This window comes from Parambassis ranga, chromosome 4, assembly GCF_900634625.1.
Source record: "Parambassis ranga chromosome 4, fParRan2.1, whole genome shotgun sequence".
Classification (NCBI taxonomy): domain Eukaryota; kingdom Metazoa; phylum Chordata; class Actinopteri; family Ambassidae; genus Parambassis; species Parambassis ranga.
The window spans coordinates 23,486,230-23,556,842 of record NC_041025.1 but is presented as its reverse complement, the minus strand read 5'-3'; the positions used below and the strand labels follow the sequence as shown (position 1 = coordinate 23,556,842).

The 70,613-nt window shown below is 47.3% G+C and overlaps 4 protein-coding genes across 6 annotated transcripts in view; 2 read left to right on the top strand and 2 right to left on the bottom strand.

Moving 5' to 3' along the window:
- Positions 1-12,310: 12,310 nt before the first annotated feature.
- Positions 12,311-15,024, bottom strand: gpx7 (glutathione peroxidase 7). The gene is made up of 4 exons (XM_028403474.1): positions 14,936-15,024; positions 14,115-14,342; positions 12,704-12,965; positions 12,311-12,622 (listed from the first exon to the last, which is right to left on the bottom strand). The coding sequence occupies exons 2-4, from the start codon at positions 14,244-14,246 to the stop codon at positions 12,459-12,461; spliced, it is 558 nt and encodes a 185-aa protein (XP_028259275.1). The 5' UTR covers positions 14,247-14,342; positions 14,936-15,024; the 3' UTR covers positions 12,311-12,458.
- Positions 15,025-15,267: 243 nt separating this feature from the next.
- On the top strand, positions 15,268-26,096 carry tut4 (terminal uridylyl transferase 4). 3 transcript variants are annotated; one of them, XM_028403472.1, is made up of 30 exons: positions 15,268-15,406; positions 16,282-16,798; positions 16,879-17,030; positions 17,302-17,418; positions 17,495-17,672; positions 17,759-17,847; positions 17,967-18,018; positions 18,150-18,219; positions 18,329-18,455; positions 18,544-18,663; positions 20,561-20,755; positions 20,834-21,008; positions 21,091-21,581; positions 21,668-21,818; positions 21,948-22,034; positions 22,539-22,642; positions 22,735-22,792; positions 22,876-22,979; positions 23,067-23,156; positions 23,325-23,438; positions 23,524-23,601; positions 23,696-23,873; positions 23,948-23,995; positions 24,106-24,188; positions 24,300-24,415; positions 24,532-24,686; positions 24,770-24,864; positions 24,939-25,497; positions 25,638-25,808; positions 25,898-26,096. In XM_028403472.1, exons 2-30 carry the CDS (start codon positions 16,354-16,356, stop codon positions 25,984-25,986), a joined length of 4,491 nt encoding a protein of 1,496 aa, XP_028259273.1. In that variant the 5' UTR covers positions 15,268-15,406; positions 16,282-16,353; the 3' UTR covers positions 25,987-26,096. The 3 variants fall into 3 exon arrangements, with proteins under 3 accessions (XP_028259273.1, XP_028259272.1, XP_028259274.1); XM_028403471.1 differs by lacking the exon at positions 15,268-15,406 and adding an exon at positions 15,483-15,713; XM_028403473.1 differs by lacking the exon at positions 15,268-15,406 and adding an exon at positions 16,169-16,186.
- A 31,114-nt stretch (positions 26,097-57,210) lies between these two features.
- rhpn1 (rhophilin, Rho GTPase binding protein 1) lies at positions 57,211-69,162 on the top strand. The gene is made up of 16 exons (XM_028404271.1): positions 57,211-57,383; positions 57,497-57,590; positions 59,145-59,260; positions 62,672-62,800; positions 63,353-63,428; positions 63,649-63,726; positions 63,880-64,004; positions 64,141-64,307; positions 64,544-64,731; positions 64,818-64,974; positions 65,392-65,514; positions 65,582-65,776; positions 65,863-65,939; positions 66,024-66,170; positions 66,237-66,389; positions 66,458-69,162. The coding sequence occupies exons 1-16, from the start codon at positions 57,364-57,366 to the stop codon at positions 66,665-66,667; spliced, it is 2,055 nt and encodes a 684-aa protein (XP_028260072.1). The 5' UTR covers positions 57,211-57,363; the 3' UTR covers positions 66,668-69,162.
- An 88-nt stretch (positions 69,163-69,250) lies between these two features.
- The window catches only part of atpaf1 (ATP synthase mitochondrial F1 complex assembly factor 1), a 2,722-nt gene continuing 1,359 nt past the window's right edge, over positions 69,251-70,613 (bottom strand). Inside the window, exons 6-9 of the mRNA XM_028404272.1 lie at positions 70,224-70,271; positions 69,968-70,063; positions 69,763-69,870; positions 69,251-69,685 (exon numbers count right to left, since the gene is read on the bottom strand). Of these exons, the coding sequence (XP_028260073.1) occupies positions 69,491-69,685; positions 69,763-69,870; positions 69,968-70,063; positions 70,224-70,271 (447 nt within the window). The 3' untranslated portion in view covers positions 69,251-69,490. The remainder of the gene's footprint in view (positions 69,686-69,762; positions 69,871-69,967; positions 70,064-70,223; positions 70,272-70,613) is intronic.

Below are 70,613 nucleotides of genomic sequence, written 5' to 3'. Positions count from 1 at the left end.
GGGTTCACACACAGCATCAGACGTAAGCTGCTTCATCACCTTCACTATATAAAGTGCAGCTGAGGAGGTGTAGCATCATCCTCCATCCAGATCCAGATCCAGATCCAGGAGAACTAACCTGCAGCACTGAAGCGACTGAACGCCATGAAGCTGATCCTGTCTCTGACTCTCATCTGGGCTCTGGCCCACAGCAAAGGTAACTCCGCGTTTATGACATTTTCTGCACTAAAATGAGAATTGAAAAAACATTTTTTTATTTGATTAACTAATTTCAGATTGTTAAAACACTTGAAAGTACCAGAAATTAATTTCTGTTGACTCGTGTGTTGTTCATGTCGTTGACTGTTTCTGTGTCACAGCCGGAGCCCTTCAGTGTCAGACCTGCACAGATCCAGAGTGTTCAACAACAACTCTGCAGACATGTCCCTCAGAGACTTTCTGTATAACAGCAACCATTCTAGGTAATCTACTACGTTTCCTTGAAAAGCCTTTACTGCCACATTTTAAGCGCCTTCCATCGACATGAACAAACTGCACTTTGACTCCGCAGCCACTTCACCTGGAGGTACAGCACAGCGAACCTACAAGGCCTGTGCATCGTCCTCTCTGTGCCCAGCTGCAGTCACTCAGACATTCTCTACAAATCTGGGTGCTCTGGGAGCAGTTTCATCTGCAAAGTGCTGCAACTCAGACAACTGCAACACAGAAACTCTGCTCGGTACGAACACATGGATGAGCGTCCTAATCAGGATGATATGAATGAAAAATGTGACATGACATAGTAAATTGTTGTTGTGTTGTGTTACAGCCCCTCCTGCTCAGACAGATAACAGCCTCCAGTGTTACACCTGTGACCCCTCCACCTCTCAGTGCTCCATCCCTCTGCGGTGTAAGGGAGTGGAGGACCGCTGCTTTCAAGCAACACGTGAGTTTTTCTTTTTAAATTTTTTTGGTTTTAAGATTTAAAGTAAATCCGTTGAGGAAGGAAATTTGCAAAAGTGACATCAATATTCTGAAAAGCTCTTTTATTTACCCTTGACATATTTATCTGTTTCACTGCTGATCACACCCAAACCTTCTGTTGTGTATTGGCAGTTGTCATAAATGTGTTGCTGCATGTGTAACCACACCCTGTTGTGATGCTTACCTGCGTGACACTGTGGCAGGGAGAGGTTTCAGGTCATAAAATGTCAGAATAAAGGTTCAAAATGTGTCATATTAACATCTCAATGATTGTGACTCACAGTGACGAGCACGAACGGCCCAATCCTGGCTTTTGGCTGCGCATCTGAAAACCTGTGCACAGCTGCAACGGCCCAGAACACTCTGCCTTTACTGGACAACTTTGGCACCATCAGCAGAGGACCGACCTGCTGTACAAGCAGTTTATGTAATGCTGTGACGACCACTGCTGCTCCATCAACCACAACCATTGCTACTCCATCAACCACTGCTGCCCCATCAACCACTGCTGCTCCATCAACCACTGCTGCTCCATCAACCACAACCATTGCTACTCCATCAACCACTGCTGCCCCATCAACCACTGCTGCTCCATCAACCACAACCACTGCTGCTCCATCAACCACATCCACTGCTGCCCCATCAACCACAACCACTGCTACCCCATCAACCACTGCTGCTCCATCAACCACAACCACTGCTGCTCCATCAACCACAACCACTGCTGCTCCATCAACCACAACCACTGCTGCCCCATCAACCACTGCTGCCCCATCAACCACATCCACTGCTGCTCCATCAACCACTGCTGCTCCATCAACCACTGCTGCTCCATCAACCACAACCACTGCTGCTCCGTCAACCACTGCTGCTCCATCAACCACAACCACTGCTGCTCCGTCAACCACTGCTGCCCCATCAACCACTGCTGCCCCATCAACCACATCCACTGCTGCTCCATCAACCACTGCTGCTCCATCAACCACTGCTGCTCCATCAACCACAACCACTGCTGCTCCGTCAACCACTGCTGCCCAATCAACCACAACCACTGCTGCCCCATCAACCACTGCTGCTCCATCAACCACAACCACTGCTGCTCCGTCAACCACTGCTGCCCCATCAACCACAACCACTGCTGCTCCATCAACCACAACCACTGCTGCTCCATCAACCACATCCACTGCTGCCCCATCAACCACTGCTGCTCCATCAACCACAACCACTGCTGCCCCATCAACCACATCCACTGCTGCCCCATCAACCACAACCACTGCTGCCCCATCAACCACTGCTGCTCCATCAACCACAACCACTGCTGCTCCATCAACCACTGCTGCCTCATCAACCACATCCACTGCTGCCCCATCAACCACAACCACTGCTGCCCCATCAACCACTGCTGCCCCATCAACCACTGCTGCTCCATCAACCACTGCTGCTCCATCAACCACAACCACTGCTGGCCCATCAACCACAACCACTGCTGCCCCATCAACCACTGCTGCCCCATCAACCACATCCACTGCTGCCCAATCAACCACAACCACTGCTGCCCCATCAACCACTGCTGCTCCATCAACCACATCCACTGCTGCCCCATCAACCACAACCACTGCTGCCCCATCAACCACTGCTGCCCCATCAACCACAACCACTGCTGCTCCATCAACCACTGCTGCCACATCAACCACATCCACTGCTGCCCCATCAACCACAACCACTGCTGCCCCATCAACCACTGCTGCTCCATCAACCACAACCGCTGCTGCCCCATCAACCACAACCACTGCTGCCCCATCAACCACAGCTGCTCCATCAACCACAACCACTGCTGCTCCATCAACCACATCCACTGCTGCCCCATCAACCACATCCACTGCTGCCCCATCAACCACAACCACTGCTGCCCCATCAACCACTGCTGCTCTATCAACCACAACCACTGCTGCTCCATCAACCACTGCTGCCCCATCAACCACATCCACTGCTGCCCCATCAACCACAACCACTGCTGCCCCATCAACCACATCCACTGCTGCCCCATCAACCACTGCTGCTCCATCAACCACAACCACTGCTGCCCCATCAACCACAACCACTGCTGCCCCATCAACCACTGCTGCTCCATCAACCACAACCACTGCTGCCACATCAACCACTGCTGCCCCATCAACCACATCCACTGCTGCTCCATCAACCACAACCACTGCTGCCCCATCAACCACAACCACTGCTGCTCCATCAACCACATCCACTGCTGCCCCATCAACCACAACCACTGCTGCTCCATCAACCACATCCACTGCTGCCCCATCAACCACAACCACTGCTGCCCCATCAACCACAACCACTACCACTGCTGCTCCATCAACCACAACCACTGCTGCCCCATCAACCACACCCACTGCTGCCCCATCAACCACAACCACTGCTGCACCATCAACCACAACCACTGCTGCCCCATCAACCACTGCTGCTCCATCAACCACAACCACTGCTGCTCCATCATCCACTGCTGCTCCATCAACCACAACCACTGCTGCCCCATCAACCACTGTTGCTCCATCAACCACAACCACTGCTGCTCCATCAACCACTGCTGCTCCATCAACCACAACCCCTGCTGCTCCATCAACCACATCCACTGCTGCCCCATCAACCACTGCTGCCCCATCAACCACTGCTGCTCCATCAACTACTGCTGCCCCATCAACCACTGCTGCCCCATCAACCACTGCTGCTCCATCAACTACTGCTGCTTCAGCATCCACTGCTGCTTCAGCATCCACTGCTGCCCCATCAACCACTGCTGCTTCAGCATCCACTGCTGCTCCATCAACCACTGCTTCACCAGCATCCACTGCTGCCCCATCAACCACTGCTGCCCCATCAACCACTGCTGCTTCATCAACAACTGCTGCCCCATCAACTACTGTTGCACCAGCATCCACTGCTGCCCCATCAACCACTGCTGCTTCATCAACAACTGCTGCCCCATCAACTACTGTTGCACCAGCATCCACTGCTGCCCCATCAACCACTGCTGCCCCATCAACTACTGCTGCACAATCAACCACTGCTGCTCCATCAACCACTGCTGCTTCAGCATCCACTGCTGCTCCATCAACCACTGCTTCACCAGCATCCACTGCTGTCCCATCAACCACTGCTGCCCCATCAACTACTGCTGCACCATCAACTACTGCTGCACCATCAACCACTGCTGCTTCAGCATCCACTGCTGCTCCATCAACCACTGCTTCACCAGCATCCACTGCTGCCCCATCAACCACTGCTGCTTCAGCATCCACTGCTGCTCCATCAACCACTGCTGCACTAGCATCCACTGTTGCCCCATCAACCACTGCTGCTTCAGCATCCACTGCTGCACCATCAACCACTGCTGCACTAGCATCCACTGCTGCCCCATCAACCACTGCTGCACCATCAACCACTGCTGCACTAGCATCCACTGCTGCCCCATCAACTACTGCTGCACCAGCATCCACTGCTGCCCCATCAACCACTGCTGCACCATCAACCACTGTTTCACCAGCATCCACTGCTGCCCCATCAACCACTGCTGCCCCATCAACTACTGCTGCACCATCAACCACTGCTGCCCCATCAACCACTGCTGCTCCATCATCCACTGCTGCCCCATCAACCACTGCTGCACCATCAACTACTGCTGCACCATCAACCACTGCTGCCCCATCAACTTCTGCTGCACCATCAACCACTGTTGCCCCATCAACCACTACTGCTTCAGCATCCACTGCTGCTCCATCAACCACTGCTTCACCAGCATCCACTGCTGCCCCATCAACCACTGCTGCTTCAGCATCCACTGCTGCCCCATCAACCACTGCTGCACCAGCATCCACTGCTGCACCAGCATCCACTGCTGCCCCATCAACCACTGCTGCACCAGCATCCACTGCTGCCCCATCAACTACTGCTACACCAGCATCCACTGCTGCCCCATCAACCACTGCTGCCCCATCAACCACTGCTGCACCAGCATCCACTGCTGCCCCATCAACCACTGCTGCACCAGCATCCACTGCTGCCCCATCAACTACTGCTACACCAGCATCCACTGCTGCACCAGCATCCACTGCTGCCCCATCAACTAGTGTTGCACCAGCATCCACTGCTGCCCCATCAACTACTGCTGCACCATCAACCACTGCTGCTCCATCAACCACTGCTGCTTCAGCATCCACTGCTGCTTCAGCATCCACTGCTGCTCCATCAACCACTGCTTCACCAGCATCCACTGCTGTCCCATCAACCACTGCTGCCCCATCAACTACTGCTGCACCATCAACTACTGCTGCACCATCAACCACTGCTGCTTCAGCATCCACTGCTGCTCCATCAACCACTGCTTCACCAGCATCCACTGCTGCCCCATCAACCACTGCTGCTTCAGCATCCACTGCTGCTCCATCAACCACTGCTGCACTAGCATCCACTGTTGCCCCATCAACCACTGCTGCTTCAGCATCCACTGCTGCACCATCAACCACTGCTGCACTAGCATCCACTTCTGCCCCATCAACCACTGCTGCACTAGCATCCACTGCTGCCCCATCAACTACTGCTGCACCAGCATCCACTGCTGCCCCATCAACCACTGCTGCACCAGCATCCACTGCTGCCCCATCAACCACTGCTGCACCATCAACCACTGTTTCACCAGCATCCACTGCTGCCCCATCAACCACTGCTGCCCCATCAACTACTGCTGCACCATCAACCACTGCTGCCCCATCAACTACTGCTGCACCATCAACCACTGCTGCCCCATCAACCACTGCTGCTCCATCATCCACTGCTGACCCATCAACCTCTGCTGCACCATCAACCACTGTTGCCCCATCAACCACTGCTGCTTCAGCATCCACTGCTGCTCCATCAACCACTGCTGCTTCAGCATCCACTGCTGCTCCATCAACCACTGCTTCACCAGCATCCACTTCTGCCCCATCAACCACTGCTGCTTCAGCATCCACTGCTGCCCCATCAACCACTGCTGCACCAGCATCCACTGCTGCTCCATCAACCACTGCTGCACCAGCATCCACTGCTGCCCCATCAACTACTGCTACACCAGCATCCACTGCTGCCCCATCAACCACTGCTGCACCATCAACCACTGCCACCCCATCAACTAGTGCTGCACCACCAACCACTGCTGCACCAGCACCCACTGCTACCCCATCAACTACTGCTGCACCATCAACCACTGCTGCACCATCAACCTCTGCTGCACCAGCATCCACTGCTGCCCCATCAACCACTGCTGCCCCATCAACCACTGCTGCACCATCAACCACTGCTGCTTCAGCATCCACTGCTGCTCCATCAACCACTGCTGCACCATCAACCACTGCTGCTTCAGCATCCACTGCTGCCCCATCAACTATTGCTGCACCATCAACCACTGCTGCTTCAGCACCCACTGCTGCACCATCAACCACTGCTGCTTCAGCATCCACTGCTGCTCCATCAACCACTGCTTCACCAGCATCCACTGCTGCCCCATCAACTACTGCTGCACCATCAACCACTGCTGCACCATCAACCACTGCTGCCCCATCAACCACTGCTGCTTCAGCATCCACTGCTGCTCCATCAACCACTGCTGCACCATCAACTACTGCTTCACCAGCATCCACTGCTGCCACATCAACCACATCCACTGCTGCCCCATCAACCACAACCACTGCTGCCCCATCAACCACTGCTGCTCCACCAACCACAACCACTGCTGCTCCATCAACCACAACCACTGCTGCCCCATCAACCACTGCTGCTCCATCAACCACAACCGCTGCTGCCCCATCAACCACAACCACTGCTGCCCCATCAACCACTGCTGCTCCATCAACCACAGCTGCTCCATCAACCACAACCACTGCTGCTCCATCAACCACAACCATTGCTGCTCCATCAACCACATCCACTGCTGCCCCATCAACCACATCCACTGCTGCCCCATCAACCACAACCACTGCTGCACCATCAACCACTGCTGCTTCAGCATCCACTGCTGCTCCATCAACCACTGCTTCACCAGCATCCACTGCTGTCCCATCAACCACTGCTGCCCCATCAACTACTGCTGCACCATCAACTACTGCTGCACCATCAACCACTGCTGCTTCAGCATCCACTGCTGCTCCATCAACCACTGCTTCACCAGCATCCACTGCTGCCCCATCAACCACTGCTGCTTCAGCATCCACTGCTGCTCCATCAACCACTGCTGCACTAGCATCCACTGTTGCCCCATCAACCACTGCTGCTTCAGCATCCACTGCTGCACCATCAACCACTGCTGCACTAGCATCCACTGCTGCCCCATCAACCACTGCTGCACCATCAACCACTGCTGCACCAGCATCCACTGCTGCCCCATCAACCACTGCTGCACCATCAACCACTGTATCACCAGCATCCACTGCTGCCCCATCAACCACTGCTGCCCCATCAACTACTGCTGCACCATCAACCACTGCTGCCCCATCAACCACTGCTGCTCCATCATCCACTGCTGCACCATCAACCACTGCTGCCCCATCAACCTCTGCTGCACCATCAACCACTGTTGCCCCATCAACCACTGCTGCTTCAGCATCCACTGCTGCTCCATCAACCACTGCTGCTTCAGCATCCACTGCTGCTCCATCAACCACTGCTTCACCAGCATCCACTTCTGCCCCATCAACCACTGCTGCTTCAGCATCCACTGCTGCCCCATCAACCACTGCTGCACCAGCATCCACTGCTGCCCCATCAACTACTGCTACACCAGCATCCACTGCTGCCCCATCAACCACTGCTGCACCATCAACCACTGCCACCCCATCAACTAGTGCTGCACCACCAACCACTGCTGCACCAGCATCCACTGCTACCCCATCAACTACTGCTGCACCATCAACCACTGCTGCACCATTAACCTCTGCTGCACCAGCATCCACTGCTACCCCATCAACCACTGCTGCCCCATCAACCACTGCTGCACCATCAACCACTGCTGCTTCAGCATCCACTGCTGCTCCATCAACCACTGCTGCACCATCAACCACTGCTGCTCCATCAACCACTGCTGCTTCAGCATCCACTGCTGCCCCATCAACTACTGCTGCACCATCAACCACTGCTGCACCATCAACTACTGCTGCACCATCAACCACTGCTGCTTCAGCAACCACTGCTGCCCCATCAACTACTGCTGCACCATCAACCACTGCTTCCCCATCAACCACTGCTGCCCCATCAACCACTGCTGCCCCATCAACCACTGCTGCACCAGCATCTACTGCTGCTCCATCAACCACTGCTGCCCCATCAACCACTGCTGCTCCATCAACCACTGCTGCTTCAGCATCCACTGCTGCCCCATCAACTACTGCTGCACCATCAACCACTGCTGCTTCAGCACCCACTGCTGCTCCATCAACCACTGCTTCACCAGCATCCACTGCTGCCCCATCAACCACTGCTGCTCCATCAACCACTGCTGCTTCAGCATCCACTGCTGCTCCATCAACCACTGCTGCACCATCAACTACTGCTTCACCAGCATCCACTGCTGCCACATCAACTACTGCTGCTTCAGCATCCACTGCTGCTCCATCAACCTCTGCTGCACCAGCATCCACTGTTGCCCCATCAACCACTGCTGCCCCATCAACCACTGCTGCTTCAGCATCCACTGCTGCACCATCAACCACTGCTGCACCATCAACCACTGCTGCACTAGCATCCACTGCTTCACCAGCATCCACTGCTGCACCATCAACCACTGCTGCCCCATCAACCACTGCTGCACTAACATCCACTGCTGCAACAACATCCACTGCTGCACCAACAACCACTACTGCACCATCAACCACTGCTGCACCATCAACCACTGCTGCCCCATCAACCACTGCTGCACCAACATCCACTGCTGCACCAACATCCCCTACTGCCCCATCAACCACTGCTGCGTCAGCATCCACTACTGCCCCATCAACCACTGCTGCGTCAGCATCCACTACTGCCCCATCAACCACTGCTGCAGTAACATCCACTGCTGCTTCAGCATCCACTGCTGCAACAACATCCACTACTGCTCCATCAACCACTACTGCACCAACATCCACTACTGCCAAATCAACCACTGCTGCCCCATCAACCACAAGTTCTACTACAACTAAAACCACTACAAGTGGTGCCACCTCTGTCAGGATGAGTGTGCTGCTTCTGTCCCTTGGACTTGTGTTTGTCTTCCATTAAACTCATACACCTGTGCGTGTTCAGCAAGTATTTGGACATACATTCACACAGTTCCTTATCTATTCATATTTATGCAAACCTTAAACTTCTAATTCCTATCTTGTTGTTTCATATTAGTCATAAGTTATATAATTTATTGAATGAATGCACATGTGTAATATTTAGTCAGGTCTAATCAACATCCACTGTTCACTGTTTATTTATGTTATGCGATGTTGTATATAATCATATGTTTATGTTCTCTCTGTATGCATAAAATCTACCCAACCAGGGTCAATAAATTCTGCAGATAAAACCAGAAATGTCTCCTTGTTAAAATAAAATACTGGAATAGTATCAGAGAAAGTTTCTCTATAATTCAGAAGCAAAGTTTTCTTCACTTGTAGCACACTAACGTTGTATAAGATCAGGAACTATACTTTGAATTATCTCCATATGTAGAGTAGGAGGCTGAGCCTTTAGCTATCAGACATCTTCTAATGTGGAAATGTTGGCCTACAGTATCGTACACCATGTATCATATCAGGTGGAATAGAAGTAAATCCATCACTTCAGCTTGCCCTAATACAACCATAACCTGCCATGGTTCTCTTCTGTAATGTATGCTGCATGTTTGTTCCTCTCTGTCTCTCTTTCATCCTCTCCTACCTCCTTTTCTCTCTTGCTCTGGGGTCAGGCTCTGGGTCTCTGTAAAACACCTAGAGATCATTATGATTGTAAAAGACACCATATGAATAAAATGTGTTCATCTGTAAAGTGAAAACTCTTCACACATCCACGTAAAATACAGTAAAATAGATTTTACGAAGGAGCAAATTTATTGAGGTGGAGTACAACGCACACCTAATTACAGGGTGTAATTTCTGCATGAAAAAATGTCAGTTTCATTGTCAATGACTAATTACTGAGGTAAAAATAGGCTGTGGTGGAGCATCCGTTCAATAACAGCGGGTGTGGTGCTGTTTGCCTCATAATGACACCTGGTCTGTCATGAGGTGAAGCTGCAGGTGACGAACAACCAGACAAAAGGCAGCGTCCTCCATGCAGAGTGTCAGAGAGCACACTGGGCCGAGGTTTGGTCCTGACGATCTGAGCTGCTGGTTTTACATGTTCACAGTCTGCTACAAAAGCTATAATAAGGATCTATAATTAAAACATGAAGGATGAAGCCTCTTGTGACAAAAAATGAAGGAATATATATGACTGAACTGCTGTAGTGGTAAGGTGGAGTTCATATATTGGTTTCCAGTTTGACAACATTCCATATAGAAGGAGAAGGAAGACGTACCGGTTCAGCCAGCTGTGGGATTATAATTCAGGAATGAGTTTGCAGGCGGAGTCCTTCCTGTTTGAATGAAGAGCGTGCGTCAGACAATAATTGTGTTTTGGTGAACAGACACTCACAAAATACAGAGTTAAGTAAGAGGTTCCACTTCCACTGTATTCTCATTTCAGATTTAAACAAATCGACATGAAGCAGTGTCTATAGTGGTGTTTCTTAGAGGAACACCTTAAAGTCTGACGTTTTTCTGGATGTTTTTAGGTCTACAACTTCAACTTTCAACCTTTTTTGAGGAATTTTCTACCAAATGTCATCCTTTGATCACACAGAGAATAAATCCAGCAACTTCAAACCACTTTATTCTAAGAAAAAACAAAAAACATTCAAAATCTGAACCCACAGAAAACATCAGACACTCTGATGACTATGGATAAAACCCAAAAAGCAACTTGGAAATCTGATCATCAATAAACAATAATCATGATCATCAAGCTCTTCAGAAACCACATAAAGACGAGGACAATTATTAAACCTGCAGATCAATATCAACACAGAGAGCAGTCTTTAAATACACAAACATGGACAGAAGTATGTGGACAGCCAGGAGGACCTTCAACAACCACTGCACCCTGGTCCACTTTGAACCTCTGACTCCACGGAGAAAGAACCTGGTCCACCCTGAGGACAAAACTCACAAAGTAACGTATGCAGATCAGTGCAGCGAGGAACCTAACAACCGCTGAGGAATGGCACAGCACGAGCCAGCTCCACAGGACAAGACCATCTACACCTCAAAGACAAGGGGACATGTTAGAGGACAAGGACAGAGAGGACAGGTGGTCTGAAAGAGGAGTCAAGGAAGCGTCTGTAGCATCAGAGAAAGCTTCCTTAACAGAGGTGGTGGACTATAGTGGTGCAGCACTAACATCCATCCCCAGGATGTTTCACACCGAGTCTCACTTGTCCAGTGAGGACGGTGTTAACCAGTTTAACCAGCACAGCTTCCAGCAGTCTTTAGACAGACCTGAACTTCAACAGTCAGAACAACCGCACAGGTAAGTGTGGAGACATTTACACACACAGATCCACCCACTGAGGTCCTCCACCACATATAAACCTGTTTCCCCACCAGAACACATAGAACTGATGAAGCTGCTCAGAGGAGCCGAGAGACATCTTCAAGAAAAGTCCAGCTTTAACATTGTGAATCATTTCTTTGAACCTTTTTGTGCAGACAGACACACAACGTCATGTAAATCCTCCTCATCTGCTCTGACGCTGCAACAATGATCAACGAATGGAAGTTTGAACTGTCTGGAAACAAGAACATTGTCAGGGCATTTTCAGTGGTTTGTCCTTCAAATGTCAGAGTACACTTTTAATTATGGACAATCAATAATGCAAACAGTCATCAGCTGCAGATCTAGTAGACTGCAACTGATTTCCGCTGGAGCTGTACATGGAACATTCAGACCCTGCAATACCTCTGACCTCCTCCAGGGCTCCACAGACTGTTTAATGTAGTGTTGTCTGTCAGTCAGGTGTCAGCTGAGCTGCTGGAGGAGGTGAGGTTAGCTCTTTAAATCAGCTATCAGCACATTTTTAATATAGACTTGTGGCCAAAACAAAGGCGCCTGAGCTCACCCAGAACTCTCTTTGTTCTGAAAATATAAAACAGTGCATCATCATGTGGTCGTCACAGTCAGCTTTTATTCCACAAATCAAGGTTTCTTTAAAAAAAAACAGACACACAATCCACCTAACTGACACATGTGGGAACAGGACCTGCAGCTGCAGACGTCGTCCAGGCTGAAATCATCCGGGGCTTCATCAGTGCTTCCATCACCTGAACTGGACACATGTTAAAGTTTATTTTGGTTCAGGCATCCTCCGGTCTCACAACAAAGCCGGTTTAGAGCTCATCTTTCTTCTTTAGGATGATCTGGCGAATCATTTCGGCTATTTTGGGACGGATCTCTTTGACGGACACTCTGGGTGCCCATGCGTTCACCACTTTGCCGTTCACATCAATGAGATACTTCCAGAAATTCCAATCCGGCTCCTTTCCAGACGTCTCTGCAGAGGACAGGAGACAAAAGGGACGTGAATGCCTTTCTCTGACTGAGCCCTAAGATTTTCTTTCTTAAAGTGACTCACCGACGAGGTACTTGTAGACGTTGTTGGCTCCTGTTCCAATGACAGCGATCTTGCTGAACAGAGGGAAGGAGACCCCGTAAACTCTGCGCACGAAGCTGTCGATCTCCTTGTCGCTGCCGGGCTCCTGCTGGCCGAACTGGTTGCAGGGGAAGGCCAGCACGTTGAAGTGATAGGGACCAAAGTCCCGCTGGAGCTGCTGCAGGTCTTTGTAGTGTTCCTCGGTGAAGCCACACTCGCTGGCCACGTTCACCACCAGGGACACCTGCAGGCACAGCGTCAGGGTCAGCTTCAATCACTGTATTGATAGTTGTGTTTTATCAAAGGGTCTGAATATTTCTGGCTTCAATTAATAACGATTTTGTTCTATAAAACATGTAAAAGAAATTAAAATCTTTTGTCCAGACATGTATTATTTTTTTAGACAATCTTCAGTTGTGTTAACGATCAGTTCCCTCAGAGCTCCACGGGCCAGAACAGAAACAGCAAAGTATGTTAGTGCAGGTTTAAACATGCTGCATGCTTCACCACAGCTGCTACAGTAAGCACGTGTGTAGACATCACACGCCATCATCTGCTGACCTCTAGTGTCAGGATGAAGAAGCTGCACCGTGGTGTGTATGAATGGACACAACAGCAGCTTGTGTTTTCTAAGTCACTGCGATGAGAACTTTTCTCCACAAACATGCGACGTTTGAAGTTTAGAAGCATCATTTAGAGCTCTAATTAATTTTTAAATTCTTTTGAGACAGCTGGATAAATTCTGCAGATGTGTCTGGTGACCAAACTCTGCTCCTCTGCTTGAAGTTGTTCTCTCATGTACATTCTGGGGTTTGTGGTGCTGGAATAAGACGTTTGGAAGGTTGGTGTGATACCATCAGTCTGATGATGTCACTGACCCCCCCCCCCTCCCCCCCTTTAGTGAGATGTTCCATCATGTGTGTTTTATTTAGAATTATTGAACTTTTGTTTCTATGTTTGTCACAAACTACAAATGTTCTAACACAAATGTTTTAATAACTTTTAATGTTTTAATAACTTTTAATAACTTTCTTTTTGGACTTTTAGTGACGTTGGCATGCAGACATCTTTGTGCCGTGCAGAGTAGAGCCTGCAGAGCCTCCAGGTTGTGAGCTGCTGGATCCGTACCTTGTTTGAATGAGGGGCTCTGCAGGCCTGTTGCCACGTAGGCCAGCGGGGCTACATGACGCCACATCCCGGGCAGCTACAGACAGACTGACCCTCAGCAGCAGGAGCAGAAGGAGGAGGAGGAGGAGGCTGTGGTGTTAGTTACATCTACAAACAGAATGTTAGGAGGTGCAAAAAAAGGAAACTTTCCCCGTGCAACATCCATCCATCCATCCGTGCAGCCGGCGACGTGCAGACAAAACTTCCATCAGCTGTTCAGACTCACCGAGCCCCGGTACTTCTCCAGAGACACCAGCTTCCCTCTGCTGTTCACCACCTTGAAGGTGTAGAAGTCTTTCTGTTTGCTCTCGGACACGCTGAATAAAGCCAGCAGCACGGTGAGGGCCGCGGGCAGCATCTTCACACTCAGACTGCCAACACAGCAGCGGACTGCTCCAGACTCCTGCGGTCAGGTTACAGACAGGAGGACGCCGCTTCCTGCGCAGACAGGCACCTACAAAATAAAAGCTGGAAAAAGTTCACAATCCACCAATCATCTGAAAACACATTTACAGAAGAAAAAGCTTCTTAAGTAAAGTAAACATGTCCTAAGTTACATTATTTTAGTTTCTACAGGCAAAAATAAGACCGAAATTAAGGGTAATTTTAAGGGTTATTTTGTTAGTATATATAATGGATCTGTCGTTTATTTTTTACTTTTGATCATTTTTATATTTTAACGTATATATATCAGTATAAAGGGGCATCTTTGAGGACATCTGAGGGTAGGTGCTGTCGGTGATGCTTTTACTTTGAAGGCGCGTTGATTTAAAACCAAAACAAAACAAAGAAAGTGTGAGCCAGTAAACGCCTCAGCTCGTTGGGCAAATGAAGGCACCGTGGCCTACTTTATACAAAGGAACCAGACACACACACACACAACAACCGAACTAAGCGGATAAACTTGGAAAGTGGGTCAGAGCCCGCAACACAGCCAGTCTGTGAAAGGAGGTTCGATGTCTGAACAAGGAAAATTATGATTTAAATAAATTACATCCTCGAAGAAAGAAAGAAATAAGAAAGAAAGAAAGAATCTACTGTATTTACAGTAGCGCTTTGCCGAGCTGCACTTGAATGCACCACGTGACACGCCCCTCTTCATCATCACTGGCACTCCCACAATGCAGCGGGGTAATGTATTAACATGGCGTCAATGGTTGCTGTTTTGACCAGGGCCGTGGGATGTAAAAAATATTACGCCGAGCAGAACCATGGAGACAGCTGAACGATAATTCGAGAGCGGCTTCGCGGCTCCAAAGTGCGGGTTGTGGCGCTGGAGTGAGTCCCGGCGGAAGAAGCGGCTGCTCGGTGCTTCGGATGACTTGCTGCTGTGTGGCAACTGAGTGCCAGTGTTATTTATTTCCCCCTAGCTAGCTCCGCCGGACGACCGGGCACCGCGGCTAACGACAGTTAGCTCACGGACACGGCGATTAGCGCACTCGGTTGAAGCAAAGACTCCTCCGGGAAGTCGGCGTGAGTCCTTCCCCGCAGCGCAGGAAGCGTCTTCGGGGTTTAATGGTGAGCGTTTCTTCTTTCCGGGGGTGGTTTTTGTGTTTACCCTCCTCCCCGCCCGCCCCCCACCCCACTTTGGTCTCTTTTGGAAGTTTAGCTAACGGTAAGTCAGTCCCGGTGTTGTGTTGGAGCTGAGCTACCTGATCCAAACCTTAGTCCCAGACCCTGTCTGCGACCCCGAACCTGCTGCTGCGTGTTGCCCAACCTTAGAACCACAACACCGGCCGTGGACAGGCGCGGTGGTCGCGGGGCACTGAGGGCGCTTCTCTCCCGGGGATCTGTTGTTTCACTGCGGTGCTAAAAACACTTCCAGGTAGCTGTGTTGTGGATTGATCGTTAATTGTTCCAGATATTTCCTGCTTCTTGTGCTGTACCAAAGCTAATTATCTTCAGCTTTTGTAAATATCAGACGTTATTGATTCAGTCAACCAGAACAAAAAAATCAGCAGCATCACTTGAATAGTGTTTTTTTTTGGCAGTTAGGTTTATTCCAAGGCTGCCATGCATGGATGTGTTGGCTCCAAGAGGTAGTTCTCAGTGTTGTAGCTGCATGGAAGTGTTGATAAGGTTTATAATAAGTTCAGAAAAATACATAACAATGAATAACTGAGGGATTAAGCAGAAAATGTCTGAAGTTGTTGGTTGATCTCAAGTGTAGTTTGAGCACCTTGCTTTTTACTTTCAGTTACCCAAAATAGAAACTAAACTTCTTGCACAATCACTCACACGGCTGAACTATACGTGCATGCAGCCAGACCTGAATAATCCAGTTCCTCCTTTATTATTTTAAGTATCTAAACAGATAAGAGCTGTAAGAGTTGTATTTTTTTTTAAATTCCTTCACTGTTTTTTACAGTTGTTGTGTTTGTTTTTTTACTCAGACTGTTGGTGGCCTGCCTCCCTGGTCATCTTCACTGTGGTGTTGAGTCCACCGGAGCAGCAGGACGGGAGGGATGGATCAGTCCACAAGTCCAGTAAAAACAGTGAGACAGTCTCAGCTCAGAGGAGCCAAAGCTTTGCCTGGTGAGAGGTCACTTAAAGAAGCTTCTGTGCAGAAAGAGGGACTCAAACCTGGACCCCGTAGCAAAGAAAAATTCACAGCTGCAAAGGATGAGCACATCATAAGCAGCCAGGTAAGCCGCGGGCCGGGCAAGACTTCCACAGACACCCTACAGGATAAGAGGAGAGGACGGCCCCCCAGGCTCACAAGACTGACTGGAAGGACCAGTTCGGGGGAGAGAGGCAAAGGAAGAGTGGCAAGCTCGCAGCAGCAGCAACTGGTGGCACCGGCTCCAGCAGACAGCAGCCCCTCAGCAGGGAGAGAGACCGGCTCTCCTGAGAGAGGCCTCACAGAGCAGAGGAGTTCAGGTGGAGCCGGAGCAAAGGAAAAGTCCCATGGTGGGTGGAAAGACGTGTCCCCCTGTGATGTCCACTTCATTTAATGTCCCTCTGGTAAAACTGCTTCATTTTTTTTGCAGTGGTGAAAGCTGCAGCATTGATGCATCAGTCTGTTGAAGAGGGCACAGAGGTGAGGCCCACTGTGGAGGAAGGACCCCTGACAGAGCAGCAGCTGGGCCTCCGACAGGCAGAGGAGCGTCTCTACAGAGACTACATCCACCGGCTGGTGAAGGTAAGGACACGTAAGGGCCGTCACGCCTGATGTTAGCATCCGAATGACCGTCTGACGACTTTAAAACCTCCGACATTTACACATGTATTCAAACCCACGAGATAAACAATGACCTCTGTGAACATTAACTGCTGATTATCTTTGGGCCTGAGGATTGCATTATGTTGGAGCTCATCTTGAGGTCTGGGAAAGCGTCTTTAAGTTGGCCTAGATTTCCATGTGACACCTGACAGGGGTTAACTGATTGGCTTTTCTGTCTCTGTATTCACAGAAATCCATTGAGTACCCAAACTATCAATACTTATGCAAGCTGTGTTCCGTGCACATCGAGAACATTCAAGGAGCGCACAAACACATCAAGGAGAAGAGACACAAGAAGAACATCATGGTGAGAGCGCTCCTCTGAACACAGGTGCACGGCAGCGCTGTAGAACGACTGGTTGACACTTTGTGGTTGTTGTCAGGAAAAACAGGAGGAGAACGAACTGCGTGCCCTGCCGCCCCCCTCCGCCGCCCAGCTGAAGGCCCTGGACGCTGCTGTCCTCGAAACAGCGAGGCAGCATGGGATCTCGGAGGAGGACTTTGAGGTCCGGCAAGCTGCGGTGGTCCGGATGGAGGAGATCATAAAGAGGCACCTCTCAGGTTGTGTGCTGCGACTCGTCTGTGTTCGTGTGGAACATTCTGTGCGTTCTCTACACGTTTCTAATCTTTTCTCTTTGGCTTTCCAGCTTGCTCTCTCCGTCTCTATGGTTCGTGTCTCACCCGGTTTGCCTTCAAGACCAGTGACATCAACATCGATGTCACCTACCCTTCTACAGTGAGTCTTTCAACAAAAAGTGATGTTTTACAAAATGACATCGTAGCACAAAAATCAGCGATGATTCTTACCGACGACGGTCTCAGTTTTCTCTTTCTTTGTCTCTTTTGTGTGTTCAGATGACACAACCCGAAGTCCTGATTCAAGTGCTGGAAATCCTTAAAAACAGTCGTGAGTGTTGCTTTTCAATTTGAACTTTGAACAGATTAGACCCGGAGGAACTTGAATCTGTAACAACCTCATGAAACGACTCGATGCTGTGAACGCTCCACTGAATTTGAGTTTTTCCGTTTGTCTTGTAGATGAATTTTCTGAGGTTGAGTCAGATTTTCATGCCAAAGTTCCTGCTGTGTTCTGTCACGACGTGACCAGGTGAGCGTTGATCATGCTTTTTAAACATTGCACATCTCTTACGGATAGATTTCTGGAAACCACGTCTCCATTTTGATCCGTCCTTCCCCCCTTTTGTGTTTCTCCACAGCGGCCTCTTGTGTAAAGTGAGTGCAGGTAACGATGTCGCCTGTCTCACCACCAATCACCTGGCCGCCCTGGCTAAACTGGAGCCCAGACTGGCCCCCCTGGTGCTGTCCTTCCGCTACTGGGCGAGGGTAAGGCTGTGACCGGCGCCTCAGATGAAAGAAGAGATGACAAACAGCTTGCAGTGGCCTTTAAAAGGTGCTTTGTTTATCTCTGCAGCTGTGTCACATTGACTGCCAGGCTGAAGGCGGCATCCCTTCCTACTCCTTCGCCCTCATGGTGATCTTCTTTCTGCAGCAGAGAAAAGAGCCCATCCTCCCCGTCTACCTGGGCCGCTGGGTAAGTGAATCCACTGTCTTCACTTTGTAGAGATGCCAGGTCATGAGGTAGCGTAATCAGACATCTTCATAACATTTGAGGAATCGCTGTCAGGTCCAGATGCGTTTAAATGTCCCACGTGCTCGTTTCCTCACATACACAACAAAGATCCTCAACACCGTTACTAGCAACCTTCAAAGATGCTAAGCAGCTTGTTGATTGGTTGAAGTTAACTTGCGTTGACAGTGACTGATGGATGGTTCATCCAATCCGCCGCTGAGTGTTCTTTTTAGAGGTACAGATCGTTTCCATGGGGCCAGCAGATGTTGATTTTACGTCTTTTTCCTTTAAAAACAGAGAAACATGATTAAACTGAAAACGTGGATTAATGCCGTGTCTCTGCCTTTGTGTCAAGATATCCGCATGGTTCTTGTCTGGCTTGGTAAATGTGACCTAAAAATACCATATTGAAAAGTGTCGGCACTTTTTTTTGGAGCGATGCTGCAGAAATATTTGTGCTAATGAGGAGAACTGAGGAACTTTTTTTTTCATCTTAGTGAGTGATGATGGGCTCACATGATTAATGCTGTGAAGACACAGTGTGCAGGAAATCAGATCCTAGAGCTCAGAGTACAGCAGAGAGGTCACCTGTCATTACCTGAGCAGTTACTGAGTTACTGTCTACTGCAACTTTATTTATAACGCACTTAAAAAAAAAAACAACCAGGTTGACCAAAGTGCTACAATCATCTAAAAATACAATAGAATAAACTAAAAACAATAAATGAAAGAATATATTAAAACTAATTTAAAATGTGTTAAAATGAATAAAAAACATTAAAATTAGATAAAATAAAGTAGAATAAAATAAATAAAATAAAATCAGGTCAAATGTCATCAGCTCAAGTGGTGCCCAACGCCAGTGTGAACAAGTGCGTTTTAAGAAAAGATTTAAAAACAGGTACAGAGGAGGCCTGTCTAATGTGCAGAGGCAGGTCGTTCCAAAGCAAAGGCCTGGTCCCCTCTGAGCTTCTGATTAGTTTTAGGTACACTCAGTAGCAGTTTGTCGGCTGACCTGAGAGCCCGATGAGGCGTGTATGGAAGGAGAAGCTCAGAGAGGTACGGGGCAACGCCATTCACACATTTAAAAAGAAATAAAAGCAGTTTAAAGTGGATCCTAAAATGCACAGGCAGCCAGTGAAGGGAAGATAAAACTGGGGTGATGTGCTCGTCTAAAAGGAATCACAAAGGTAAAAATCACACGTAGAGTGAATACAGTTTGACGTGTATTTACACTTTGTCAGCTGTGTAACTTTACGCTTTTACAACACAAGACACCATGAGTCTGGTGTAAGTGTGCTTAGACTGTCTTACACGTCCCCCTAAAGGAGCATTCTGCACTGTGTAATCCAATAGAACTAATCATGTCAGATACTGTGTGAGATGTGCAGAGTTGTGCTTCTCTCTTAATCACTATGCAGCGACAGAATAACAGGTCTGTATTCTTTTAGTTTACTTCTGCTTTCCTGCAGCTCTTTGAGTGGAAGTTGGGGCTTTTGGCAGCAGGAGCACAAGGTGATTACAGTTGTTATCTCCGAGACTGAAATGGCCATGAAGAAAAAAACAAGCAAAGAGCAGCGAATGTACATAACTAAGTCAAATCTAAGTGAGGAAGTGTTGATCGCATGTTTTCAGGATGACCACACATCCTGTTGCCCCCCCTCTTTGTAAACATGACACCTAAAAAACACAAAATGTGTCAAATTAGCTACAGAACCTCACTTCAAAACAAAGATCTCTCCTGATCTGGTGCTCAGGACCCATACCTCAGGGGGGCCTTGAAGGAATGAATGGATTCATGTAGATTTTCCTGTCTGTGAATCATCTTTGCTCACTTCTCGCTTTCTTCTCTCTTCAGATTGAAGGTTTTGACGTGAAACGCGTGGACGAGTATCATCTAACTGGAATTGCGTTGGACATGTTTGTCCGATGGGAGCACAGACCTCCCAGCTCCACAGAGGGACGAGGGGAGAACCGCAACGAGGGCAGAGGGGAAGGAAGACCCAAACCCGAGCACGACAAGCCCGACGATGCTCACATCTCACAGGGCTTGGTGAGTCACGCAGACCTCATGTTGTAGAGGTGTCGTCACAGTGTTTTATACTGACGCCTGCTACTTTCCCCTCAAAAGACCCGCCTCATGTTGGACCTGCGTAAAGATGTGTCACTGGGCCAGCTGTGGCTGGAGCTGTTACGTTTCTACACACTGGAGTTTGCACTGGAAGAGTACATCATCAGCATCCGCCTGAAGGAGCTCCTCTCTCGGGAAGTGAAGAACTGGCCTCGACGGAGGCTGGCTATTGAGGGTAAGAGGGCGCCCTGTGGAACAACTCATCTGAAGAAATGTCAGCAGTTCAACTTCACGTGTCTTTTCCCCCTTTGGTTTAGATCCCTTTGCGTTGAAGAGGAATGTTGCACGAAGCTTAAACAGTCAGATGGTGTTTGAGTACATACAGGAGCGCTTCCGCTCAGCTTACAAATACTTCGCCTGCCCTCAGAAGAGAGGCGCCGGAGGGCACCGCCGAAAGAAAGAGGAGAAAGAGGAGGCTGCAAGCATGGACAATGAGGAGGACGAAGGTGAAAAGAGCCAGAGCGCTCAGAGAGGACGCCAGGGCTCAGAGGAGGAGGAGGAGGAGGAGGAGGCTGACAGCGATGCTGAAGATGGTTCAGTTCCGACCAGGAAAACGGATGAGAAGACGTTGGACTCCAGCCTCAAAGACATGGTTCTCAGTGAGGAGAACACTCCCTCCCTCTCCCCCAACGGCCTGCTGGACAGTGAGGAGGAGGAGGAGGAGGAGGAGGAGGAAGAGAAGGAGAAGTGTGTTCCATCCGCCGACCTGCACTATGTGTTTGATAAGATGATTTTCACTGGTGGGAAGGTAACAGTACTACATTGTAGAGTCACTTCAACACTGTTTACATGTATGCAGTCATTTAACGCGGACTTCTCCTCCACTCCCTCCAGCCTCCCACGGTTGTGTGCAGCATCTGCAAACGAGACGGCCACCTGAAGGACGAGTGTCCCGAGGACTTCAAGAAGATCGAGCTGAAGCCTCTGCCCCCCATGAACGACCGCTTCAGAGACATCCTGGACGGGCTCTGCAAAATGTGCTACTGTATGTAATCCACCACACCGCTCCCACAGGGGGTGCTGTGACCGCGCTGAAATGATCTGAGCAGCATTCGATTGGTATCTTACTAATTATTAAAAAGATCATTGATCACTGCTGTTTTTCTGTTTGTAGATGAACTGTCGCTCCCGCACATGGAGCAGCAGAAGCGGGAGCAGATCCTCGCCAGCCTGGAGAGGTTCATCAGAAAGGAGTACAATGGTGAGCACGAAGCATCAAACTGTCGCCCGCTGCTCTTCTCTGCGGAGATTCTTGTGTTGCACCACGGGTGGTAAACCGGTGTTTACGGCTGATATTTGCCTCTTTTGTTCATATTTCCCTCACAAAGATGCTTAAAATCTGATCTGATTGGCATTGACTGACGGATGGATCATCCAATCAGCTGCCAAGTATTCTTTTGAAAGCACCTGACCAGATGTGTCTGTGGTCTGTTTTCTTGTCTTCATTTGCTGCTTACTGTCACTTTGAACTGAGAGGTTGGTCTGTATATTTCAAATTAAAAGCACTCTCAGCAGTTGAGGAAACTCATATCTTGTCTGGAAGACATTTATTTTGAAACATTGGCAAGAAATGATCAACAAATCAGACAGAATGTTAATCCGTGTGTGACATAACGGGTTGTTGCTATACTGATCTCATTTTAAAAGGTGCATAGTGTTACTTTATAAATCATTTCCATCCTCAACCCTTGTTTTGAAACCACAGAGAAAGCTCAGCTCTGCTTGTTCGGCTCTTCCAAAAATGGCTTCGGCTTCCGAGACAGTGACCTTGACATCTGCATGACTCTGGAGGGTCATGAGACGGCAGAGGTTGGCAGACAGAAGACACACACACACAGATCTGCAGCAGCTCACACATGCTCCGTAAACATTATATTTACACTTCTATCTGTTCTGAACAGAAGCTGAACTGCAAAGAGATCATTGAAGGCCTCGCTAAAGTGCTAAAGAAGCACACAGGTAAAGTCGTCCTCAGTGTCTCTTGTCGATGCTTGTACCGTGTCCAGAGCGGGCCGTGACCTTCTGTCTTCCTGTCGTCACAGGCCTGAGGAACATCTTGCCTATCACCACAGCTAAAGTGCCTATCGTGAAGTTTGAGCACAGACAGAGCGGCTTGGAGGGGGACATCAGCCTTTATAACACCCTGGTGAGGGGACAGGGTCCTCACACTAAGACCTGCAGCCGCTGATGTGTGAAGGACGATAAATAATCAAGTGAAATATTATCTCTGTAGGCTCAACACAACACCAGAATGCTGGCTACGTACGCAGCTCTGGATCCACGTGTGCAGTTCCTCGGGTACACCATGAAGGTCTTCGCAAAGGTGAGTGACCGTTTCCAAATGGAGAGCTAACTCCGTGTGGCGCTAGGCTGCTCAGTTTGAAGCGTTTTGTTCTTCCTGGTGTGTGAGTTTTTGCTGCAGGAAGTTCTTCTTGATTTAAAATCTTGTGTGTCATCTCTTCCTGTGACTGACCTTCCTTTGTGCCCAAAGCGCTGCGACATTGGCGATGCGTCCAGAGGGAGCCTCTCATCTTACGCTTACATCCTGATGGTGCTTTACTTCCTGCAGCAGAGGCAGCCGCCCGTCATCCCCGTCCTGCAGGAGGTACCTACAATCAATTCACAAGTCAGAGAACAGAGATAAAAAGTTCAGTGTTGAATAAAATAAAACTTGCGTCGCTGTCTTCCAGATCTTTGACGGGGATACTGTTCCACAGCGGATGGTGGACGGCTGGAACGCGTTCTTTTTTGATGACCTGGATGATCTGGTGGGTTAAATGAACTCAGGAACCTTTCAGCCCCGCTGCTGTCACACACCGAGTGTTTCAGGTTTTACGTGCGTCTCTCTGCGTCTCTCTGCAGCGTCGCCGCCTCTCGGAGCACCAGCCGAACACGGAGTCGGTGGGAGAGCTGTGGTTGGGGCTCCTCCGCTTTTACACAGAGGAGTTTGACTTCAAAGAGCACGTCATCAGCATCCGCCAAAGGAAACGCCTCACCACGTTTGAGAAGCAGTGGACCAGCAAGTGCATCGCAATCGAAGGTACCGACACGGCTCCGCTCGTCCGAATGATGTTTAACCTGCCCCCCCGCTCACTCGTACTTCCTTCTCCTCAGATCCCTTTGATTTGAATCATAATCTTGGTGCTGGAGTTTCACGCAAAAGTAAGTTTACTGTGTTACTGTCACCTCCTTTGCCTGCTGGTGGCAGCAGTTAAACAGCAGATGTTTGTGTTTCTGCTCATTTGTATTGTTGCTTCTTTTTTCTTCTCCAGTGACTAACTTCATCATGAAGGCCTTTATAAATGGGAGGAAGTTGTTTGGAACTCCTTTCTATCCCGTCCCCCGCACTGAAGTGGTAAACATCACTCGAACCTCCGCTCCCATATTCACTTCTTATTCTGTGGTTAGATGTAGACGCCGTCTTGTGGAGTCTGTTTTAAAAAGAACCTGCCATGTTCTCCTACAGGACTACTTCTTTGACTCGAAGGTGCTAACAGATGGCGAGCTGGCGCCCAACGACCGGTGCTGCAGGATCTGCGGGAAGATCGGACATTATATGAAGGACTGCCCAAAGAGACGCAGGTTGTCCCCTCTTCATTCCAAAGAAATTTCAATAACAGAGACGTCAGGCTTATTTTAGACTTCAGAGTTTAAATGACAGCACTTTTTCTTACTCCTTACTCCTCACTTGTCGTCAGGATGAAGAAAAAGGAGAACGATAAAGACGAGGACGTTAAAGAGGAGGAGCGCGAGCCGAAGGACAGACGTTGCTTCCAGTGTGGGGACATGGGTCACGTACGGAGAGACTGTCCTGAGTACCGCCACCTCAAACAGAGGGCGGCCGGGGCACCGGGTGAGCAGCAGGCTTTGGCTTCATGTCGCAGTGTTTTCCCTCTGTGAGAGGCGTCTCTGTTTCAATCGTTTTTTCTGTTGCAGCTCCTCACATGGTGCGAACGATGGTGAGCTCCCAGCCCGCCTCTCTACCCACAGCTGCAGACGGGCCTGGAAGGACCAGGCAGCCCTCTGAATGTGTGAGTCAGACGGGACGAAAATCATTCATCATTAAAGCTCCGACGGCGGTTAATTTGTTTTTCTGTTCCTCTAGTCTGACAGCCGACAGACTCCGCCCTACTCCCCTCAGACCACCGCTGTCCCCCAGAGCTCCTCCCGGTCCTCCACTTCCCCTCAGCCCTCCCACAGTAAGGCCAGTCCCGTTGGGCTCCAGAAGCAGCCGCCTCACCCCCAGGTCCAGCTGCCTCTCTTTAGTGTTCCTACCTCCCACCCGGGCCAGTATCATCCGGGAGCGCTGACTGCGCTGGGGCTTCTCCCCACCCACCAGCACCAGTCCCAGGGGCAGCCTCACCACCCAGTCCACATCCCCTCCACCTCCTGGCCCATCCACGGGCCGGTCCTCACCACGTCCTCTCCCAACGCCCCCTCCCCGCCCGGCCTGAAGTTCGCTCTGCGTTCGGCTTCGGGCAACGGGAGCCCCACGGGCTCAGGGGCCAACACCGGGCCCATGAACCTGAACGACCCCAGCATCATCTTCGCCCAACCGGCAGGGAGACAGCTGGGCATCGGCGGGCCGGGACGGGAGGGACACTGGCACAACCACCTGGCACAACCGGGGTCACTCATGGGGAATGGCACTGTGGTCAAGTCAGGTATTCACGGGGTGAACGTTGGTGGCACGGTGTGGGTCGGGGGGTTCTGTCCATGCCGCATGAAGTCGCTCTTTAAATGTTTTTTTTAAATGTTTGATTTACGTGAGTCACTGATCGTGTTTTCTTCCTGGTCTCTGCAGACTCAGGCCACTCAGCCCAGTTCGTCGGTGTGAGCCAAGGCTCTCGGTTGTGGGAGCACAGTAAAACCCCTCAGTACACCCTGTCTCCATCCTGGCCCTACAGGATGCCCCAGAACTTCATCCAGCAGGGCAACGGAGGCTACCAGCCGGGGAAACCCTTCGTGACCCAAGGTCAGACTTCATGAAAGCTTTCTTTGCTAATCCTGCTTGAGGAAACCAGGTCTCCCTCTGACGTGTTCTGTCCCCCCTCCCTCCACCAGGTTCTGTGGTGCATCCGAATCCTAACTTCCCTCTGGTCCCCCACGTCCGGCATCCAGTCAACCTGAACTTCATCCAGCAGAAGAAGTGAACCTGCACCTCCTTTAAATTAGATCCATGGTCAGTACAATAACGAGGCGGAATCATGTACTCTTTGCATCAGTTTATCACAAGAAAATTTTTAAAATGAATTTTATCATTTTTGTACAGTTTTTATGTTTTATTTTTTTGTCTCATTACATTGATTTGTGATACAAATGTCAAATATTTTAATACCCCCGTTTTTGAGGGGGTCCAAAAAAAGTGTTTTTATTTTATGTGTAAAGTAAGGAGGGAAAAAATGTAAACCTTTATTTTTATTAGCTGTATTCATACTTTGCTTGCCACAAGATGAAGGCTTTGAATAGATGTTTGTTTTAAAAACAATCTAACATGTCACCCTAAATATGTAGTGCCAAAAGCAGGGCTAGCAAGAAAAAAGGGACAAAAATCTTAAATATAAAAAATGCTACAAAAAAAATAAAGAAAAAAAGCAAACAAACCTGCCGTGTGGTGCGAGTTCATCTGTCTGGAGACTGCTGTCGGTTTTTAATGTGTGAAATGCAGGATGTCAACGTGTTCAGCACTGCGTGTGAGAGTCATTTAACAGCATCACATCCTACACTATGTAACACATGTTAGAATCTACACGTCTAATTCGACTCTGCTGGTTACTTCAGTCTTAAAGAGTCTGATGTGCAAAATGTGCAGGAGTTTATCACCTTCACGGTGGCCTCTGTCCTTTATCAGTCAGCAGGAAGTGACACGTCCGTGCTGCTGGCGTCCATTCAGAAGCTTCTGCAGCGGAGGACACACGTCCTCGGTCAGACATTCTTAACAACTTCACTGACTGTAAACTGTTGACGCCTCCATCATTAAAGTATGGAGTTTCAGTTCCTTAAAGGTATAGGTCAGTATCGCTCACACAAAAGGCTGCTCTATGCACAGAGTCCTGTGAACTACGTACCACCTGAATTTTTCCTCGGGGATCAATAAAGTATCTCTGTACCAAAACCGAAAATGCCTCCAAGCAATAGACCGTTTGTCTTATTAATGTAGAACAATATGGATCCTGTCAGCTCAACATGCAGCGGAGAGTCGTGGGTTTACCTCTGAGAACGCAGAGCTTCTAATGAACTGCAGGAGACTTCTGTACTTGATCTGTAACGACACAAAGACCCAAAACTGTCATAAAAATAAAAAAAAAATCATATTTCAGTACCAACTTTAGTCCAGCAGTAGAGGTCTCTCTTAGTGTGCCTGAAATCCGGCCGTCAGGACCGCCTCACCTGGTCTGGATCCTCCTCATCAGAAAACATCTGGAGAAGCTGTGAAAACGTGGGTAACGTCAGCGGGACGTCGTTCTTCAGGAACAGGTGAGTGACCTCTGATCGCTTCAGAGTCCCGCAGGAAGAGGGGTCAAGAGCCCAGACCTGGTGCTCGGTGGATCTCAGAGCGGAGAGCTGCCAATCAGACAGCTGCTGTCTGACAGCCGAGGACAGCTCGGCCTTATCTCCGTCCTCACCTGTCTGAGAAGAGACCAGAGAAAACATATGGCAGTTTATCTTCCACGGTCACCGTGGCAACGGTCCAGTTTAACAGCACGAGCCTGATGTGGATCATAGGTGTGGAGGAGGGAGGTCGTTATTATTTTATTCTGTGCCTGAACTGGAGCAGCATGGAGTCATTTAACTAAAACTTTTCAGTTCACAATAAAAAGTTTATTCCTGACTGAATTTCTCCTTCTCACTCGTGAGATGTGTTATATTAAATAAACCATAAATGATGCTGCTGTTTAGTGATACAGAGACATGTTTCCCAGTAGAACCTGTCGTGTCAGGTCCAGAACTTCAGCTCCTCTGCCTTCAGACACGTGACCAGTCTTTGGGTGAATGTAGGACCTCGAGCGGTCACCAGAGGGCGCCGTCACACACACCCGGTGAGGAACCTGGACACAGGTCCAGAGACCCGAGCCGTCTCCGCTCAGCCTCTCAGACCTGCTCTGCATCACGTCCGGCTTTTCTGGAGCTTTCCAGAAAGTCTCCTCTCCACCTTCAGCCGGACCAGGTTCGTCTTTCTTACACAAAACTAAGAAGAAGAAGAAAACATTTCAGCATAAAATATCACCTGTTTGTTAGTAAACTTTGTCATGAAGTGTCTCTGAGGTCTGGTCCTGGCTGGGGGGCACAGTATTTGTTGTGTTGTGGTGAAGCTTTAAGGGCCTGTTAGCTTCCTGATAAGCTTTGAAGGAGTCATCCTGTTCATAAACATCATTTTAAAGGTTAGAATTCTGAATCATGAACTCACGTTTGTGGCTCCTCGATAAACTGTTTGACTTGTTTGCTGCCGACGATCTTGACGACGAGTCGGGGGACCGGACTGGTGCCAGTTGGGTGGTTGTTCTGAGCCATGGTGCAGTACAGTCTGGATCCTGTTTCTGGTGCTGCGTCTGAGCTGGCAGCCTTCCTGTTTACACTGTGTCACCATGGTTACCTCTTTGCCCCCGCCCCCCTGAGCTGAGGTGACACAGGGAGCTCCCTGCTGACCTGTGGACTGTTTCCCTCATGAAGCCCAGTGAGGCGGCTGCTCCGCTGCACGCTCCTCTCTTCATGAGCCTCCAGTCTGCTTAAAGTTAACTTTAATTTCACAAAATCATTAATTGGAAGATTTTTCTAATTAAATTTCCAGCAGCGATAAGAAAACTGCTTTGATAAGAGGCCAGTGGAGATAGAAGGCCTAATTGCTTTAATTACTGTGTACCTGGAGGAGGAATCTGAGCCGGTAAGTCCTGCAGCGCTCTAATCTCTTCATAGAATAAAGCAGGAGGCGGCGGCGGAGGCTGGCGCGCTGCCTCCTCCGGCCACAGGAGATCAGCCTCGCAGCGCTTGATTCTCAGGAATTAAGTTATTAAACGGTCTTAATAAGTGTGGAAATGGCCGCTCAGTCTCCACCGCATTGTCAGTCCCTGCACATCACACGCTGATTTAGGCGTCCAGCTGCAGCTGGACTGTGAAAGTCAAACACGAAGTCTGGATCTCTGTGACCAGACGAGCAGCGGCAGGGCGTTTATGGCTGTTTGGACCCCCTGACAGACTCACAGTCAGCGTTTATGAGCCATAAATTCAGTTCTGTCAGGAGGTGTCAGGGTGGGAGTGGTCACCATGGCAGCTGATAAAATGGTGGTGAAGCTTGTCGAGTCAATCCCCAGAGACCTCCGTGTTAAAATGTCCACATTTAAACAGAGGTCCTGCCCCTCAGGTGAAAGTCCGGAGCAATGTTTTAGCCACCCTCCTACCCCCATTTGTGGCCTGTTGAGCTCCATGACCACATTGGCTGCCTACCTGTCAATCCAGCAACAAGAACACGTGTTCTTTCATCTCCGACATCACTGACCATCCTAACTTCCTGTCCTTCCTAGCTGTGGTCCCAGTCTTTGACCACTTCCTGAAACAACAATGCACCTGACCCCTGTGTGACCTCCACAGCTCTGTCTCTGCTCTCGATCTACGAGAGGCCCTCACCTGTGGCCACATGCTGTGGGATTATGGATACAAGCGGTTGAAGATGGCTGGTTTCTCCCTTGGAGAGAGTGAAGCGCTCAGACGACCAGGAGGAACTTGAAGCAGAATTGCTGGTGAGGTGTTCTGGACAACCGGGAGGAGGTCCTGGGGCAGACTTAGGACATGCTCGAGGGATTATATCTCTTGTCTGGCCTGAGAATGCCTCAGGATCTCCCTGGTGAAGGAGCTGATGAGAGGCAGAGGATGATGGGTGGATGGTGGACTGATGGTCGGCCAGACCTGGCATCCAGAGTGGAAAAAACATGGACGAACCTTCTGCGACTTGGCTTTCTGAAGTTCAGGTCTCTGGTCTGAGTATGCCTGCTGATAAGTCAGACGTTTAGCTTGAAGTGGACACTGGAGGAACTGCAGTTTTTTAATCAACTCCTAACATCGCTCCACGAGTGTAGATCCGACGATCATGAAGTGTCTCTGAGGACACAGAGTGGCGCCTCAGCGTCTCAGCTCCTGGCTCAAACGATCTTTTTGCTCACCGGCCTTAATTCATTAGCGCCCTATTAAAGAGCGATGTGGGCCGAGAGGCTGCAGGGGGGAGGTGACAGCATCACAGCTCCCCTCTCCTCCCTCAGTAATTCTTTTGCAGAGGTTCTGACCGATAATGGAATCTAAACATGCACCCAGAAGTCCGCTGAGATAAAGCAGACTAATTACAGCGGAGGACAGAAAACTGTTATCAGAAGTTTCTGTCCTGTAAGCGGCTGCAGCTCCATGTTTGTCAGGAAATTGGAGCTAAATTTCAAGATGATAAATTGATCATTTAATGGGTTATCTCTGTCTCGTTAACCCTCGCCTGCGTGCAAATGATGTGTTGGATTGAACGATGGGGTGTGAACATGGCAGGCGCTCCATCTCCTGACCGGCTGTGTGCAGACACACATTGATCAAAGCGTCACGTCCAGGATCTCCAGCACCCCGGCGGCGCTGCGAGCCATCCATCAGCCGCCCCCCCTCCAGGTTCAACAATTTTATAAATGTCTTCTGCTCAACATACCTGCACAGAACATGTGACATAATGTCCTTCACTACCAGAGGACGAAGAACGAGTACTGATGTACAATGCCTGATAAAAGCAGTGTAGCTCAGGTTAGCTCAGCTATTAGGCTAATCTTAGCTTGCCTTAGGCTAGCTTGGGCTTTTTAGCACATGTAATGCTAAGCTAATGCACACAAATTAACTTATGAAGTCGGCAGACTAGATAAGTTACATGTTTATTCCTGCTGTAAAGTCAGACATTTCCATATGGAGGTCTGTGGGGACTGACTCACTTTTGGAGCCTGCCCCCAGAGGCCACAGGGGGAACTGCAGTTTTGTAAAACTTCGACTTCATTTCCGAGCCCTGCCTGTTTTTTTCCGTCCTTTTCCACAGTCCTAACGCTCTGAGTGGCTGATGCTCTGAAGTGTGGGCTGTCTTTTGTTGTCCAGAGGGAGCAGACTGGACCCGACGCCTCCATCCTGTGAAACTTGGTCCTAAAACACAACTAATTCTGTGATGAGGCAAGCCAAGGTATTTAAACCCTTTTGAAACCCGAGCAGGTCATGTTGGAGCACTGAGAGACAAGGAGAGGAAATCAAATATTCTCAGATGTCAGCAGGTAAAAGACGAGGCGCTCCATCCACCACGTGATGTTCTGACCTTCAGTACGTACACACTGAACTCTAATAACTCAGAGGCACGCATCAGTACAGGATTATAAATCTGGCTTTTGGTTTGGCAGGCTGCAGCCATACCTCTTTATTTAGGAGGTGTCAAACGTGATAGGAGGGCGCCGCTCCGCCCTTCAGGGAGCTCAAGCAGCAGCGACTCTCCACTCGCACCGTGTTAAGATGCAAATTGCTTTTTCCTGACCCCGCTGCCGTGGACAGCGAGGGCCCGCAGCTCTCAAAGTGACCTGCTTTTTGCCTCAGAAGGCCGCACACTGCGGCCCGGCAGATAGTGTCGCCCATGGCAACAGAGCAGCTGCAAAAAAAATACACGGAAAGACACGTCGGCGCGGCGTCTCTTTGACCCTGCAGTCTGAGGTCACTCTGACACACAAATCAGTGCCAGGATTTTCACAATAAAAGCTCCTGAATCATCTCATAAGGAGTTGGATGCAGCCCAGGTTGTGCGGGGAAATATTAAACACACCTGTTAGTGGGGTCAGTCCGGAGGAAGGTGGCTGGTCGCCGCACGCTGACGTAAACCTGCTCTGAATTTCTGGAGCTGACAATCATCCACCATGGAGGGCCTCTCTGGGCTTCTTCTGCTGCCTCTTATCTGTCTGCCGGAGGAAACCCAGGACACACACACACACACACTAAACATGGGAGAGCTTCACTGTGTGTGTGTCAGCACAACAAAACCTCCTCCTAAAGGCAGGGAAGAGTTTAAGAAGAGGAGCGCTGACAGTAAACCCAAACACAGATCAGGTGATCGGTTCAGTGTGTGCATGCCGTCACTGAGGTGCTGCAGTTTTTACTTTGTGTCTTCGTGATGCTTCATGCTGGGAAACAACAGGACATGTTTTGATATCTCACTTCACTGAGCCCAAACACAGCCTGTTATTATTTTACTGCATTATTACCCCTGTGGGGATGAACTCAGTCATTTCTACCACTTTGTGATGCTGCTGCTGAGTCTGACACACACAGGAACCAGAGGAAGTTTAAAAAGGAAACTAAATACTTAAATTGCCATTTATAGAAGAAATGTGCCTTTTAAGGCAGCAGCTGCCAGACAAAGATCACTGTGCAATGTTCCTCTTGATTCTGTGTGTTACAGGGTCAGGTTTAAAAACAGCTGCTGCAGCCGCCTCCTGGAGGAATCTCCAGCTTATTGTCAGAATAAGTGACGGCAGCTCGGGGGAAGTGTGATCAGCCTGAGCAGCAAAATGTTCCGAGGAAGGTCGGACACAATCTGCATCTTCACCTTCACACCCCGGCTGTAAAAAATATATTATAATGTGTCAGATCAATCAATTAGTTCAGAGGAGAAAACGGCTGCAGAAAGATTATTTATCTGCTGTCAGGCGTCCGGGTGAGCCTGCAGGTCCGACAGAGGAGGGGTGGGGGGGGGGGGGAAGGTTAATCAGGACATCTCCTCTTTACTGGAGAGACAGCGCCTGCCAGGGAACCTGCACAGGTCCGTGCCACATGGAGTGCAGGAATAATTTAGAATATTAATTCCACACTTAGTATGCTGTTGTCATATGGCTTTTATTAGTATTCCATCAACTCTATGAGGCGTGAAAGGGCCAGATGCTGCGTCCTCATCTATCCCACATACACTCCTGTCTTTTGTCACTTATTAGTATCAGTCTTCTCATCACTTCAGGGATCTGATGTCATGTATTTATTAATTGGATCAGTGAGTTTCAAAATGGATTAATAACCTGATCAGAGTGGGAGGCTGCACCGAGAGGACGAGCAGCGGCAGGGTTGTACTTTAGGTAGGAGACCTACTGTACCATCATCCTCTGCTTCCCTAACCTTGTTCATGTGACAGGGTTTATGTAGCAATGCAGCTAAGACCCCGTTCACACTGGAGAAAGTCAGTCCAGCTAGAGTAGGATTGAATCCAGATAGCCTTTAAGCTGGATACGTTCAGACCTATTTTCAAATCTGGCTAGCACACACACGTGTCCACGCTCAATCCAGCTTAACCCGGCTTGTTTGTGGTCCTCCAAACCGCTAGGTGGCGCCTCGTAATATACAGAATCTGTTCAGACCGCGGTAGGACCGTGTGGCTCGTGCGGCTCGTGCGTTTTTTTTGTCCCGTGTCGCTCTTTCTTTTGTTTTTTTCCGGTTTAAAAAGCAGTTTATTCCTTTGTAGCCCTGTGGAAAATAAACTCGGAGCAAAGTTGTCGTAGTTCTTTTAGTTTTTAGTTGGGTCCATGTTACATCCACTAAAATGGAGGAGGCGGGGTCTATGACCTTTACTGCAGCCAGCCACCAGGGGGCGAGCCAGATGTTATGGCGTCCATCTTTACACTATCACTGTTGAATCTGACTAAACTCCTGGTTAATCCAAATACAGGCAAAGAGGTGGAGCTAGGGTCGGGGAGGGAACCTGCTGTACATTTTTATATGGAGGTCTATGGAGATTGACCTGATTGACTTTTGGTGTAAGCCATCAAGTGGTCACTTGTGGAACTGCAGACAGTTTTATGTGTTTTAGACTGTGGTTGCTATGAAACCACAATATTAGAGGATGATGCAGAAATAAGGACACAAAATACATGAGGCTATACCTCATTTTTAGTTTATATGGCTGCTGAATATGACCGCAGAGGCTTGCTTTAAGGTGGTGACACTGTAGTCACATGACCACACTGTAGCTTAGCATCATCTTTTTACTTCTAATGACTGTATTTAGGCTTCAAAACTAAAGATTGTCCTGCTGAACAAACCTATGAGGATCCAAAAGACAATAAAGAAATCCCGTTAGCCGTTTGTTCAGATGATAATTTCCACTTCGTCCTACATAAACGTCTGCTGCACCTCCTGACCACACAGAGGAGAGGTGCATTCTACAGCAGCGTGCCATCCTCATGTGTTTGTCTTGTTGTTTACAGACAGCTGTGGACAGAGAGGACGTCAGACGGGACGCCTCTGATCAGAAAGTGCTGCTGATGGCGAGCAGCCCTGTGATAGACGCGGTGTTGAAGGAGGTGCTTACTCTCCTCCCTGGCTGTGGGCCACCGGCCAGCAGCTCCTGGAGCGCAGTAAAGAAGAGTTATAATGTTATTGAAGACCTCCACTCATGTGCTTCATTGACTCTCACCTCCAGCGCAGTCGTAAAAGTCACTTCCACTCAGGTAAATCACACAGCGCCGCGGTGCCGAGGGGAACGAAACTCTGTAAACCAGCAACCCGAGGAAGCGAGACGCCAAGCACAAACAAGTCACATGACACAAAGTCATCACAAGACAGATGGAGCTGGGACAAAGCTTAGCTCTGATGATAAAATGTGGATTCTACAGATCTCTGCGCCAAATATTTTACAACAAAGCGACATGTTCTGTCATCATATGACCCTAAAACACAAGCTCCTTCATTAAAACGTGCTTTCTTCATGACAAACGGTGTGTGTGTGTGTGTGTGTGTGTGTGTGTGTGTGTGTGTGTGTGTGTGTGTGATCCAGAACCCAACAATAACTCCTGTTGTTTCTCTGCTTCGACCAACGTTCACATTCTTCCTGCTTTAATAAGGCTCCACCTGATGGGGTGTCACTGCTGCCATCAAAGAGATGTTCTATTCCACACACACACACACACACACACAGACACACACTGTCAGGTCCTCTGATTGGAATCTGGGCGCTGCCTGTGACAGCCGTACTTCGTCCTCGGTGGGATTGGCGGAGGAGGAAAATTGAAAACACAACCTTTAGACGAGGAGACGTTTAAGGTCTTGTCAGAGAGAGAGAGAGAGATAGGAGCTCCTCGTCCCTGCCAGACCCCGAACGCATCACTCTCAATATCCTCCTCCTTACTCACTGCAGAACAAAAGGAGATGTGGAGAGCTGATAGCTGCTCGGAGGAAGACATTTCTCAGGCTGAATTTAAACTTTCAAATAAATGTGTTGTTTAAAAAATACAATATATATTTATATATTGCAGGAGGGAGGCAGAAATGGTAATGACTTCCTGTGAAGCAATCGCTGCTCTTTGAGGAGCGTTATGGAAAAACGAGGTGGTGGGCGGGTTGGGGGAGAGAAAACTACAAATAACGCATCGCCCTGGTGTGACACGCTGACACAGCTGCAGCCCCTCGGCTCCTCTGAGCAGCTTGTGTCAGACCACGTCCACGTCTGGCTCCGGTTTGGTTTCCGGTGGCGACGTCAGGCCGCTCTTTGTTTTCATCAGTGTCACTGTAATGGAATGAAAGCAAAGAGAATGCTGTGAGTAAATCCACATCACTGGATGTAATTGTCACCGCGGTGACGTCCGGTGCTGCGCGTGCTCGCTGCATCGCTGCGTTCACTTCGAGGGGACTCAGGATGAGGAGCTCTTCAAATAACGGCGCCTTAAAGTTCTGTTTGATTGTTTTCTTAGTCGTAATAACTTGTAGATTTTATTTCCAGCTGTGTGAGCGAATCAATGTCAGTCTAAAGCTACACTGAAGGCTTGAACATCTCTGTTTATGGTGGATCTTCAGTTTTTATCTTTAATTAGAACTAAAGAGCAGTTTGTTATGAGTTAAACTGGTTTTACAAGCTTTTAAAAAGTTAAAAACTGCTTTGATTGACAGACAGGTGCTGACACAGCAGCAGCTTTTAATGACCGTCTGTGAGCAGTAAGGATGCATTTTATCAGTTTTGTGAGTATTGCGTGCCATTTCTGGCCAAAACTAAACATTGGTGATGGATTTAGCTGATGTCACCCAACATGTCAGAACTTCATTCACTCATCCGATGGCCGTTTGTGCAACGTTAATCGCCTCTCAGGACGCACAACGTCCTGAGAGGCGTTCCTGATTCAGCTCGACTCAAAAGAAGACCGGAGCAAAGTGTGGAGTGTGCGCCTGGCTTTACACAAACACTACAGGCTGAGGCCAGGAGTTCAAACACAGGGTCGGGAGGTGGATAAACATCAGGTTTGTCTGAAAGCTGCACGCCTGCTGGAAATAAAAAACACCAAAAACATGTCAAAGGATTTAAGGAGCTGCTGTGTGGAGACAGCAGGCCGCTGGGATCCTCCAGGAGGACCCGGTCTGACTGTCTCTGCTCTCCCTGCCGTCACCACCACCCTGATGGAGCAGTTTAAACATGGATGGTGCCACACTGTGGGCCTAAACTGTTCTTTTTGTAATGTCATGTTTGTTTTGTTATAGATTAAACAGATGTGAAGCCCTGTGTGTGTGTGTTGGGGGATCTCCCTGTCTGTGCACGCCCCGGCTCCTCCGACTCACCCTTTGTGATAATTAAATGTTCAGAGAGCAGACTCACGCGGAGGGGAGCTGTGAAAGCCCGCGAGGACGCTCGGAGAGGAGAAACAAATGTGTTTCATCAGGGGACGGACGGCCTGGGAAGGCCATTCAAAACAATCCCATTTACTGGAGGATTCCATTATCACATCTGTGATGGAGGCAGCAGCAGCAGGAGGAGGGAGCGCTGCATATTATCGCTCTGCAGAAATGCTGACTTTAAAGGGCTGAGGGGCTCGCACCTGATCACGAGTTAGTTTATGTAGTAGACGAAGCTTCTCACTCTGAAACACGTCTTTATGAACACACGGAAACATGATTCACACACTGATAAATGGACTGATGTCAGAGAAACGTGCCGACAGGAGTCAGCAGCGGCGCTGTTGAATGATTCATAGCTGAGGAGCCGGAGCAACTCTGCTGAGACAGGTACCCTTGGAGTCCACAGGAAGGAGAGCGCACGAGGGGAATGGATTAATGCGGTATTGATCACACAGACGTTACTATCAGCTGAGAGGAACAGAAAGGTCGTCTTACTCCGATTGTACAGGTTCACCTCCTCCTGCACCGAGAGAGGAGGAACTGAAAAACATCAGCAGTCAGTGTTTGGGCACACGTGCTCTATGAATGGTCCAGAAAGTCTGTGCAGCGCCGTCCAACAACATCAACTCTCCTCTCTACACTCTTCTTCTTTGGCATGATGAACTACAGCCGCTCTAATGATGGACAGCATCCACACACAGGTTCAGACTGCTCCACACCTCGTCGTTATCCAGATCATTTCATATGACAAAAATAAGACAAAAACTAAAATGATGAATAATGTAAAAACCTGAAAAACAAAGCTGCTATCAACACAATTCAACACGGCTCATGTAGTTACCCTCACTGCCAGAAGGGGGGGACAAATGTGCCACACTGTAGCTTTAATATAATGTATAAAGGTTGTTCCATACTCCACGAGAACAGAGAACAGAGAACAGAGAACTCGCTCCACGGGTATAAATTCCGACCAATCACAGCATAGTTGACGCACAGCCTTGAGAGAAAAAGTTCTGACCGGACCCTGTGCACAAGATCGCTGCACAGTGGGCGGTCCGAGACCAAAAATGACATCATTTTGTGGTCGTAACATCTGCAGGGGGGAAGGTAGTTCTCTGTTCTCGCGGAGTATGGATCCAGCTTAAGTCTAAAACAAATATTCAGAAGTGAGATGTTTGACGTTACGTCCGCTGTGGTTACTGTATCCACCCAACCAACCAGGACCTCCACCTGATCGCTCCTGAGAGGAGGACGTGGTCCACAGTAAAGACCATACTGGACTGTCCCTCTCACAGGCTCCACACTGTGCTGACCAGCTACAGGAGCTCATTCAGCAACAGACTCCGACTCCCACAATGCACCACTGAGAGACACAGGAAGTCACTCAGACACATTCACGTCCTGCTCTTTACTGTGTAAAGGTTTATACAGCAGTAAATATGTTCTTTATATACACCTCAGGGATTTAAATGCTACCTATGTATTTAGATATTTATTATATATTTCAATTTCATGCCATCTTTGATTTTTATTCTTGTCTGTAACAAAAAAGAATTTCCCCTCGGGGATAAATAAAGGAATCCTGGTTTAAAGGTGCAGTATATAACCTGTACATAACGATTAGCAGAGCGTCAACAATAAGAAGCAGCAGCTTCATTTTGTTCTGTCACAGTGATACAAGCAGACGTGCTGTTAAAGAGGCCTCACTGTCCATCCATTCTAAATCATCCATCCATCATGTGACAGATTTCCTTCCACACACCAGCCTCCCTCAGTCCCGAGTCGTCTGCAGGATATCTGAACTGGTGTCAGGAAGCGGGAGGAGGTCAGCCTTCATCTGCTCCCTCATTCCTGGATATTCTGCAGGTAAATAGGACACGGGGCAATATTGATTTTCCAGGAATGAAATGAAATTGGCTCTGCGTATTTTGAGGAGCTCTATCAAATCGGCAGCATCCACTTCAAGCTGGAGGTCACAGGGACGCTGATGTCCCCGACTCGTGTTCACACTGCAGCCGGCTCTGTAATCTGACCAGAACAATGCAAAAAAACAAAGTCTGCCACAGGAGTCCAAAAACTGTCCAAGAGACAGAAGCAACTAAAAGTGAACGTGCAGAACAGCTAATGAGTGACGGCTGTTTATTTTTGTCTTGCAGAGATACGATTAGCATGCTAGCCAAGTAGCATCCTGCGTGATATCACTTGAACAGTGTAGTGAGTCAGTGCAGAGTTCTGGTATCTGTCCAAAGAGATGGGAAGCTGTCGAGTATAGAAATCCTTTAAGCGAGCATGCTAATGATTTTGCCAGACTGGCTCAGAGACAGAGAGTTCTGGACGCCTCCGTCCAGCTGGACCGGCTGCTTTGGTGCTGACAGACGTGCAGCTCTGTGTGGTGAGGCTCGCCGTGGCGGCTGCTGTGTTTACATCAGCTCAGCTTCTACTTCCTGCTGCTCCCTGGCGGAGCAGAGGCTCCACTCCACAGACCAGGTTTCTGCTTCCATGCAGCCAAACTCATACAGAGGTGGTGCACGGAGCTCCTGAAGTATCTGTGGTTTCATTCTGACATCCACACCAAGGAGCAAAGCTTCATGTAAACGTGCGTCTCTGTGGACAGAGAGCGCAGGCTGCAGAGAGAGCTGGAGGAGGCGCCGTGATGTTTACTTTGTGACGGCACGTGTCGGCTCTCAACATCTACAGGTGACACAAAATCTGGATTTAACTCCCACGATCCATTTCCATCGCTGTAATCACATCACACACCCCCGATCAGGCACAGATTAATTTCAAAAATGGACGTGGCTGCATTTTTAACTTAATATTCCAAATGGAAAAAAAAGACAAAGAGGCGAGCGGTGTTTGTGTTTTTAGCCGCCGTCAGTCTGAAACCTGCTGAAGGTCCTTCTAAGACGGGGCTCCTCCTGTTCACCTTTCAGCTTCTGTATCGCTGCAAACGCCTTCGGCTACACGCCAGGCGCCGCTTCATCCGAACTGATGCTGATCCACACGTTTACAGCCTCTTATCTGACCTGTGACACGCCTCACACACACCACATGCACCCAGGTGCTCACACTGATATTCACGTGGCAGGATTCAAAGCTCTGATATGGTCAAAAGAATTTAATTTAAATGGTTATAGTAACATGAGCTGCACTTTTTTTGCAGGTTTCCTTTGCAGAATGATACATTTCAAAGAAACTTGCAGGCATCTATAAATACTGATCGCTCCGTTTTAGCTTTGAAGGGCAGCTGTTGCTCACTAGCAGGCTTTAAGTTAGCACAGGAGCACCATTAGCCCAGTCACTCAATCACAGAGCCTGTTTATACCATAATCTTTGAGGATCACTGCAGCAGTGATGTAACAGGCTGCTGCTGGGCGTGTTCTTGCCGTAATTCAAAAGATCATATAACTGTTTGAAGCAGAAACCTGAGGCTACCTGTATCTTAACCTGATGTTTTTGGTCACCCTGCATGGTTCGGTACATCCCTCCCTAAAAACACACACACACTCGGAGGACGACATGTTGGAGCGCCTGGTTGTGACGCCAGCTAGCCGCCTGTGTGTTGGCACTGTAGCTGGAGTAATATTAGCTTGAGCTGTCGCTAATGTTTCACTTGATAAACTGCGGCTCAGGGGCAAGAATGAATAATCATGTGACATCTTTGATTAGTCCAGGAGCTGCAGGAGCTCCCAGGCCTCCTCCCGCCTCCTGCACTCGGATGATTCAGAGGATTCACCTTTTTTTTTTACTCCTAAAGAGGCTCTCAGAGGTTTTTCCAGGACAGCTGAGCTAATTACTTTCAGTGACGAGTAATAAAGCGAAGCTGTCAGAGTGGGAGTTAATGTTGGACCTTTGTGTCCCACAGCTGAACCACCGGCACGGCACATCTGGCACAGGGAGTCCCCCTCAGCACGCCTAATGAGCCACACGCCTTCTGCTGGAGAACTGATGCTCATTGTGTTTTTTTTTGTCCCCCGTCTGATTTATGACAGATTTATATTTACAGGAAGCTCAGAGAAACCCGTGAAGACATCTTTATATTTTCTATACTGATAAATGAAATCAAATCAAATGAGGACGAGGGGAATCCACTCGGCTCATCTGAGGGCTGGTGAGGATTAGGATCTGACACGAGACAGAGAGACACCTTCACGGTTTGAGGGAGAGAAAATGACTTTTCATCCGGCCGGCTGCGAGGACAAGAGGTGACGAGCGACACGAGAGAGCTTAATTCAGGCTGCAGGCCGGGAGGGAGGGGACGCGGGATGGATGAGGTGGAGTGGAGCATTTGTCTGGCTCGGGTCAGATCTGATTAAAGTATATGAGTCCAGTACAAGGGGTAATTTTCATCAGACAGCCAGATAAGCCCGAGCCGACACAGATTCTTTGTTATTCAGCAGGACTGGATCACAGGCCCGCGTCCTCCGCCGCCACAATCCAGCTGATTAAGAGACAGAGGGGCTCTGCTGCCATTCCTCTTTTTTCCCATGAGTCTCCCTCATCAGCTGATATCAGGAGGATTAAATACTCATTGTCTTTTTTTCCCCTAAGCCCAACTTTACAGTAAATGACACTAAATATTCACGATCATGTGAATTCAGTTATGTTTTTGTATGAGAACAAACAGAATGTAAACACCGTCAGGCTGCTCTCAGCTCTCTCTTCTTCTCTTACAGGCGCCGCGACTGTTTGTGTTGAACATCTTAAAAAAAAGAACCTCTGAAGGCGGCGGTGACGTCTGCAGCCACTCGCTTTGATTGATTTAAGGGTCAGTGAGCCCAATACGTTTCCTCTGAACGTCTGATGTGATCTTAATTGAGTCTGGTTCATCTTCCCGGGTAAAGAAAAGCAAAGGAGAGGCGCACAGATCCACAGAGGGACGAGGGACAGCGCTCACATCCACAGACCACACGTTCAGATAGTCGTCTGCTGATCTCACAGATTAATGATATATTCAGGAGTCAGTAATAATAATAATAATAATGCATTGGTCTTATATTGCGCTTTTCTGCTCTGTTGGGCAGGCACTCAAAGCGCTTACATTGAGATGCATTATTCTTTCACACCACATTCACACAGTGGCAGTGGTGAGCTACCAGTGGCGCACCTTAGCAGCCACGTCTCCGCAGCTCCCCAGGGGGAGACTGACGGAGACGTGGCTGCTAAGGTGCGCCTATGGCGACCACCGCCGATTCATTCATACGCATTCATACACCAGTGAGAGCACTGGAGGCAATGCGGGTAAAGTGCCTTGCCCAAGGACACACAACAACGACTAGGGAGGAGCTGGGGTCGAACCGCCGACCTTCCGGTTATTGGACAACCCTGCTCACCACTGAGCCACTGCTGCCCTGAACATATGGACGTCAGCTAACATCTTCTGAATAGGAAACTTGGCATCGAAGGGTTAAGCTTGGGCAGTAAAAACAGGGTAAGTGGTTAGGTAAGGAAGGAAACCCAAGTTGTCATCAGGACGAGTAACCCCGCCCCCACGAACACGTGGAGATGCAGCCAGAGAGAAAAGCTCACGTGTTCCTAATTCATGGACTGAAACTTGGACCTCAGGTTACAGTCACTACAAACATTAGCATGACAGCCAACTGGAGGCTTCCCTTGTTTCAGCGCTGCAAGCGACTCTCCACTTAAGAGACAAAAAAACATGGCGGACAACAATCCAAAAACTCCATCACTACATCTGTACAAACCTGACCTCCCCCTCGTATCATGTTTAGCTTGGTAGCCATCGTCAAAGCCGTCACTGCTGGTTAGCTAACGCCTGCTACTAGAACAAGATGGCGCCGCACACGTTGGGAAATACAGTCAATAAATCAGCCATCATGTTAAACCTGCTGCTCCATCCTTTATCTCATGCTGACCACAGTCAGAGCCGGATTTGAGTACAGGTTGAAATGTCTTCCGTTTTGTCACAGCGGCACAAAAACTATGACGGCCTGGTTCTGGTTCCTCTGAACATCATCATGTCTCTGCTCTCCTCGGTGAACACTTAATGAAGCTGCACAATGTTAAATAAAAAACCTCCATCATACTCATTAAATATGCACCCCCATTATCCTCTCTGCTTATTAAGCAGGATCACTATGAAATGTTCATTCACTTGCTCCACAGATACCAAACATCAAGGATGGAACTTCAGTGTTTCACACACACACTTTGTAATGATGTATTAAATAACTCACTCACTCTCTCTCCACTCCCGTTTCTTTGATTTTCTGGCCAATCAGAGAGTATTTTAAGACAAAATCTGGATTAAAATTTATGTTAATCTGTGTTTTAACTCTTTACATTTTGACCCGGGATCCTGTTCAGAGCGCCATCTCTGTCCCCTCACTGCGCTGAGCCTTTAAATCACATCACTGCTGGATTTGTTCACAACAAGCTGAGCTCTGAGGGATGAATACAGACACCGGCTCACCTCAGGCTGCGGCTCCCGCGGAGGATCGCCTCATCAGGAGCCAGGAGGTGGTGGTGGGGTCGCTCCGCTCCATCCTCACACTGCAGGAGCAGGACGGGTTTCTGTGTTCGGCTGCCATCCTCTCTGAAGTGACGCCTCAGGGGGGACGCCGGCGTCTTCACGGCTCCATCCAACATTGACGCGCTGTGGAGCTCAGGAGCGGACCAGCTTGTTGGATGTCGCCTGCTGCGCTCCGCCGCCGCACTGACTCCACTCCACTCCTGGAAATAAGCCACAGCCCGGAGGCTCCGGACCCTCTCTGTATCTGTGCGTAAAAGTGGCGCGGTCCGTCAGTGAGGGACGCCTTCCATCAGGGACAGGCTGGTAAGTTTCCTCGGGCGCTGATGAGCTGCTGTCAGACGGAGACTGAGGTGTCTGAGGGAACCTGTTGGATTACGGAGGACACACAAACATCACTTCCCAGGAGGACAGCTGTGGAGCGCGTCCTGCCCGCGCGCCCTCGGTGGATTCTTTGCTGATCACCATGTTTTTATGCAACACGAGTGCCATAAAGGATTGGAGCTACTTTCTGTCCCACATTCTGCCTCTGATGAATAAAACCACCGGCTTGGTCAGCATCGACAAAGCGGAGACCGTCACGACCACCGTGGTCACATCTCTGCAGCCGGACGGCTCCATGAGCGCGAGTAACCCGCCTCTCAACTCCAACCACACCTCGGGCATGGAGCACGTCTTTCAGTACTCTTACTCGGAGAGTGACCTGCTGTACACGGACTACCGGACCCCTGCGCGGGACTCCATCCCGCTGCCCAAAGCGGTGCTGTACCTGGTGATGGCCGCGCTGGTGGTGGTGGCGGTGGCGTACGCGATAGTCGGACACCTGGTCAAAGACGTGGTCAATGACTTCGTAGGTAGGTGAGGCCCTATAAGTGTGAGTTGCTAAACAGAAGCCATGTTTCACCAGCGGCCCCTGGAGCCCCTTTGGTCTCCTGCTGGGGCCCCCAGCTTCAACAGAGGCATGTTTACTGTGAGTCATTTTGATGCAGGCGCTCTCACATCAGCAGGTGACCTTGTGTGTGAGGCCCTGACTCCATCAGCAGTGAGGAGCTCTGCCGTTTCTCTATTTTGGTATCGAGCTTCCTGTGAGTGATACATAATGAATGAAAGAAGGAAACAATGAGGCTAAATTTAGAGCACATAGTCCCTCACATGCTGCTGACTGGACCTGATCGTCAGCTCATCCTTTAAAGACATGTTCCAGATGTTTTATTGGACAGAGTCAGGAGCCCTCAACACACCAGGGGCCTGTGTTGTTGTCACAATTCTTGTTGTTTACACATTTAACTGGAATCTACACACCTTCTGGAACAAATATAAAAAAATGATGAACATAAATGCTTATTTCAGATCTAGGGTGGTGGGAATTACAGCGTATTTTGGGATTTGTGGTCATTTTTGTTTAATGATTGACTTCACAGACCAAATAAACATCAGATTTTGGGATTTGTTTGCAGTGCAGCATAAAAGACACTTTTTTTATTACAAAAAGTAAAATTGAGGTGAAATTATACCAAAATGTTATATTTGGAGATCATTACAAGTTATTACATCTGAACAAATCTGGGAACTCCACAGTAAAACTGTCAGAAATTGAGGGTTGCAATTTTTGTGATGCTGAATTTTTTTTTATAAATTCTATATTTTTGCATTGACAATTTTTTTGTTAGGATTTCAGACACTGACACTGAATCCTTTCACAAAAACAGAATAAGATTTTCCCAGTGAAAAAAAATGTTAGCATAGTCAGCTTTACCCGTCACATGACTTCATCCTGAGTTAGAGTACAGCCCTGACCTGGTCTACACAGCTTTTCCTTATGTTGTGACCTGTTCAGCGTGATTTATTAAGCTACAATTTAAAACTGTTGTCTCCCCCTTCTGGCAGTGAGAGTAATTACACAAACCACCATAGTTGCATGATGTACATTATCTACTAGCTACAGTTTTTTTAAGCATTAACACTGTAATGCAGGGGCAGAGAACACTTTGTTCAGAACGTGTTTCTGCAGCACCGGTTCTGAGGATCTTAGTGTTTGGACAAATCTGACAAATGATCACCGTCTATGCTAACAGCCGTGCAGGTTATAAATCCTGCGACTGCTCCTCACAGGTCAGTCACATGATCACACCTGTCCACATGTGTTCTCTTCCTCTCTGCAGGTGGAGGCAGGTCGATAGTGGCTGAAGGTGGCGGTGGCGAAACCACTGAACCGGGTAAAAAACAAACAAACAAACAAAGCTCAGGGGTCACAGTCTGCAGCACTTAGCTTCACCGCAGAGACAGGCTGACCCCCCGAAGCCCACCCCCACCCGCCCTCTGGTCAGCTGTACGAGCTCATCTCACCTGTCTGCCTTCCTCACCCCACCTGACCTTCCCACCTTCATATGACAACTCACACGTTTATACACACACACCACACACACACACTGAGTGTGGGCCACTGGGCATTTGGCTAAGGGTGTAAATGTGGAAGGTGTGTGTGCGTCTCACCAGAGGAAGGCTGAAAAGAGGCAGTCGAGTCACAGCAAGATGCTTCAGTCCTCTGACACAGAGTGACATCGAAAGAGCAAAACAGCCCGTTGTTGACATGTTACAGTGAAAACATGAAGGAAACAACATGAAAGCTTCTTTAGATCCAACATGATTAAACTACACCGTAATTCTTCCATCTGCAACAAGCTTATTGCCTCATCACACGGCACGTTACATGCACTGTATTCATATGACCACAGGAGGGCGCTGGACATACAAACACCAGTCGTTTCAATTGTCTGAAAAAAAAAACAGAGCGAGGCGTAAATTTAAATACAGACTGGAAGGATCAGTGTTCACAGCAATTTGTGGGATTAAAAACATAAAGCTGCTGTAGAATTATGTGGAAAAGTGCAGTTCCCTGTGTGGCCTCTAGGGTTAAAAGGTTTACAGCAGAAATAAAAACGTTTCCAAACTTTGGGGTGGATTTTAATGTAACACACTAATCTTAGAGTGACAGTAGGATTTTTCTCTACACAAAATTACTCAGTGATATGCGAGTCCCAACTGTAGAGGGCGCCTGAGAGCAATTTTTCTTTAACCCTCCTAAAACTACTGCAGCTCTGCTGATGGTCGCACTACTGAAAAAATCTCAACGGATTCTGAAAGCTGAGAAACAGCTCTTTCGAATCTTTCATTACAATAAGGACTAAATTGCATGTGTGCCAGGGGCGGGAGTTTTGCGGAGTGTAGGAGAATTGATGCAAAATAGTTTGAGTTTAATTTTTGTAATCTCAAACGTCTTGTTGCTGCATTTATAGGTTATAAAGAGAAACTTGGTGAAAATTCAAATCTTTTTTTTTTCATTTTCTTATTACACACTGTTCTGTGCATTTATAACAATAGTACATATGTGCCAGCTTTTGAAAGTTTTGTCAAGAAAAACTGGTAAAATAATTAATACAAAGAATCATTAAAGAACAGTTTTTACGGTAATTATAGCAGTGAAAGGGTTAAACTCCATTGTGTTGCTTGAACTCTTGAACAGTGAAGTTTAGGTGTGCTGGTGGCATGGCGACAATCAGCCTCATTCATGTTTTTTTAGTAACATACGGAGGGTTTGTGTGTATGTAACTGTGTACATATGTTGAGCGCCCCCCTGTGGTCATGTGAATGCAGTACATAGCAGTAGTAGATTTGTTGCAAAAATGGGAGAGAAGCTTGTTGCTGAACAGTTTGGTCTCTGATGTGTGTTTAATGTTCTGAAAACTTCTCACTCAAAACAAACTTTTACTCACCGCAGAGTCCGAGCAGCAAAGCTCCAAATGACCCTCAGCCGTCTGTGTGTAAGCTGAATAATGTGAATGCGATATAAAAACATTCAGCCGTCTGATAAAGCTGTGGGCTCCCTGTCATTTCCGGCTCGGTCAGAGGAGACTTGAGGATTCCCGCTCCGCCTTCTGTCTGCTCCTCACACTGACGGCCGTCGGCCTCAATCTCAGCTCATCTGACAGAGCGGTGATTGATGTGTCCTGGCCACACACCACGGGCCGCTGTGTGCTAGAAACAATTTTATGGTGCTCTGCCTCTAATGGAATTACAGAGGCTGAACCCTTCATAACTTTCTGTCAGATGAAGTTAGGGGCCTCGTTCCGTACTTGTTTTTGTCCCGAGTGTTAATGTTCCAGCCTGTAAGAGGCTGCGCCCGCCTCAGGTGTATCAAACACTGACGTGAAACTCAGTTTGCATTTAAGTTCATGGGAAATTTACCACCACACACCATCGACCCTCAATAACCCGACAAAACGGCAAACGATACACCCGCTAATGTCCGAGCACAGAGGTGGACATGTGTCCGCTGTGAAACAAAAAAAAACGTCTGACTCACCCCCCGTTGTGTCATTTTTGTGTTGGACTTGCTGATGTTTCAGTCTCTGTACTTCCTGGTAGCATCAGTGACATCATGATGGTCTCTCCTCAGATTGGGCGCCCGGCTCTCGTCGCGCTGCCGACCGCAACAAGCCTGAGATCAACTGCATCGCCAACAACATGACGGAGATGAGCAACCTGGGCGAGGTGGAGATGAGCTACATCTCCCTGAACCACACCAACTGCCTGAGCTCCAACAGGATGATGGAGGACATCGTGGTCACCATCGATGAGACGCTGCAGCAGCAACCTCCGGACACTCACTCCGGGACTTAACCGTGACCTCCTGACCTTCCCTGATTAAAAACGAAGCAGCATGCTCGCTCGCTTCTTCTTGTTAGAAGTGGATTTACTCGTCGAAGTTTGATCCACCTGCAGGTGGGCTCTGTTGCCATGTTGACATGATGTGGGGCCTGATGGACTTGGAGGCATCAGATCCTGGACTGAGACTCCTGGAGAGGACGGCTGCATTTTTTTCTGGACAAACAATCCAAGAAAAAAAAAAAGTGTTTTATTAATTCTTTTGTCCTCGGTGTGCTTTTCTTAAGCTTTTAATGTAAAAATAAACTGTTAATGTGACATGCAGTAACCGTATTTAATCACTACATACACACACAGTGCTTGTTGTGATATGCTGGTAGCACCTGATACTGTTTTCTGTGTATTCATGTTGTAAAGGCAAAAAAGAAAAAACCTTAAAGAGCTAAACTGAATGCAAAAAAATCAAACTCAAAGCATCAAAGCCATTCTTCAGTCATCAGTGAACAACTTCCTGGTTCGATATTTAAACACAAAGACACCTTTAAATGCAAAAAATAATAAATGTAATGTACATTTCTGTTTGTTTACCGTTATTACCTCACTGTTAAGGGCTACTGCTGCTGACACCACCCAAAGCTACGACTGACGGGGCTCAACTTTCTGTGCATGCTCTGGTTATACCATCACACTCTCTCTCACACACACACACACACACTGTCTGGACTACAGTTTTGTGCGGGGTGACAGTGAAGAAATCCTCCGATACAGATGTGCAGTGTTTTATAAAAACCCGACATTCACTCTGCAGCAGTGATAATAAACACGAACCTGCAAAAAAAAGCTCTTTTTTTATCATGTTAAAGCCGTTAATCACTGTATTTCTTCAACATTATCCAATAAATATCAGTGTGGGAAAATGGAGATTTTTGTCGTTATCTTGCTGCCTAATGTGAAAGAATCAGAACATTGACATGTATCCTCAGCTGACCGACACAGGCTGGTTGATGAACGATACGCATGCTGTTTTTAAATGACACATAATGACAATATAATATGATAATATGATAATATAAGTGCTCACTTTTAAATGTTGGAAGTAAATGAATGAGGAAAAACTGTTTTCTTCATCACCTGAATTAAATTCCACTGGAGGACAGTCTGTTATGTCTTCGTAAGGTCAGAGAGACAACACAACATAATGTTATTTCGGTGGCGTCCCTCCTGAAGCAGTAAAGCATTAAAATGACATTTCCTGAAATCACGGAGCCAACGGGAACATCGGTGATGCATAGCTGGAAAGTTTTGTTACAAAACCTTAGGATCCGAGGATGAGGAGGAAGAGGGGGAAGAGGAGGAACGTGATGACCTTGAGGATGCCCGAGCTGCCGCCGCCCCTCGACAACTTCACCATCGCACTGACCAACTGCTGTGAGGACGCAGAGGAAATACTAATGAGCAAAGCATGCAGGTCACATGTCAAATACAAAAAGAGCAGCTGAGCCAGGAAATAATCCAGACATTCTGCACTGAACATGGTATGTAGTTTTATGTTGTTAATCCCCGATGTGTCTGAATATTCGGTGCAGATTTTGACAATTTAATGCAAAATATATATTAAACTTCTCTGTTCTCTTTAGAGCTTAAACTTTGGATAATCTGAAATAATTTTATGTGATGCTACAAAAGCAGACTTTGAGCAGAGTGTGTGAGATTATGCAAAATTATGTTAACTTATGTATTTCTACCTTGGGCCACAAACTTATCAGTCACACCCCGTACAGTGGCTTACAGGGGAAAATAGGGCACCATATTTCTACAAACGACACACATTTGGCACACAGCCTGGCCTACATTAACGTGGCTGCCTCAGTGTAATGATACAGACTGTGGTTTGAATATCTGAAACCAGATCAGACGGCGTGTACTGATCCTTTGTAGAAACAGTGTCTCTTCATTCAGGCTCATCTTTTCAAAACGGATAAAAAAATGTCTTATTGAGAGGAGAACGTATCCAATTCGACAGCACCCACATTACTTCCAGCCAAGCGCTGAATTTTTAATCACCCTAAAGCACCTCCCTTCAGCTTGCCTCCTGTTAAAATCAGTGCATGGCACAGGAGCTAATGAAGGGGCAGCGAGGACTGCCAGCCGCACCGCCCGTCCAGGTAACCATCTGGTAGAAAACGGCCCCCTTTGTCATCTCAGCAGCTCCGTCCTGAGAGCTGTCTCCTCTCTGAATGTTTACCGTCTCTCATTCTGTTGGAGGCTGTGGAGCCAGCAATGAGTAGCCATGCAGGCCACACAGGTAAACAAACACATGTTCACAATCAATCAACTTCCTATTCAGAGGAAAATCTGTCTACATCACAGAATGATTCACCCGTTTAAGGTTTTGCTGTGAAATAAAACATTCTAATATGTTGTTTAAAGTGTATAAATACACATGCTAAAGTGACATGTTTCACACCGACAGCAGGTCATCCTAATCGTTTGTGCCGACAGAGAAAACACACTGAATTATTGATTCTGTCATGTGTTGGTGTGAACAGCAAAAAGCTCTACAAACCGCGTGAATGTCACCGTCACAACTTTGCCTGGTGTTGATTTTCCTGCAGGAGGACGATGTGCATGTGTGCACCTGAGAGTCGTGACCGTGACCTCCAGAGCAAAAAGGTTCAAACCGAGTGAAAACAGGTCAAATCTGCACGTTCAAACTGCAACCAAAGCCTTGGTGTAGAGGCAGGGCAACACTGCCCCCAAGTGGCTGAAGAGTAGAACGCAGCAAATATAACTGAACGTTATCAAAATAAATGTCTTTAAGAGGTTAACTATGTATCAATACATTTATCTGACAATATATCAGATGTTCTGTAATTTATCTTCTGCCTCTGACGCTTTGACATTCTCCTCTGATAACTCCTCCTCATAATAAACACAAACAGCCACAACAACACCTCCTTCAAGGACCTGTATCAAAGAAAGCCGTTGGCACCACACCTGAGAAGTAAAGAAAAGGTTAGAGTCAAAGGCTTCATTTACAGTTTGTAAGGGTTAATATCTGCTTCCTTACTGAAAAGGAAACTAATCACACATCAGATCACCAAGTTGAGTTTTTTCCTCCTGGAGACTCATGATGATAAACAGTCAACAGATCAGGACCCTTGAATCAGCATGACGACGGGTTGAAGGGATCGACTCAGCATGTAAGGCTGCTTTACCGTCAGGACACCAACACTTTTACCTTTAAAAAGCTGGACAGAGTATTTTGATTCATTTTAATAATGCACATAAACTCTTTGAATCTTAGAGCCCACTGGGGTCAAAGGTCAACATCGACCCAATTCATTCCAGTACTCTTGAAGATTCTCAACCAAACCTTTGCTTCAAACCTCACAGGTGATCAGCTTGACATGTAATGGTGCAAGACACTGAAGTTAAAGCAGGTAGAGCTTGGCCAAAGTCTCCTTTGGAAGCTCTGCTGTGTTTTTAACACTCTGCAGTGTAGTGCCTGCAGAAGCTGCATTCTGAGATGACCATCCTCACGGCTGAGGCTGCGTTGGTTGTGTTCACTTGCTTCTTACCTAGAGGCCTTCAACCTCTCTCTGATGACCGAGCACCATCGAGACACTTTAGTCCTCTGGATAAAACATCAGCCATTGAAAGGGGGGCTCGATACATGTCTGAGAGCAGAGGTCCTGTTGGGAACAACTTGATGTGAACACAGAACTGTTACACTGAAGCTGTAGCTCTTTAGCTTTTAGCATTATGTCCACTGACAGCTAGGACAGCAGTGGTTAGCTCCAACTGTGGACTTCAACAGAAAGCAACATGGACATCATTCCTGCAGTTCAACCACATTGGAGAAGATCCCAAAGATACCGTTACTGGCATCAATAAGTGATATCGTTGGCTGCATATGCTAAGTCTTTTAGCATCAGAGATCTCTCAACACCTGCAGCTTCACCTCCAGGCACTTTCCACTGCTCCAGGGTATCCGACAGCAGGACATCAACCCAGCCACAGCCTCTCCTGCTGCTCCTGTTGCATCGCGCATCAATGACGCCAACCACAGAATCATCGGCTGAGCTGGTTAAAGACAACATTCCACATCTGGTCACAGACTGATGTTTCAGCTCCATCTAGAACTGGTATGAATCACATTCCACACATCAGACCTCAAACCCGCTCAGGAGGACTGTCTTCATCCAGATCCAGCACCTCGGCTCCTCGATCTTCTGGAAGTGTTTGGACCACAGCACTGACATCGTATATTCACAAAGAGCACATGGATCTTGGAACATCTGTATGGCCTCTTCTGAGCTCACACTCAGCTTGAACTTTCAGCAGAACGATCCAATGTGTTGTCAACTGCAGTTCTCCTCAGCACATGAGCAGCAAAACCAGAGGATGAAACGACTCCAGTGTGCTCAGTCACTCTGTACTCCTGGAGCTCTCTGAAAGGAAATGTCTGTCCTCCACCTCCACCTGCTGAAACTATCCAAAGTCCACAGGCTCCTGTCTGAATGGAATAAGGACTCCAGAGGACTGGTGAGGTTTGGACCTTGCAACAAAACACTATCAGTGTGTGTCTTGACATGTAGCGGGTCCTTCCTGGGCTGGTAGACAGCATGGTGTGGTGTGTACCAAAGCTTTCCATTCCAACACTGCAGCCGTTTCTTAGAAACAAGTGATACCGATTGTTCAACAAGCTGCAAAACGAGCTCCAACTGTGAGATTCACAAAGCAGATAAAACTCATTTCCATCCAAACTTAACCTCTTCAGTACTGGAGCTGGAAGTGGCCAAAGGCCATTCTGCCCCACTGATTTCAAACGAACACTTTCCCCAGTAACATTCAACCTTTGCATGGGGCTTTCCGAGCAGCACGTAGCTAGAGGCCTGCTCCTTTCTGGTCCCTGTGTGTCCACATGTGAGGGACAGGTTTTCACTTCAGATGACCCAATATCGACACTTGAATTTTTTACCCACACTGGAAATGTCATTTGTATCGACTCCATCATAACTTCAGACACACCCTTTCCTTTTCAATCAAGTCACCATTAAGCATCATTTCATCAACACCTTGATTTTTAACCACATGACCTTTCGACCCATATTTCATTTTTTCCCGTCTTGGAGCAACAAACCCAACACAGAACTGTGCAAACACCTGATTTCATTTCACAATTCAGTGAACACATCAAGACCTTTTGTACCTTTGAACATTCACCATCAAACCTTGGGTCAATGTTTCTCTCTATGTCATCATTCACCTGTATTTTCAACAAGTACCTTTGCAGAGTTTCACTACAAATATATTCATTTGTGCCACTGTCACTTTTCATGTGATATGACAGCGGCCATCACACTCACACCAGTCATATCATGGGCAACAGAGCTCCATCATTCCTGGGGATTAAAATCAATCTGGAAAACACATTAGGTGACACTATTAAACATTTTGCTTTGACCCATATTTCATCAACCAGTTGAGTTTTAGAGTCACCTTTTCATTTTTAATAACCGCATCATGTTTGTGTTGAACCACATTTCTCTTTGGTTCATCTTGAGGCAACAAACCAACACAAAATCATGTAAAACACACTTCAATGAACCCATCAAGACCTTTTTGTACCTCGGACCATGTAGAGGTTTATGTGGAGCACTGAGCTCATTTAATTGACCCTTTCAGCCATTGTCAACCTGTTCACAGCTTACACGTTTATTCATTTGTGTGTCACTCTTACTCACCGTCTGATGATGCCAGCAGCCGTCACACTCACAGTGTCCTCATTCGCCACAACCTCTTCAATTAGTCCACAGCTTGCAAAGAGTCCTTTCAAACAAGATAAATGTGTGCACGTTATTTAAACATCTAAAAAGGACGACAATGTTACAGAAAGACACAAACGGCCCTTTTGTGTGTCAGTTACTCACCAGCTGACGTCAGCAGAAAATTTACTTGATGTTTTTTTTTTTTTTTTTTTTAACAGTACATCTGTAGTAGCACTACACTGACCCTGCATCTGATGATTTAATGTGAAAGGTATTTTGGGTACTTTTCCTGAGTATATACATTTTTTATGGAACACACCAAGAGTCAAAGACAACCCCACAGACAAAGAAGCAGAGAGAAGCAAAAAAGAAAAGGTGAACAGACACAAACATGCAGTCATCTTTTGTGCCACTGTTACCATCTGATGCCAGCAGCCGTCACTCGGTCACAGCGTCCTCGTTCAGCACGCCCTCTTCAATGACAGCCTGCAACAAATCCTTTCAAACAGCCATAATGTGTGCATACAAACTTTGCTCTATAAGCTTGTGTGTTTGTGTATTTTCTGAATCACACAGAGACATTTGAGGATAGACAGCAGTTCTTTTACAGATCTGGCGATTTTCTGATCATTTAGTCGCAGAATGATCAGAAAGGGTTAAAATGTGCCAAAATCTTCATGACGCTCATGTTGGATTGATAGTTTCCCCACAGCACAACAAAAGTTTTGGATCATCCAAACATTTAACTTATTAAAAATTATAAAAATAAATAAAATAATAAAAATGTGTAAATCTAGCAGCAACTAACCTTTAAATAACTCAGTCAGTCGCCTCTGATGAAACGGGCCCTTCCCTCTGGATATCAGCTGCCATCAGGGTCGATCCTGAGAAGAAAGTACATCACAAGTCAGTCTTCCCCACACTGCTATACCTGGTGCTGTATGCATCTTATTGTATTTATTCAGTAAATAGAATCATGTATGTGTAGTGCATGGTTCTAATGAATGTGTCTGCAGGAAAGGGATGCACTTTGATTGTAAATGTAATTATGACTAAACATTCACTGAGTCAAGGATGAGTGACTTCACATCCTTTATACTCTCAGAACAGAGCTTCATCCTCAGAGTCAGCCATAGTGTTGATTAATAAAACCAATTAGCTGTGGGATGCTGGGCACAGGGAGACTGCCAACCACAACACAACTGATGCTGCAGTGACCTAAGGGCAGCAGAGGAGGAAGCAGCTGACTGCTGACCTGTTAAAACAGCATTAACCTTACCTGATACATCACTGCAGCAGGCTGAGCAGGGCTCTGTACTGCTGGGCTGAAAAACAAAGGGAGAAGAACATACAAACACATTAGGTTTATGTCGCCAGCTTGTACATTACAGCTACTGTTGGCTCACTCACCAGTTAATATATCACCCGCTGGCCCGATCACATCAAGGGAAGACTTCAGGAGATCACAGCCATCCAGACATGGACACAACCTCGGACACAAGATGCACATGTTACCATTTACTCTAACACATTTTAAAAAGTTCTAAGTTTCACAAACCTTTGTGCACAGCCGTCTTCTCCATACCTTGACCGCCACTCACAAAATGGTACAAAGGGTTCCAAATGAAATCCCGCATAAAATTCTCCATGTTAAATTTCTTTAAAGTTGAAATGCTCCAAATTTAAAATGCTCCGATTTTAAATTCTCCACGTTTAAACTTCTCCACGTTGAAATGCTCCAAATTTAAAATTCTTCACGTGAAATGCTCCAAATTAAGATTCTCCACGTTAAAATGCTCCAAATTAAAATTCTCCACGTTGAAATGCAAACAAATCGTCAAGTAAACTTCGTCAATTTAAACTAGTAAGTAAAATTTGTCAAAGACTGAACATCAGAACTCATTCAAACAAATTGCACATCACTGTCGGGGGTAAAAGGCACAGCAGCCGTGTAAAAAGCATAGAAATAAAAACTTGGTTTTACCTTTCGTCGACTTCCCTAGGAGGAACACATGTTAATACAACAACACTGTGTGGCTACAGGACTGAGTCAGTGTGGATGTGTGTGTAAAGAGGAGTGTGTCTTGTGCAGCTATCAATGACGACCAATTTGGGTAGTTTAGTTTTCACAGAACTTTAAACTACACAACATGGCGCTCTCATAGATAGCTGTACAAGGTGTGAGTGAGTGTGTGAGCATGAAAAGCCAAGAAAAACAGTCAGAAACAGGCACAGAGGCCAAGACAGACAGAGGACAGAGACCAGAGGCCAAGACAGACAGAGGACAGAGACCAGAGGCCCACTCCATGAAGGAGGTTCAGCAAACTGAGTTTATACATCGACTGGTTTTGTTCGACAGTGAGGACAGAATTTAATCACCGTTATAAACGGATGAAATATTGAACCTAACAAAATTCTCATGTAGCTAAACCTGCTTTGTGAAATGGGCCTGCAGCAACACATTGATGATCAACATTTATTTACAGATCTGAACCTTCTAAAAGCGCTAATGACCTGAACTACATCAGGGTTTAACATAACAAGTGCACGTGTGGGCGCGCATGAAGATAAACGAAGGCGAAAAAGTGAGCACGGGTGATCGGAAGCTTGTTGGTTGAGAGCAACAAGTCTTGGTTTTTGATTTTTTGTTTGAACAGTTTACAGTCATGGCAGCCATATTAAAGAGAGAGAGAGAGATAGAGAGAGAGGCACACGGGCCAAAGAGCACAGTCAAGACATGGCAGCCATTTTAAGCCCTACCACCAAGAAAAAAAAACTCATTTTAAGTCGCGCAAGGAAAAAAATAAAACTCGGGCGGACTAATGGACCATCATAACGGGGGAGAGAGAGAGAAAGGGACAGAGCGAGAGGCACACGGGCCGAAGAGCACAGCTATGGCGTGGCAGCCATAAACACCCCCCCACCCACACCCCACCCAGACAGGTTACAACAAGCTAACACACCTGACAACAATTAAGCAACGCTAATTAGCATTAGCGGCTAACGTAGCTAGCAATCAAGTCATCACTAACCTTTAAGTGAGAGTTTCAGCTTCAGAGTTTGGACCGGGTCATTATGCTGTGTCCAAACGTCCCACACAGCGGAGCTCCCGCGTCCCACGTCCCACGTCCCCACCTGTGGTAGAGAGGTAGAGCTCCACCTGCACCGACTGAAGGCCGCAGCTCCTGTGAGGGAGGAGCAGCTGCTGCTAATTACTCATTAGCATCAGAGCGGCACGAACGTACGTAGCGTCATGACGTCACCTGCGACTTAACGCAAACTTCCGGGACTTAAAAATACCTACAATAAAAAAGAAAGATAAATTATCATTTAAAATGCAATAAACAATGAAACAATACAATGGAATAAAATGAAAAAATAAGATTACAATTTACCATTTAATACATTTTTTAATTTAATTTAATTATGTATTTATTAATATATATTTATTAAAACATTATCTTCTAGGTTAGAACGAATAATCTATTGTTATATATCTAAATAATTATTATTGTATCACAACAACATCATTATATTATTAGTTTAAGCGCCTAATAAGGGGCGGAGTCATTTCGTCGGAGCCCACACACGAGCCACAGCCAAGACGTTACCACAGCAACGGCCCGCGGAGCGAGGGGGACGCCTGAAGCGGCTTCTAATTGGCCAAAGACGGCAGTCGTTCGGTCCCCCCTTCGTCTCTCTGATTTGTTACTTGAGCTGTCACTTTTAAAACCTGCGCTGTGATTGGCCGGTTTCCACGCTCCCGCCCGCCTCTGTGAATAAGCCCGTGCAGCTGCACTCAAGAGTCCGAAAAACAGAGGAGCGGAGGAGGAGGAGAGCCAGGCTGTTTTCAGGAGTGAAAAGTTCATCTGCTGTCGGCTGTTTGCTGAAGTTCTGTGTCTATTCTGATTTTTATAAAGTTCGCGAAGAAGTAGAGAGACATGTAGAGACTTTGAAAACGCTGCTTCACGATGGAGGAACCTGCGACGAGGTTAGCTAACGTAACCGTGCTGTGTTTGGTTTAAATGGCTGTTTGTTGTTGTGTAGAGGTGGAGGGTTGTGTTAGTGAAAGCTGTGACTGTAGTTTGGTATCTCCGCCCACAGAGAGTTTGAGATGTCCCTGTCAGACGGAGGCTCGGACGACGATCTTCCCTTAACGTTCCCCGCAGATGGCAGTCACAGTGGGAGCATCCGAAAGGTGAGACAGCCACTCAGACACGGGTACAAACACATGGGGAGGTCACTTTATTATGTTATTATCCTTGAATCATAACGGAATAATCTAAAGGCTCCATATACATTAGCAGGATGATAGCGAAAGGTTTACAAAGCGCAGCTAAAGAGACTGGAAATCAGTATTAATAAGTAGTAACTAGTGTAAAGTAAATAGTAACGGGAATGGATGTAAAAAGAGCATGTACCATCAGCAGCTGTGCACCCACAGAGTGTGTTTGTAGCAGAGGACTTAAGATATGAGCTCTGATGATGAGTGGCATATTGATCTTGTATTGACTACTAATACAATGGAGGTGAGCAGGGCTGTGATTCTGGAGGTTGTGTTCATGGATGCTCAAAATGTGGGCTATGTATAGGTCAAGACAAGTTGTGTATCTTTACCAGAACTCTGCCAACAGTACATGTAAAGCAGAGGCTCGGGACTCAGTGGTGGACTTAAAAAGCTCCCCGGCTGCAAGGCCCGGGGGGTGGATGAGAAAATGATAATAACACAGGTATTGTGAAGTTTAGAATCAGTTTCATTCCCTCAACATTTCTAAAAGATTTATAAACCATGCATACATTTACAGGCACACTGTTGTTGTTGTACAGAAGGTGACCCTGCGTCATGTGTGGTCAGCCTGCAATGACCTGATCTGAGTCAGGAAAAAACTCTCCATAGCAGATAAAACTAAGTGGGAGTGTGTGGGACATAGACTGCATCATGCTGGGAACTTTCTGACATTAATGAGGAAGAAACAGATGGAATAAATGAAAGATTACAGACAAACTACTTCACTTTCAGCAGCTGGAGTGTGACATAAAGTCTGAGAAAGATGTGTGTGCATGCCCAGAGAAAGTCACCCAGCCAGTGAAGGTTTTTAATAACACAGACTTTATCTGCACAGATGTCGAGCTGCCTCCTTCCTCCTGCCCTCCTGAGCAGAGGTGGGACCTCGGCCAGAAGCCTAATCCACACTCTGAGGATTACCTGACGTGTGCATGCTAAACAAACAGCTAAACTGGGTGAGAGGGAATGAGAAAGATACAGGCAAAAAAAGAGAAGGTGATGGAGGGAGCCACAGGGGAGAAGCAGAGCAGGAGTATTCAGCATGTTTATAGAACGGACGCGCTATCTGTCATGAGACTGTACAACTGTTTACCTTTGAGTGTGAAAGTGTAGCGGCTGATTTTAGTGAGGCTAACAATCAGCTGTGGGGAGGCTGCTGGCAAGCTGCCCGTCGAAGTGAGATGTAAGAGGCTGTTAAATCTTCAGACACATACACAGAGCTGACATATTACCAGGTCCTGCAGGGACAGATTATTACAGCGTTAAATGCACAGCTCTCAGTTACCACACATCTCCACATTTATCTTCATCTCTAAACAATCCCTCAGTCTGAGCTCTGTGAAATAATATGTTAATAAAATGTTATAGACCAAAAATACATAAAATATCTCAACGTTAAAAAAAAATGAGATTGTTGTAGTACTCAGCTGTCCTTGCGCCTCTCCCTTTTCTTTATTTTCTGGACAGGGTTGCGATCCTTTCGCTCAGACTCAGCGCAGTAAGCTGCAGCATCGACGGGCTCGCATCAACCAGCAGATCAACAAGGAGATGCGCATGAGAGCCGGAGCAGAGAACCTGTTCAGGTGAGCAGCCGGGACGAGTGAAGTCAGAGTGAGGTCAACTGTTTCCTGAGTGTAAACAGGGATTCTGTGATGCATTCAGTCAGCTGTATTAAATGTAGGGTGGGAGATTTTAAAAACTCAGTGAGAGTCAGCCAGATTTCAAAGTAAACACACGCCCCTTTCTCTCGGAGCTCACCCCGAAGCCACGCCTCCCAATCACATGGACGCGCATCACCTGAAGACGAGCTGCGGTCTGTGACTTCGGCCATCATGCACGTACCTCTCTGGTGCACAGAGCAGGAAGAGAGTGACAACCAGCCAATACTCCTACAGGGTCCACCCGGAGGATTGATGATGTTTTTATGTTTTATAGCTTCAGATGATTCATATTCTTCGTTTTAATGAGAAACTGCCTAATCGGTTGCTATCGGATTGTAAAGAGAAGTTACACTAATTTAACAAAAAGTGCATCAGAGTGAAATCTCCTACCTTTAACTGTTGTAAATGAGAGCAGAAGAAGAAGAATGGGTTCTTCTTCCAGCCTTTCCTCTCTGAGATGTGGTAAGAAAGCCATTCAGGTCTCATCAGTGTTGGCTGCTCTTTGTTGCCCTGTGTTGCCCCCGTCACTGTGGTGCAGTCCGCTGATGGGAAAAGGTCAGAGATCAGTCCCCTCCAAAAGACACACAAGCTAGCACCACCCAGTTTTATGGCTCTGTTTGTGTTCAGTGTGCGTGAAGCTGCATGTTTATGTGCCTGTCCTCTCCGACCATGTCCTGTGCTCTCTTCTTTGAATCATACAGAACACTGAATGAACTCTGAATGCATACTTTGGCAGCGTGAGCTCAAGTTGGCCTAATCAGCCTGCTCTCAGAGCTGTGCTGGCTTTGTGTCTCAGAGCAGCCAGCTGTCATTTGCATAGCAGACATGAGTTTTATTGCTGAGGAAGTTGGAGGAATTAAAAGAAATGGTGGCAGAACATCAAAGCGTTCTCTCTGAAAACATTAACATCATCTTTATCCAGCTTCTCTGTCTCCCCCTCCTCTCTTTAACTCTTACACTGATTCTCAACCTGTAGTGCCCTCTCAGAGCTGCAGTACTACAGAGCCACATACACAGTGTAATATATGTGCATACATTTAGTCTGCACTTTTGTTGTGGCAGTTTTAAAGCTCATTTACAGCATGAATAGACCTCTGTGCAAAACTGTGCTGCTCCCTTACTCATAAAGATTCAACACTAAGGAGGAGGAGGAGGAGGAGCCACTTAATTAAAGCGAGGAGCTGCTCGGTGCCTCCTCAGTGGTGCCGTGTCAAAATCTAATAAGATCAGCACTGAAAGCAACAGTCTTGTGTTTAATTAAGACAGACTCGGTGCTACTCCTGAACCGGTTTGGTTTCAGTTAATTAAGTTTCACAAAGATTTTTCTGGAGGATGGATCAGAGAGAGCAGGGCTGTTAAATGTTTTATTATTGTTCACACTCTTTATTAAGTGTATTTTAAGAGATGACTTCATATCAGTGTGTTTGCTGAATAATGATCCGGAGGCCAAAAATCATATAAAAATATATATGATTGAGTCTAAGTTCACGAATGATTTCTTCAAGATATTGACTGATTAGTAACAGGTTGTTTTTTTTAAGTCTTTTGGATCTTTCTGCTGACTGTCGTCCTGAAAGTGATGACTCAGTTCAGGGAAAATAAAACAAGCACTCCTGCCCCCTTCTATTTAAGAACTCAGTCACAGAGACAAAAGGGGACCTTAACCCTAACCCCCCAACACACACACAAACACACACACACACCCCGCCAGCCTGTAATCAGCTGGCTTTGTGTCCACCTCCTGGTCCTGTTCTCATGCACAGATTCCCAACAGAGCGCCGGCACGCTCATCCCCCTCTTATTTGTCTGGCACTGTCCTCCCCCCTTCCGGTGGACTGGAAAAGTCCACACACACACACACACACACACAGAAAATGTCTAGCTTTCATTTTCACTTCACTCACTGTGAACCTGCTGTGGAAGTGGGTCGGGGTGTGAGGGAGGTGGTGGCGGTGGCGGTGGCGGTGGTGGGGGTACTTACTGATGAAAGAGGGGTTGTAACTCATCAGGGTCTGTGATTGGCTGATGAAGACGTCATGTTGTGTGCTGCAGGCTGTGACAATAACTGGTTAAATCCTTCACGTCAGTTCAGTTATCACTGAAACACACTTTGTTTCCTGCTTCTGTGAAACATCATGTCAGGAGGTAGACCGACAGTTTTCAACAGGCTGTGCGTGCAAGCGGGTGTGTGTGAAGGGGATGTTTGGCAGCCCATTTAAAGCTGACTAACCAGATTGCCCATGGCTTGATCCTGGATATAGGTGTGTGTTTGTGTGTGAGACTGGGAGAGGGAGAGGTGAGGGTGAAGTGGTCTAACTGGACAGATTAACCATTTAACCAGATCTGAGTATGTTTATGAAAGAAAATCATCTTTACTGCAGTTTTCTGAAAGAAGAGTTACATTTTATTTAAACATATAATCTTTGGAACATGCTCAGTTTGTGCATCAGCCTCACCTTTGTCCTTTGTGAAATCAATGGTTGCATAAGTAAGGGGATTTCTTCTGCGTCTGTTCTTGCCAAGTGTATATCAGTGGTCACCATAGCAACCCAGTGATGCCTCAGATTTCCAGGAACATTGTGTGTTGTTGACCTCAGACACCCACAGAGCAAGTGTGAGCTGGCTTTACTCAGACCCTCCTCTGTGTTTGGAGGAGGAGTGGAGAGACTTGGACTGAATGATGGAGGAGAGAGAGATGCATTCATTAAACCTCTGACTGCTGTCATGGCGGTCAGACATTTATGTGTGCTGCCAAATGCAGATCTGACAGCAGGTTTCAGACCAATAAGCATGAGAGAAATACAGAAGTGACAACTTTTGTTCAATAAGGAGAGACTGAGAGTAAAGAGGAGTGTAAGTTTAGTAAAGAGTAATGTAAGTTTTTTGACATTTCTACTCACTTTGTGTGTGTTTTGAGTACACAGAGCGTCTCCAGATTAATTTAGGACAGGCCTGTCCAGACCCTGCTGAAGGTGGTGGAGGAGAGTATGGCAGGCTACGCCTGGAGGGTAGCACCCACACAATCTGAAAGAGAGAATGATAGGACAGCAGCTGGTTTCAAAGGAAGGAGCCTAAAGAGTGGTGACATTACATTATACGAGTGTAAAAGTATAAAGTGGCATACGCAGTAGACACTGAGCAAAATGACAAGTCTATCTCTTAAAACCATTAAGCTATTGGGCTGAGTCTCATGTTCACTAGTAGTTGATCTCTTTTATAAATAAACGGATTCAGTGAGTACCTCATGAAGTTGTGACAAAACCTTCAGCTTTTCTATTGTCTCCCTGCATAATACAATGACCAAATAAGGTGTGTGTGTGTTTTATCTTGCAGGGCAACAACCAACAACAAGGTGAAGGAGACGGTGGCTCTGGAGCTCAGCTTCGTCAACTCCAACCTGCAGCTGCTGAAAGAGGAGCTGGAGGAGCTCAACAGCAACATGGAGATCTACCAGACAGACAGGTAAACACACACAAACACACAAACACACACCGTGACCCACTTGTCGTGAAACGGTTTGTTTCCTGCATTCCAGAACAGACTCATTGGGCAAATGAGAATAATTGGCGAAAATGAGCCTTGTTATGTGCATTGTGTGTGTGCATTGTACTGTGTTTGTGTGTGTGTGTTGTACTGCAATCATTATATAACTTGAGAGTAAGATTTTAGGTAGTGCTAAATGTGACATTATGTCAATAGGTGCCCTTCAAAGTCTGGACACAAGGTAGTCTGTAGTCCATCAGAGCTTGGAGATGTTTGTGCTCTGCAGCCTCGTGTCATGAAAGGGACAAACCCCTGATTAGTGACATTAATGGCCCCCGTAGCATACATGCGTGCGCTCATTGTGAATGGGAGGGGTTAACTGGTGGGGGGTCAGGGCTCTAAGGGTTAATACTTGGCTTTAGCTTTGCTTATTAGCAGGATGAGGCACTGAGCAGAGAACCTGCTGGGTTTCAAGACAAGCAGATGGCAGTGCTGCCTGATTATACACATACTGTTTATTCCTTTCCACAGTGAGGCGGTCAACGTTCCCATGATTCCACTTGGCTTAAAAGAAACCAAAGAGGTGGACTTCACCGTTTCTATCCAGGTGAAGACGCCAGACACACACACAGCCTTTGACCCACTGAGTCTTCCTTTTCTAAACAAACAACACAGATGATGCAGTTTGTTAGCTTTGTTTTACAAGCAGTAAAGTTATTGTATTACTTCAAACATCTTTGATACATCAAGAAAAGGGAAGCTCAATGAGATGAGCTGAGATGCAGACATGTGGAACAGATTTCTCATCGTGTCTCCGTCTGTGTCAGGACTTCATCTGTGAGCACTACGGCGAGGACAGCTCTCTCTACGACAAGGAGATCAAGGAGCTTATGGAGCTCAGACAGGTTAATAAATGCGTCTGTACAATTTCATACAACACAAACATTTCCTGTTTATGACCAGGATCTGGTTTTATGAAGCCTCCTGCATCGGGGAGGAAAAAGGAAAAAAGATTGACCTAACTAACCTTTGGATTATCTGCCTGTGATGTTTGCCAGGCCATGCGAACCCCCAGTCGTAACCAGGCTGGCCTGGAGCTGCTGATGGAATACTACAACCAGCTGTACTACCTGGACCAACGCTTCTTCCCCACTCACAGGAATCTGGGTGTTCATTTCCACTGGTACGACATCACCTTCCCTTCTTAACTTTAAACTTCATCGCTACATCCAGCAGCAAAACATCAGAACGCCGTGGGCTCCTTTATAAAGTACCATCGCCTGAGCAGTGATTTCATCCCTTGTGTATTTGTCTCTCAGGTACGACTCTTTGACCGGCGTCCCGTCGTGTCAGCGTGCGCTCGCCTTTGAGAAGGGAAGTGTGTTGTTCAACATTGGAGCTCTGTACACGCAGATCGGAGCGCGACAGGACCGCTCTGCGACAGCTGGCATAGACCGAGCCGTAGATGCCTTCCAGCGAGCTGCAGGTACTGAAACACCGGAATGGTCCACTGACTTTGTTCAGCTGTTTGTGAGACTCATTGTTAAACACCTGTGAACATTGTACTCCTATTTTATTTATTTACATTGATCATTACACAACCAATCCTTCCTTTTTATTTGATCATCTGTGGATGTTTGGGGGGGTTGATCAGTTCAAGTCCTCAGTCTGACCTTGTCTTGGGTCTTTGGTGCATATTGTTGTCTCTCTCTCTGTGTTCAGGTGCGTTTAATTACCTGAAAGAGAATTTCTCCAACGCTCCCAGTTTGGACATGAGCGGCCCGTCGCTCTGCATGCTGGTCCGGCTGATGGTTGCCCAGGTGCAGGAGTGTGTGTTTGAGCGTGTCACGCTCACCACACAGGACACACACTTTGTCTCCCAGCTCCGCCTAGCACAAGAAGCTGCACGGGTGAGACGGCGAGCCTCTGCTTTGTCTGTGTTGTTGCTGTCAGCGCCCTGTGACACTGTGTGTGTGTGTGTGTGTGTGTTCTGTAGGTGTCAGACGTTTACGTGTTGGTGCAGCAGACCATGACGCAGCCTCTCATGAAGGACTACGTGCCGTTTTCATGGGCGTCCATGGTTCAGGTCAAAGCTGAACACTTCAGAGCGCTCTCACACTACTACGCTGCTGTCGCCCTCTGTGACCACCAGCGTGAGTAAAACAAGGCATCACATTTTAGGCTGGGAGTGTTTGCAGTATCAGCTAATGCATCAGCCATGTTTAATCTTTAACTGTATTAACTGATAGAGAGAGAGAAAAGTAACAACGCTGATCCGTGGAGCTGTGGTTGTGTCCACATGAGAGACGTTAAGTAACAAATATATTCCTAGATTCAAACTTCCTGGATCAATTATTCTCAATCAAAACACTGTTAAAACACAAATGATGTTTCCTCCATCTGTAGTATGAAAGACAGCATCTGATTACATTAAAACAAGTGCAACACTGAAAATATTCAAATATTCAGGAAGGGATTTAGGCCTAAACCACAGACGACTTGTATTTAGATAAAAGGTTGTTTGTGTTTTATTGAGTTATCGTTACCCACATATTACCTTTAACCTGTAGTGTCTGCTGAGGAGGAGGGTGATGAAGAAGCAGCGAAGGCCTTCCTTCAGTTCTACGCCAACGTTCCTACGGGGCCCCCACTCAGCCAGATTCTGCAAGATCCTGAGAAAAGACGGAAGCTCGGTGAGTTCAAGTTCACCATCAAGAACATATATTTATGCATTGTTTTTAAATCTACGCCTTCATTAAGGTAAAGCCCACCTGCGGCGTGCGGTAATCCGACACGAGGAGGCCATGCGTGTCCACAGTCTGTGTAAGATCCTGAGGAAGATGGACATCCTGCAGGACGTGCTGTCTCTCACACACAAACGCTCCCTGGACAAATACTCAGAGTTAGACCGAGAGGACGACTTTGACGAAACCGCAGAGGCTCCAGAGATACAGTGTAAGTCCTAATGACATCACAATCGGTCATTACATTTGATCTGTGATTAACTGAAAACAAGTGATTCTGGATTCTTCTGCTGGCAGCTCATACGCTCCAGAAACCAGACATCATTGCACCCAACTTTTCCACAGTCCAAGTTACTGACATCTTCCAAAGACTGGTGAGAGTTAGAGAGTTCATACACATCCTCGGTCATTGCAGCCATTTAGAAAGACTGCAGACGTTACTGTTCTCTCTGTTGCAGGGGCCTCTGTCAGTGTTTTGTGCAAAAGCTCGCTGGGGGCCGGTACGTGTGATCTGCCTGCAGAGGAGGGAAGGTGGACTGGGTCTCACACTCAGAGGAGACTCCCCCGTCCTGGTGGCTGGAGTGGTGCCTGGAGGCTGTGCAGAGGTAACACAGAGTCTGTGTTTATTAAATATTGTGTGTTTTTCCTCTTCTGACTCTGGTGCTCTTCAGGAGGCCGGACTGAGGGAAGGGGACTACATTGTGGCAGTGGATGGACAGGACTGTAAGTGGGCCAAACATGGCGAGGTGGTGCACATGCTGAAGAGCAGCACCGACAGAGGCGTGGAGATCAGTGTGGTCACGTTACACTCGCATGACGCGCAGGTGAGTGTGTGTTTGTGATGTCAGTGGCTGCTGCTCTGTGGATGTGTGCTTACCTGTCCGTGTTACAGGTGGAGAAGAGGGCCCTGCTCCTGTCCCACTGCAGCGATAAAGAAAACACCCGGCAGCGTCTGCTGGACGGGGCCAAGGGCCAGAGCTCCGCCTCCCTGTTGAACTGGAACAGGAAGAAAAAGAGGGACGGCAGCGGGGTCACCAAGAGACTGGGAAGCACTTTCAGTTTGTCGTTCGGAAGCATTCGGGACACCGAGGCTATGTACTGAGACGAGGGCGTGGAGGAACCACTCAGGAATCCTTAGCAGCAGAGCAAGCTGCACAACAAGCATTTAGCACTACGAACGTTACACGTACATGCCGACTCCGTCTCCTCTGTAAGTACGAAACATCACATGCAGCATGGAGACAAACATGACACTGTCCTGTTCACAGACATGAGCGCCAAATTTGCATATGTTGACAGTGTTGTTAGTGGTAAACATTTTGTTTTAACCCAGTCCAGTTACAAGAGTCAGGGCCGACCAAGAGATCTGTGCTCTGTCAGTGAGTCATGTGATGTTATTGTCCTCTGCAGGGTCGTGGCTCAGAGTAGTGAGGAGAGCATGCTGGCTTTCATAAAGCAAACTGTGATGTAGAAGAACATCCTGGTACTTCAGGCACACTGCAGCTGATAGTCTAGTTTAGTGGCATGGATACTGGAACCCAGCCTGACTGGTGAAGTCAGAATGAGGATACCAGAGTCTGAGCAGTAGAAAGGTTTTTTTGGCTGATTTTTTTGACGTCCATCTTGAATCTTTACAAGGCAAAGACAAGTTAACCAGAACAGCTGTGGCTGTTTTCCGCCAGCAGTATGCAGCATACTGGCTAATTAATGCATACTGTGTGCAAGAGGTAAACTGAGAGGCTGCCAGTCACACCCATCCACGTCAGAACTCCATAAAAAACATTGCCAAACTACACAACTCTGTAACTCAACAACATTTCTCTCAGACCCTTACAACACGTACATTATCAACATGTCTGAGACTAAAATACGTCCCACACATACATTTCCCCAGACAGCGAACAAACGTTATATCAACGTAAACTCTGTTTGAGGAGCTTTTAGTGTTTCTGCGCCAACACAATGGATGCAGACAGTAATAACAGTTTAGCCAGGTAAACATCCATCAATTTATATAATATTATTATTATTATTTAAGCAGTTTAATGACAATATTACCTTATTTTTCCGTTGTGTCGTCTGTCCGAAGCTGTTCCACTACACAGACCAATCACAAGCCCTGAACACCACAAAGATGATTACTGTACCCAATGGACCTGAATCCAGCTGTGAGCTCTGTTTGCTGAGTCCGTTGATAAATGAGGGAGGTGGATAGTGACGTATGCCGTGAAGTAGGAACATTTTGTAGTCCTTTTTATGTTCGGGTTCCTATCTGAACCACAAAGTTTCCTAGTGCCAGTGTGGATGATACAGACGCTCCCGAGCACAGACGGAGGTGTCATTCAATCTGTTGTGAATTGATGAACCAAAATACAGTCCGGAGGCTGAAAAGCTTCTTAGTGTTGTTTTAAAAGAAACTTTCAGAATCAGACTGCGACAGAGATCATCGATATGATTCTGAAAGTTAAGGTTAGCATCTGAAATAACATGTAGGTTCCTTGCATGGTGTGAGACAGACAGGGGTCAAAAATGACTGATCTCTGAGAGCTCTCGGACCCACTCAGGATCTCTGTCTTGTTCTCATTCAACTGTAGAACATTTCTGCCAGAAAAAAAACTGATGTGGACACACTGAGGCTTTGTACATATTCCTACAAAATAAAAGCATAAAAATGACGAGACCCTGGAGGTGAAATGACACAATGAGTGTCTGTTACACACCATGAGACAGCCTCCCACAGCTGCTTCAGCAGCCAGTCAGCCAACACTCAGCCTGTTTACTCAACACAGTCTAATATTCATGTTCTTAAGAGGAGGTGCTGCATTTCTTGTGTCTTATCCTTAAACGTTCTGTGAAGTTACAGAACACTGTGTGGAACCACTGAAGTTCCTCAGACCACACTGTGTACTTCACCCTCAGATCAGTACTAGGACGAGTATTCCCGTTTAGTTTCAGCACTTCTAGATGATAAAGGCACTTGAAGTTTGATTTTTTTGTAGTGTAGGTACGTTTTAATGCACTGTGACAAATCCTTTGTTAATATTGTAGTTTTGTACGCTGCAATAACGAACCTGAAGTGTGTCAGTAACACAGTGTGACGCTGAGTGCGAGTCATGACATGGTGGTGAGATAATTCCACAGTGTCACCGTTTAATTTTTATTCCAGCATCACTGTGATGTTCTCGATGATGTGTGAGAACAGCAGAGGTCGAGTCCAGCCACTGAGTCTGTTACAGCCAACGACAGGACGGTTCTGTAATTAACACAGTTTTTCTAAAGTTTTGATACGAGTAGATGTGTAGCACCTTTGTTTATTCTAGCTACAATTAAAGCTGTGTGTGCTGTGCCATGGCCTGTGTGTGTGTGTGATGAGTATGGAAAAGCAGACACACACAACATCCTCTCTGTCTTTTTGTACTGTGTAGTTTCCACCGTGTGTGTGTGTGTGTGTGTGTGTGTGTGTAAATATTTGGCACATCTGTTGTAAAGTGAAATGTGCGTTTGTGTCTGAATATGTGACCATCCCTGATCTGTGTGTTTGGGGACTTGCACAGTATTTTTTCATGCAAATACCAATAAAATGAAAAATAAACTATTGTTAGTATTTATCATTTAAATTCTTCCAAATGATTGTAAATGTATTTTAGGATTTATTGTTCTTAGCATTAAATCAACAGATTAAATATTTCCAGTTTAAAGATGATTTATTGATGAAAGTTGAAGCTAATGGAGTCAGAACAGACGGCAGCCACATTATCTTTCTACGCTTTCGATGGAACAATCTACAGAGTTCATGAGAAGCCATGTGTGCTTCTTAAAGTTCGTTTGTCTTCCATGAGAAGCAGGTTTGTCCTGATGGACAGAAAAAGCTCATCTCTGTGGCCTTAGACCAACAGTTCAGACCTGGTGGTGACTTCAGTCCATGCTACGAGGTCCTGGGGGCGGCGGCGGCGGCGGTGGTGGACCCCAGCCCGCTCTGCTCCAGCTCTGCTACCACTAACATGTGCTTGAAGTCTGCAGGGTGGTGGTTGAACGTCTCCACCAATCGGTAGGTCTCCTGCCTCTGCGTGCCGTAGAACAGCTGCACCTGGTTGGCCAAACACTGAGCCTGGTGGACAGTCTGAGGAGAGAACAGACACACAGTCAAGGTGACGCGTGGGTCTGTGTGTGTGGTCTGTAAATCATTCAGGGCCTTACGATGAACTTCGGGTCCATCTCAGCCGTCATGAGCACGACGCCCTTCTTCTCCTTCAGGTCTGTGTAGTGGTAGAGGATCAGCTGACTGGGAGCGTTCTCACCCAGCGTCTGGACACAAACAGGAAAATACAAACTGCAGCTAAACATCACCAGATAAATGAACTTCCCCAGGTGTGAAGGTGTCATAAGGTTGAAGCGTCTTTACCTGGACGTTGATGAGGGAGGTGAAGTGGAGCTCGTGTCCGGACCACTGACCCACAAAGAACTCGTAACCTTCCCTCTGAGGCAAAGCGTAAAGAAACTGAGGAGGAGGAAGAAGGAGACAGGTCGCCGCGGTGACGAGTTAGAAACATAAACAGGAAATCTTCAGCTGTTTGAGGTGAATCAGGAAAACAGACCACTGACTAAAAACAATGTGAAGTTTCAGCAGGTTTTCATGAATCGAGCTGCAGCGATCTTACCATCGGGCAGGACTTTGATCTCTTGAAAATAATCTCATAGGTTTGTGACTGCAAAAGCAAGAGAGGAGAGATTATCTGATTATCTGACTGGAATCTGACAGACAGGAATCATCATCACTGTGAACCAAAACACACATTCAAGTGTAACTAAGAGCAAAAACAAACAAACAGAATGACAGAATGGCTTATTAAGAAAATAAAGAGTACAAAACATCAACCACACCAGGGAGTTAACGTAAAAAATAAAATAAAATAAAAAAAAAAAATAAAAAAAATAAATAATGAAAAAATAAATAAATAAATAAATAATAAAAAAAATAATAATAATAAAAAAAATGATATTTGCTTAAAAAAAGCAAATATCAGGAATAAATGTTAAATGTTCCAGTG

Bases quoted from the DNA above. Each gene is read 5' to 3' on its own strand.
- rhpn1 (XM_028404271.1), top strand. From the start codon at position 57,364: ATGGAGGAACCTGCGACGAG. The intron at 63,429-63,648 runs GTGAAGACGCCA...CGTCTGTGTCAG, and splicing joins ACTTCACCGTTTCTATCCAG to GACTTCATCTGTGAGCACTA. The intron at 66,390-66,457 runs GTGAGTGTGTGT...TCCGTGTTACAG, and splicing joins TACACTCGCATGACGCGCAG to GTGGAGAAGAGGGCCCTGCT.
- gpx7 (XM_028403474.1), bottom strand. From the start codon at position 14,246: ATGCTGCCCGCGGCCCTCACCGTGCTGCTGGCTTTATTCAGCGTGTCC. The intron at 12,966-14,114 runs GTGAGTCTGAAC...CTGTGCCTGCAG, and splicing joins TGGAGAAGTACCGGGGCTCG to GTGTCCCTGGTGGTGAACGT. The intron at 12,623-12,703 runs GTGAGTCACTTT...TGTCCTCTGCAG, and splicing joins CGTCTACAAGTACCTCGTCG to AGACGTCTGGAAAGGAGCCG.
- tut4 (XM_028403472.1), top strand. From the start codon at position 16,354: ATGGATCAGTCCACAAGTCCAGTAAAAACAGTGAGACAGTCTCAGCTC. The intron at 20,756-20,833 runs GTGAGTCACGCA...TCCCCTCAAAAG, and splicing joins CTCACATCTCACAGGGCTTG to ACCCGCCTCATGTTGGACCT. The intron at 22,793-22,875 runs GTAAAGTCGTCC...CTGTCGTCACAG, and splicing joins AGTGCTAAAGAAGCACACAG to GCCTGAGGAACATCTTGCCT.